Source organism: Sus scrofa, chromosome 16, assembly GCF_054392235.1.
Source record: "Sus scrofa isolate SSC_HxYL_T2T_F1_AM1 chromosome 16, Sscrofa_HxYL_maternal_Yorkshire_Landrace_v2.0, whole genome shotgun sequence".
In the NCBI taxonomy this organism is placed as follows: domain Eukaryota; kingdom Metazoa; phylum Chordata; class Mammalia; order Artiodactyla; family Suidae; genus Sus; species Sus scrofa.
Genome location: NC_139398.1, coordinates 14137263 through 14209351, shown reverse-complemented (window position 1 = coordinate 14209351; position 72089 = coordinate 14137263).

The window sequence follows — 72089 nt, the reverse complement described above, 5'->3', positions numbered from 1 at the left end:
GTATTTAATTAACCCAGATGTACTATGCTGAACTGAAGCAATTAGAAAGGACATACTAGTTTTGCTTCTGACCTTGTTTCAAAATTTATCCAAGGGAAAACCTGATTTTAAGTTTTTAATAGCTATGTTTTATCAGCTTAAACAGCTCAACTCTCTTCTGAGTTTTCTGGGAAAGATTTTTGGTTGTTATTTGCAAAAGACAGTTGAAGTTAATTCTTTTTATTTGCTACTTTATTCTTGATAAATATTATCCTATAATCTTTTTGAATATTGTTTGTAAGATCATGATTTTACTTTATTTTATATATATATTTATATTTAAAGTTTTAAATATGCATGTAACCATTTAAAACAATAAAGCAAATTTAGAAATCTATAATTATCCATGCCTATATTACCTTTTATTTTCACCAAAAAGCATATTTCATCTTCAGAAACCAAATACAAAATCCATATATTACTGTGTAATTAAATTAATATGTACATACCTGTGTATAGAGAAACATAACCATTACTTAGACCACTTAATTTTTTTGGCAATATTTCCACGTGTGTGTGTGTATGTGTGTGTGTGTGTGTAATTCTTAGTGAAATAAAACTCTGGATAAAATTTTAATGAGGATGGTAGATTTTTCCTTTTTTTTTTTTTTGTCTTTTCAGGACTGCACCTGTGGCATATGGAGGTTCCCAGGCTACAGGTCCTATGGGACCAGTAGCTGCCAGCCTACACCACAGCCACAAAAACAAGGGATCTGAGCGGCATCTGCTACCTACACCACAGCTCACAGCAACACCAGATCCTTAACCCACTGAGCAAGGCTGGGGATCAAGCCTGCGTCCTTATGGATACTAGTCAGATTTGTTTCTGCTGAGTCATGACAGGAATTCTGAGGATGGTAGATTTTTTAACTTTTAGTTTTTCTGATACCTTAACAAATCCATATTTCCCAATATTAAATGATAGTTTAGCTTAGTAAGAATATGTAGTATGGCAGTTTCTCCTTCTCCCTTTGAAGATGTAACTTTATTGTGTGTTTTTTGTCTCTGAAACTAATTTTTTTTATAATCTGGTATTTTCTTTGGTATCTTTAATAAATGTCTTTATGCTAAGTTTTATTTTTGTGTGTAGATACAGATTTTTTTGTGTTCTTATTTGTATTTGGAAGTTATTTTTCCCTAGGATTCATGATTTTTCTTCATACCTGAATAATTCTCAGCAATTATCCCTTCGAATTTTACTGCTTCACTATTTTCCCTTGTGTCTCATTCCAGAGTTATTAGATATTTTTTCAAGCTGTTGAATATGTCTTTCATTTAACTTAATATGTTTATATTGTTTAAGCTTTTTCATGTCTGAACTATGTTCCTTGAGAATTCACAGAATAATTTTGACATTCTATTATTTTTTTAAGATTAGAATTTACTCAATATATCAATGTTTAATTATCATGGTTTTATTTAAGTATTAAATTATTAAATTAATTTATTAAAGTATAGTTGATTTATACTGTTTCTCTAATTTTTGTTGTATAGTAAAACGACCCAATCACAAACATAGATCATAAATTACATGATCTATTTTATACTTTTTCAACCTGTTTTTTAAAAACATTTTTATGTATATGGTTTTATATGTTCTTATTTTTTCATTCAGTGACATCTCTTCATTTTTTGACATATTTGAAACCTATGCCCTAATTTTGTTTGATTGTCTTAATTATCTTTTCTTTCTTTTTTTGTATTGAGAATTTTGTTTTCAGGCTAATTTTATATGTGGCATTCTAGTTCTTGTGAGAGACTCAGCTCTGTAATTCTGTAATCATATTAAAGGCATAAAAATTGTCTCTTAGTCAACAGGCAGCCAAGCTCTGATCTTGAATGAAGTCATTTAGAAGTAAGCATAGGTATACAGCTCTACCCCTCTTTACAAAAGTTCCTTTTACACCACTTCACTTTTACAAAAGGGGCATATTAGTACTTGTTTTCAGTAACCAAAAGAAATCCAAAAAGCAAAATTAGCCAGAAGGTAATCTGATAAACCGTTATAAAGGTAACCCCAAGCAGCAAGCATTGCACCCCCAAGCTCCTCTCCTGGGAATCACACTCAACATCTCAGAGTCAAGTCGTCATAGCTTTGAACTATATCTATGTGCATCTGTGCTTTATCTAGATTTATTTTGTGCATCCATTAGCAAGTCGTGTCCTAAGGAAATTGCTTCTTGCTTTTATGCAATTTCAGGAATACTCTACTTTCAGATAGTGAGGAAAATCTGTACTTAAAATACCCTAGGAGGACTTTGGACAGATAAAGACAGTTTTTGGTACAAGGGTCTATGTCATCAGCAATAGTAAAACAAAATGCATAGCCAAATTCTAGTATAATATTTACTAATCCAAGAATGAGTGTAAGTGTGAAAACTAAATTTGATTTGGTGCTTCTGACTATTTTGGTAAAAAGTTTTTGATTATGTAACAGTGCTAAACATTTTAACTGTGTACACTTAATAAAGACTATTTTCAGGTTATTTTCCCTTTTTGATTCATGTGTTTATTGTTTAAATACATTGTGTTTGAGTGCTTGAAATGATGCTATTATGTATGATGGATGATGCCACTTTAGGAAAGCTGGAAAAGTTATTGAGGTGCTACATTTTACATTCTGTTTGATGGCCTTAAACAGATGATCTATGCAAAGTCTGGTATATAGCTAAGGGGAAAAAGCAGACTCACAGCAAGAAATATCTTGTGTCAGCAGAAGGACATGGAAATCATTGGATGGTAGCCAACTGCATGAAAAGGTTGATGTAACTTTAACTCTATCTAAAGTTCTTAGCCAGTCATCTAGAAAATTGTTAACAATGAACTGCCAATCCAGGACAGAATTTGTACACAAAGATAATGGGAAAATATAGAAACAACACAAAAGCAAAAAGAAAAAAAGAAATCTTTAGAAGAAATCTTTCTATTTAAAAGGCACTATAAATTCTTTCTTTGAACATGTACCAATATATAGATGTCTGACAATGAATTTTAGCTGGACATAAATATGTTTGGGAAAGTTGTTATTTATATTCTTCATTTTGTATTTGTTTATTTTCAGTCATACACTTTGTCTCAATACAATTTATATGGGGAATGGCAGTATTAGTGCTATCAATAAAGATAAACTAAAGTAGAATTTGAATGGGACTCAATATCATAAGAAAAAGGAGGAATTTTATGCCCAGAAAATGTAAAATAAATTCCCAAGCATGTGCAAAGTAAAATGCTTAAATATATAAGACAGTTTTATCACACTATAAGAGTACTTAAAAGCCACAAACTAATAAGGAGGATTAAACTGAAAGCACTGCCAAAATTAGAAGTCTAAGAAAATACGGTGTAATGTAATTAATTATTTATTTTATTGTTAGCTAAATAACGGCTAGTGTTTAAAAGGATTTACTGTCGATTAAAATACCCTTGGCCTGGACATGATTTCCTTAGAAATATTGATTTTCCTTGTTTATATATGGAAGTAATCTAGCTGAGTGATCCTTTTATCCTGGGAAAAAAATAAATCATTTAATCTCTCAACCTAGGATCAACAGAAAGTAGTACTGAGGCAAAGGCTTGTTTGTAAGTTCTTTTATTGAGGAATGGGGTCCCAAAGGCAGGAATAAGGGATGGAGGAGAGATATAAGCAAGGAAGTAGAGATAGTAAAGGAAGTATTATCAAGTTGATTGCTGCTAAGGGCAACCACTGGCAGAATCCAACACTGGGAGACAGAATCAGGTATGGGAGATGGAAACAGCTCTTATTACGCATGTCTGAAAGTTGACCCAATAAGGCGTTAACTCTGCTGATTTCATCTTCATGGGTGCTGACTAGGCTTTCTCAGAAGCCCTCACTGCAGTGATCACAGGGAAGTTCTAAACATAGGAGCAAAAGTACAATACCATCCTGTGTCAAAGTACTGTCAATATCCACGTGTGTGAAACAATGGAAGTGGTGCAAAACTAGTCATTGCAGGGGTACCTGGACTAAGAAAGAAAAGCAAGGCAAATTATTTAGAAGTGATGGAGAAGAGGAGTTCAGTACATAATACTATATTCTGGGCATAAAATTATAGCTAAATTTAGGTTAATTTCAGTTTACCAGATGAGTGATATAATTTTTTTGGACAAATATATCTGTCAATCTTCACTTACTGTTCCCTTAGAACTAAATATATCAAGTTTCCAAGTATATATTTGGATCTCACAAGAATCTTTACCTAGAATCTTACTACACAGAGTGTGGTTCATGAACAAAGAGCATGGGTACAAGGGTCCTTATAAAAAATGCAGAATTTCAGGCCCAACCCTGGATCAAATGAATTGGAATCTTTATTGCGACAAAGTTCCCAAATAATGTGTAAACTCATAACATATAATGCTGTTGTAAAAATGTCACCAGGAGACTTGCTTGACATGGGGAGGTGACAAATCTTCAATTTGTAAAAACAAAAACAAAAAACACTGTATCTGTGGAATGTGATAAAACAAAGGGTAATAAAATAAGATATGCCCATGGACTCAAAATGAAAAGATGGTAAAAAGATACCCCATTAAAATGGTAGCCCAAAGATAGTAGGGCTTACTATATTTATATTAGACAAAATTTACTTTAAATCAAAAGCTGACACAAGAGATGAAAAAAATACTTTGCATAAAGGTAAAAGGATCATTTCATCAGGAAGATATAACAATAATAAATGTATACACACTCAACATCAGAGAACCTAAATATATAAAGTAAACACTGACAAAAGTGAGGGGAGAAACACATAGCAATACAAAAATAGTAGGACTTTTCAATACCCCACTTTCAACAATGGATAGATGATCCAGAAAGAAAATCCATATGGAAACAGCTCACCTGAACAACACTGTATTCTGCAACATGGATGAACCTCTGGACAGTCATAATCCAGACACAGTAGGTAATAGTTCATGAATTCACTTGACATCCAAAATAAACAAGTTCATAGAAGCAGACAGGGAGTAGAATGGTGGTAACTAGGCACTGGGAAGAGAGAATAGGGAATTGTTCAACAGGTATAAAGTTTCATCAATGTCAGATAAATGTTCTATTGATCTGTTGTATTCCATTGACTATAATTAATGGTACTATATTGTACACAAAATAATTCCTTAAGAGGTTAGTTCCTAGATTAAGTGTACTTACCACAGTATAAATAAAATAAAATAAAATAAAATAAAATAAAATAAAATAAAATAAAATAAAATGGTAGGGAAATTTAAAAAGTAAATTTATATCAGTACTGCATGTAGTATTCTCATTAAAAATAAACTTTATTTTTGTTAATGTCCCCTATACTCCATTTCTCATTATTAACGTGTTCATCCTTTCTCTCTCTCTCTTTTTCTCTCTCTTTCCTTCAGTGCCACACCTGCAGCATATGGAAGTTCCCAGGCTAGGGGTCAAATCTGAGCTACAGCTGTCAGCCTACACCACAGCCACAGCAATGTGGGGTCTGAGCCACATCTGCGACCTACACCACAGCTCACAGCCCACCGAGTGAGGCCAGGGATCAAACTCGTGTCCTCATGGATACTAGTCAGATTCATTACCGCTGAGCCACAACAGGAACTCCTCTTTCTCCTCCCTTTCTCTCCCTCTCTCTGCCTCTCGTATGCACGGGTATGCTCATTCTTTGTGGAAAATGTGTTTTATGGAAATCTCATAAGAGTTGTATATTTTCTGAATGCCTGGATATTTTGATTTTCCCCCATTAAGACAAGCATACTGCCTTACTGATTTTGTGATTTGTTCTAGAATCATAAGAGTCTGATCTTTTTAAACCATACCTAATATGGAAGCACGAACATCCATGAAAGTTTTAATTCTTCCAGAGAGTAAAAGAGCAATGATGTCACAGTAACTCTAATATTCCAAAGTTCTTTCAGGTCGTTTACAGCTCAGAACCTCCAATAAACATTCAAGGGACCAGGGAAAGGCCAAAAAGATATTGTGCATTTTGAATAGCTACTTGATCTTATCTTTTTATTTTTCCTTTCTTTAACAATAATATATGCAATCACAAAATAAACATATTCCAATGCTTCCTTGTGTTCTAGTTGTTAGGATTTGACACTCTCACATATCATAAGTATATTGCTGAATTGAATTTCAAGAAATGAACACACTCATGTAATATCACCGAAATCAAGAAAAAAAATGTAACTAGTTCCCCTGCTTTGTCTCTTCCCATCACTAAGTCACTACCTCTCCAAGGTTCACCAATATTATGACTATTTATTTAGTATTGTTTACAAAAATGAGATCATATGGCATATATGTCTTTTTTGTGTAAAGCTCCTCTCTGGTTAATACTTGGATTGTGAAAATTATGTTAATATTTGGAAAATTATCTACGATGTTTTGCAGTGTTCTTTCTCTACCTAGTATAGGGTTCCAAAGTGTGATTATTCCACAATTTACTGTGGTTTTCAGTCAGTCTTGTTCTCATTTATATTGTCATAAATGTTTCAGAATGAGTGCTTTGGTGATCATATATGCATATTTTTGAGTTTATGCTTAGAGTGAAATTATTGGGTCATACGTGTAGAGTCGAATTTAGTGGTTACTATGAAACTGTCTTCCAGCCTAAAATATAGGAGACAAATTTAATTGCTCTGTATTCTTCAATCTTTCACACCCAAATCCTGCTGTTTTTAATGCAAAAAATATACCAAATCTAATTCATTCATCCCTTCCATTGCCACTGAGTAACCTATACTATCCTATTTTCTCATCCCTTGTGCCTTAGCCACGATTTCTTAGCCTTAATTTATTTCCCTTATTTACCACACAGGACAAAGGTAATTAGATAATGCTACTTTGATGATGATTTCCCAAAAATAGAGTAGAATTGTAACCTTTTGCTATCTCTCACAAGACCCAGCCTAGTTAGATTCTGCCCCTCTCTGAGCCCTCGCTGAAGCTCAGGGCCTCCCAGCCCATCCTCTGTTCCTTTCCCACCCTCTGTTCCAGCACTGACTCCTTCTGAACACCTGAAACCTCTTAGCACCCTATGTGGGTTCCAGCTGCTCTTTTTCCGTCTTCCTGAGAAGCACCACTCTCCACCCAACCATCCAGGCCTGTTATACAGGGTGTTCAAAACAGGGAAACATCGAAAAAGAAAAAGAAAAAAAATAAGTAATCAAATTTTTTACTATTAAGTCTAGAAGATGTTCTAATACTTGAAAGCATGACTCCTTTTAAAAAATACATTTTCATTGCTAGCTAGATGATACCTTGATACCCCAATTTCTAGAATGGGTTTTTAGACTTACCGTATTTTTTTAGAGGGTTTTTGTATCCTGAGTTCTCCCATCGGAGTCCCTATGACTTGTAATACAGTGACGCCAGAAAAAAACACCAATTACTCTATTTCTTATGATAAGAATCTCCCCAAACAAAATAAACCCACAAAACACAATATCATAATCTTCAAAGAAAAGAACGCGTGGCCCTTAGAGCAAAATACAAAGGCTTTTTAGCTGTTCATTAAACAGCCTCTGATAGGTCTCCTTGGTGTAACTATCAACAGGTACTGGTTCTGCCTTGAAGGCTTTACAAACATTTTTTGCTCAGTCATGTATATTTACATTTCTTCAAGAACTTTGGGGATCATTATATCTGCTAATTCACAAAGAGCTGCCTATATCCTGTTGAGAAGCTTAACAGAATAATCAAACAACGGTAATTACTACATTTCAGGGAATCACTGAAAAAAGGATCCACTCCAGGTTATCATTAAACTATTTTATCTCCAAATAAATTATCATACCTTTGTGTTTAAATAAATACGTCACATCATTTCATGTGTTTAAAAACACAGTATTTAAAATCCCAATTCGAGTTACCATCGTGGCGCAGCAGAAATGAATCCAGCTAGGAACCATGAGGTTGAGGGTTCAATCCCTGGCCTCACTCAGTGGGTTAAGGACCTGGCATTGCCGTGAGCTGTTGTGTAGGTTGCATGAGCAGCTGGGATCTGGCACTGCTGTGGTTGTGGCATAGGCCAGCAGCTGTAGCTCTGATTCGACCCCTAACCTGGGAACCTCCATATGCTGTGGGTGTAGCCCTAAAAAGAAACAAACAAAAAAATCCCAACCCTTGCAAGAGCAATAGTTATTTTCATAAAGAACGAATATGCATCCACAACATGCATCTGCATCATAATTATTTAAATAAATAAAAACTAAATATTCCTTATATTACATAATTTATTAAGGAGTATTTCTTAATATTCATTGTAGAAAATATAATTTTTAAAACATTCTTAGAAAAAGTTTGCTCCCAAAATATAATGTTTGCCCCCAAATGTAATTCACACAATGAAATGATAATAAATGAATCTGCATCACTTGGCCTTAAATGGTTTATTATGAATATGTAAAATCACTTTCATTATTTGAATACATACTGCAAACTTATTGGAATCGGCTTTAAAAATAAAACTGATTCTTCATCTTAAAGTGGGACTAGAAAGCTATGCTCAATCTTTAGGAAGATTTTAGTGACTATATAATTTGGTTATTTTTACCATTATATTTGAAGCAAATATGATTTAAGCTTATGTCATTCAAAATAAAATCTATGATGTAAGTTAGGAAAAATCTTTACTTTTTTTAACTCAATAACTTGATTTTATTTATTTTTTTCTAAAAATCAATATCTCTTTTGGCTACTAAAATATGAAAAACTAATTGTTTCAATGAAAATATGTTAACAATCGATGAAAAATAAAAAATAAAACATGGGATTTCCAGGCATCTCTATAAAGACAATTTTCTTACCTTTCTCTCCATCGTCTTCTGCTGGTATCTTAGATCTGTATCAACACTAAGGTCGTTATTTCAACTAACGTGATGAAATAATGACCCTAGCAGTGCACTGACTACATTGATTCTAATAATAAAGGCATTGAAAGAATGTGGTTCTTCTATTGTCTTGGGGTTTGGTTAGTTAGCACAGGATCAATGGGAGGAACCTGGAGATCTAAGGTTGTAAGCACAGACGGGGGCGGGGGGCGGAGAAAAAGAGAGAGATTTAATGAATCTATAACTTTGTTTCTCTAATTTTCAAACATCACACCCTGCTCTTCTAAATACATAATACTGAAGGGAGTTTTTCTCTTATGAACATTTCCTGTCTATGTTTTTTAATTATTAAAATGCAGTTGATTTATGATGTTGTGCTAATTTCTGCTGTATAGCAAAGTGACCCAGTCACACATATATAAACATTCATTTTCTTATATTATTTTCCATCATGATCTATCCCAAGAAATGGGACATATTTCCCTGTGGTGTGCAGTAGGAACTTGTTGTCTATCCACTCTAAATGTAATAGGTTGCATCCAACTATCCCCAAACTCCCTTTCCATCCCACTCCCTCCCCCTTCCCTCCTATCATTTATTGGAGCTCCTCAGTGCTCCACACTCAGTCCTTAGAAGAATTAATGCATTCCTGTTTTATCCGTCATTCAAAGAAATGATGGATAAATAGCTTTCTGTGATTTTATGTAGTTCAATAATATTTCACCTAGGTAGGCTTGAAGGTTGAAAAGCAAAAATAAATAAACAAACAAACAAACAAACAAACAAATAGTAACATCACTTAAAGATGGAAACTTGGCTTTGAAAACCAAATCAAGATTCTCCTTCTCCTTATCTCATTTCCCATTTATTTTCATACCCAGCCCAGTGCTTGTGATAATGCAATTAATGCATTTTACTTGTTTCCCTAGCAAAGAGGCAATATAGGTCTTATAGATCATGTAGACTCCAGGCTGTTGCAAAGTCCTAATGTGCAATTAAAGTTCCAAAGCTTCGAAGTCCATCAGAGAAAACCTGACCACAAAATGCCTCAAAATCTAGAAATGTTGGAAATTGTTTTGCAGACATTCAAGGGCAGGGGTGATCTTTATAAGGTATGTTCTCAACTTAACGACAAGATATGGTGAGCTAAGAACATAGTCACTGTGTATCAGTCAGTAAAGACATGCTAAGTTTTTGTTGTTTTTGTTGTTTGGTTTTTCTTTTTAAGGGCCACACCTGTGGCATATGGAAGTTCCCAGGCAAGAGGAAGTTCCCAGGCTAGGGGTTGAATTGGAGCTACAGCTGCAGGTTTATGCCACAGCCACAGCAACATCAAATCTGAGCCACATCTGCAACCTACTCCTCAGCTGGCAGCAACACCAGCTCCTTACCCCACTGAGCGAGGCCAGGGATGCAACATGCATCCTTGTGGATACTAGTCGGGTTCTTAACCTGCTTAGCCACAATAGGATTTCCTAAGATAGGCTAAGTTATGCTTCAGTTACAAAATAAATCAGAAATAAAGTAGCTTAAAACAACACAAGTTTATTTTTCATTCACACCATATCCTTCAAAGATCCTCTGGGAAGTCTCCTCCCATCTCATTCTTGATCTCACTCCAAGACCCAGGCTGATGGTTCTGAACCCTTCAAATAAAACAGGGAAGAGGTAAAGGGACCTCTAGGGGATCTTGAATTAACGACACACACCTCAGTATAGAAGTGACACATTTTGCTTTCACTCCCAGCTCATCAGACACAACAGTATACACAGAAAAACTCAACCACAAAGAGAAACTACAATCATGCTGCTTCACAGGAAAGGGAGGGAAGTACCAGAATACTGGCAAAATCCTCCCAGATTTTCCCTGCTGTGCTGCACTTCTAAACCTGACAGTAAAGAGGAGAAAAGATCTCATGGAATTACAGCGTTGCTAGAAAAGCAAAAACAAAAAAACTTCCCCAAACACAATGAATAAAGGCATATTGAAAAGAGGTCTTGGGCTTCCCATTGTGGCTCAGAACCCACATCGAATCTGACTAGAATCCATGAGGAAGCAGGTTCAGTCCCTGGCCTCATTCAGTGCGCTAAGGATCCAGTAGTGCCACAAGGTGTGTTGTAGGTCTCAGACACAGCTTGGATCCTGTGTTGCTGTGGCTGTGGTGTAGGCTGGAAGCTTCAGCTCCAATTAGACCCCTAGCCTAGGAACTTCCATATACCACAGATGTGGCCCTAAAAAGGCCAAAAAAGGTGGGGGGGCATCTTTGGAAAAGCAGAGTGTTGCTGTCTGCTGTTGATATATAAATAATATACAACCATCTTCAGTTGTTGAAAACAAATGGACAAGTCAAGCTGAATTTAGAAATGTACATTTGGAATAGATTCTCGGGGTATTAACTGCATGCAAAGCCAAGAAACTAGTTAAGATCAAATAAAGCCTTAGACTCACAAGCTTGAAAAATAAAGACCACAGTAAACAATTATCTGGCAAAATCAGAAAACATGGGTTTGATCTTTGATGAATACACACCTTGGCTTTCTCCTGTAATGTTTTGTATCTTTGAAACAAACTCTCAGAAATATTTTCTACAGAAAAGATAGAGTATGTTTAAAATGCTATTTCTCTATACTTTTCTACTGTTTAAGATATGCTCTCATTATTTGAACTAAAATTAAATCAGTACTTTACTAGACTGCTGTTCTTGTACCAAAAATTATACCAAATGCCTAGGTGAAAAATCTTTTGCACATACCTAAGTACACATTTTTCTTCTCAGTGTGCCTAGAGGCCATCTGTACAGTACAGGTGATATAATATCGTGGATGTGTCAAAAAATGACATTTTTAGCAATAAACTAACATGCAATGTCAGTATGTGACATTATCTGTGTCCCAGCCTCCTATCTAGGTTTGTCTGTTACATCAACTGTCCTATTCCTTCCTGATTACTGGTTCCTAAGCCTCATTAATCATAAACAGCTGGAAAAATCCCATTTGGGAGAGAGCCACATTCTAGAAGGTATTTATTTCACTTCAGACCCAGCAGTGACTGAGGCAAATAGCTGAGAACCCGAAGGCCCTCCTCAGTCCAGGATAATGTATCTTGTGTCTTTCCTTACCAGGCAGAGCAGAACACATAGCACAAATCATGATTTTTGAAAGAAAAAAATTGTGTATGCTAACTGCAACAATTCTTGCTCAGCTTGTGAAGATCAGGTTTTGATATTTCTACTGAATATATAACGCACGTAAAAGCTGATTTGATTTTTTTTTTTTTTTTTTTTTTTTGCCTGCATTCTCAGCATGAGCAAATTCCCAGGGCCAGGGGTCAAACCCACACCACAGCAGCAACCTGAGCCACTGCAATGACAATGCCAGATCCTTAACTCGCTGAGCCATATGGAAACTCCTAAAAGTTGATCTTTAGCATTAATTTTTATTTATGTTTCAACGCCACCTAATGAATCTAATACTTCTGTGTACCTTCTATGTGGAGCAAACCCAAAGTTTTTACAAATTCTTTGCAAACACCAAGAGTATAATAGCAGGATTTATTGTAAACAGTGTCCACATGCACAGAATTTTATCTACACTTTTTTGAGTCAGCTAAACATGGGTAAGATGATGTCTGTTGGACACCATTACATTTTTTCTCCTGTATCGTCATACTGAAAACAATCACATATTCATGAATTTGAAGTTAAGTTATTGGTTCACGATTTCTCAGTGTGTGGCCTGAAATGTGGGGACCAGATAAAATTTAAAATTATGAGAAAAAAATATGAGCAACCCAATAAACTTGAACAAATACTAGAAAAGAAAAAGTTGTGTAGATAAAAAGTGATAATCCACTCTCACTGTAGACCCACACTTAACAGAACATGAGAAGCAAGTGGGAAATCGGACCAATACTACCTGGACTCAAAACCAGGGTGCAAAATATCATAGGCATGTGACTTTGGACACATTTCTGAACTTCTATGCATCTCATTATTTCTGTTCATAAGGTGGGGATTTTTAAAGATTAAATCAGTTAATTTATGTTAATAGCTTATAGCAGGGTCTGGAAAATATCAGATGTTATGAAAAAGTTATTATTGTCTGCACGATTACCACAGAGATTTAAGACACATGCTCTTATTAAAACAGCACCGATGGCAACAAATAGTGGTCACATACATACCTGATAGCTGCTTTAAGACTTCTCAATGCTGGGACTTTGTCATTTACTAGGGAGGCTCAGGCTCCCAATAAATATAATAGTGATGATTTTTTTTTCCTTTTTGTGCCCCCATAGGACTCTTCTCAAATACCTCTCTTAGACTGATTATAACATAAAGGATTGCAATACTTTTCATTCTCACAGGAGCAGTACCACCAGCACCATTTACAGTTTGACCTTTCACATCAATTCTCCACTGTAATATCTACAGTGCATTGTCATAGATGCAAGCAGATAATCATGAAATCAATGTTAAATTGAAAAGCCTCCACCTTGCATGTGTTTAATCTGTTGGTTTAAATTTTGTCACCATGTGCATTTCGATTCTAAGTGTATTTTCAGTCAAATGGTAATTCTTATAAAGGATAGAAAGATGATTCTCAAGATTATGACTGAATTATATGTTATAAAATATCATAATTTAAGGATTCAAAGGTACCAACAAAAATACATAGTTTCTTACCCAAGGAATAAAATAAAAGTTCAGAATTTGAAACATTGCAGTATAGACACGCCTCAACGTTTCCCTAACGGATCAAATTAACTCGTGCACATTACTACAAAAATAATACCAGGTATTTTGTAAAATTTACCGCTCTCTCGGTATTTCTAACTTTAAGTCTAATTATTATTAAGAGGAGAAAGGGGAGCTAAAAAAGGTAATCATTACCAGTAACATGTTAAGAACAGCACAAGATATTAGAGAAAAGCTCTATTTTCACAATAGTGATCCAGACCGGGATGTGGCAAATGAAAAGCCATGTAAAAAGATTCATGCAGTTTGTTCCCAAGAAAAGTAAATTTGACAAATATAAAAGCCATGTTTACTGAATGGGTAGAGGTGTTAGTGTTCTGTGCATGTCCCTATTTCATACTGCTGTGTTGGCCAATAAATTAATTGGCTTGCATTCTCCTCTGCATTCACCTCTGAAGTCATTTGGAGGTTAGCATGACTGCCAGAGAGAAAGGATAGTAGCTGATACTCTTAAGAGATTTAATATTAGGTATTTTATTCATTCATCCTTTACTTTTCCACTTATCTCTCCATTTTCATTCTGTAAGGGCATGTATTTTGCAAGGTCTACCTGCTGCTTTATGGCTCAGTGTGAGCATAGCTGTCCCAACTTGTCTTTTGAACGAGTTAGGAAATAAGTCATAGCGATGACAGATGTAAGCCAAAAATAATAATAATAACTTTTATTAATGTGGATGGTACAGCCGAGTGTGAAAGCAAAATAGATCTGTTGATGGGTGGGTATTAGTCAAGGGTCTCCAGAAAAATTAGATAGAGAAGAGATCTATTATTTGGGATTGGCTCATGTGATTATGGGGGCTGAGAATTCCAACAATTTACCATCTGAAATTGAAGACGCAGGCAAGTCAGTGGTGTAGTTCCAGTCCAAACCCAACGGCCTGAGAACTAGGAGGTGCCGATCTCTGAGGGTGTTACAGCTAGAGCAGAGAGAAAATTTCCCATCCTCTGACATTTGCTCTGTTCAGGACCTCAGCAGATTGGATGATGTTCACCAACACTGGTTAAGAATGATCTTATTTCTGTATTACTTATATGTGGAATCTAAAATATGGCTCAAATGAACATATCTGCAAAACAGAAACAGATTCACAGACAGAGAATTGATTTGGGGCTACCAAGGAAGATGGGGAGGAAGTGGGATGGGCTGGGAGTTTGAGGTGGCAGATGCAAACTATTACATTTAGAATGGATAAGCAATGAGGTCCTACTGTACAACACAGGAAACTATATCCAATCTCCTGTGATAGAATATGATAGAAGGTAATATGAGAAAAAAAATGTATATATGTATGACTGGGTCACTATGCCGTACATTAGAAATGAATGTAAGTCAACAATACTCTAACAAAAATAAAATTAAAAAAAGAAAAAAGAATGACCTTTTCTTAGTCTATCAATTCCATTGCTATTGGTTATTTTCTACTATCATTTGCTCAGAAGAATATCCTAACCCTTCCAACATTTTTAGAGACTTGTGTGTTTATCCCTTTTTTTTTTTTTTTTTTTGTCTTTTTTGTTGTTGTTGTTATTTCTTTGGGCCACTCCCGCGGCATATGGAGATTCCCAGGCTAGGGGTCGAATCGGAGCTGTAGCCACCGGCCTACGCCAGAGCCACAGCAACGCGGGATCCGAGCCGCGTCTGCGACCTACACCACAGCTCACGGCAACGCCAGATCGTTAACCCACTGAGCAAGGGCAGGGACCGAACCCGCAACCTCATGGTTCCTAGTCGGATTCGTTAACCACTGCATCACGACGGGAACTCCTATCCCTTTATTTTTATATTTCTGCTTTATGCATGTTGATGTTATATTACTGGGTACATATAAATTCAGAAGTGTTATGGAATCTTGATGAGCTATCTGTTTTTTATAATATTTCCCCAAGCTTAAAAAAAATCAATATGTGCATTTTAGAGTAATTAAAAATAATTTGTAATCATAAGCTGTTTAAATTTTAAGTGCTGAAGTATCTGGATAAGTTCTTCTGTGTATAAACACACAAATGAACATACATTTTTATGTGGCTGATATGATAGAGTATATCATATCTTAATATACATCAAAAATACTTATTCATTTAAACTCTGAAAGCAATGACTATTTTGATAGTTAAGAATATCCTATATCAACATAATTAGGGTAAAAATATAATCCTGCCTTTCTTGGTAAAAAAAGTATGGTTTCAGGCTTTTGGACAAAGACTGGTAGAGTTATAACGAAGTACTGCATTCCTTAATGCTCAATTTAAAATGATACATAAAGAGCTAGAATATAGTAAATATAATGCCTCCAAGAGAATTCATTATCAAATATATGTTATTAAAATACTAACAAAACTAGGTTCCAGTTTAATTATTTATTAATGTATTTATATAATTCAGCTAGGACATACAACAATGATTAAAGTAAGAAAGTAAATATGAACACATTTGCATGCATCAATTTCCTTGAAATTTTTTTTCCCTTTTTTTCTTTTTAAGACTCTTTTTTCTTTTCCTGTGGCTCATGGAAGTTCCTAGACTAGGGGTCAGATCTGAGCTGCAGCTGCCTACACCACAGCCACATCAGATTCAAGCCATGTCTGTGAACTATATCGCAGCTTGCAGCAATGCCAGATCCTTAACCCTCTTGAGCAAGGCCAGGGATCGAACCCACATCAGCTAGGACACTATATCCAGTTCTTAACCCACTGAGCCACAGTGAGAACTCCTCCTTTGCACTTCTTTCTTCCCATCTCCTGCCAACCCTGTGAACATGTCTTCACATACACTACTCAGAGGCTGTTCAAAAGTGCCCTGTACAAGATGTTTCTTTGCTGTTAACTATAACAAAACGGATATTTACAGACTGCTTTATTGACTATCTCTGCACTTCATCATACATTATAAACTCAAGATATTTTAAAAGCTTAGATGTTACCAAGTGAAGAATGAACTTTGTCTGCAAGAAATACATGAACTTTACCAAAAGATGCATAAGGAAAAACGTGCCCTCCACCCTTTCTACTCTTGCTCCTCTACCATCCCAATGATTAGTACAGAAATAAGTCCAGCTCCAAACGGAGGGTTAACAAAGATCACTTTCTGAAGGCAGTTTTTCCTAACATACTAACAAAAGGAACTTTATAAATGGCAATTTTATGACCTCTCCTTTTATTTATTTTTTTATAAATTTTAAATGTCTTGTTTTTTTAATTTTATAAAAAATTATTGAAGTATAGTTTATTTACAATGTTGTGTTAATTTCTGCTGTACAACAATATGATTCAGTTATAATATACACATATCCAGTGCATTAGAACACAGTGTTGTCAATATTCGGAGAAACAAGGAATAAAGGGCACACAAAACAAGGGTTATGATATGAAATGTCTTTTCAATATTACCAGTCTGGCATAGAACCTTTTCTCTCTCCTAGTATTTTCTGCTCCACCTCCTCTATTCTATGAACACATGTGGAAGTTAGCTCCTGGTTCACTGCTGGATGTGACCAACAACTCCATCTCCAAAAAGAAGATTTTTCTGTTCCATGCTCTTTTGTTTTTAAGGGCATTCATAATACCTGTGATTTACAACTCTACTTTATCATATGTCAGCAACCTCTTTACATTTAGGAGGTGTAAACGTTGCAACAGAAGTTTCCTTTAGAAAGGTTGGGGAGTGGAGGAAATTTGATGAGATTTTTTCCATATTATGTGAGAAAGCTTTCCATAAATGTCCAATAAGTTGTCCCAAAAGATAATGGGCCAAATGTGATATGTTATTCTAACATTTATCTCCTCCAATATTAAGGTCCATTGGACCAAAGATGGCCAAGCTACACTGCAGTGGTCCACACACCTACCTCCACTGAGGTCTTGTTTCATGGCAGTCAGGCACCAGGTGGTGTCTGACCCAGATGGGCAGCAGGGTTCAGCATGGTCCAGATCTGAGCAACTCTAGAGTTTAAACCCTGAGGTTTCATCACTGAGGCTCCAAGTTCCCTCAGAATGGGTAGCATGGATGAGCTTCTCCTAAATCCCTAAACTTAGATTTTCTATTACTATGAAATATCCTTGTCTGGATCTCTTAATATATCCTACTTTAGAAGGTATTTTTTTCTGATATTTGAAAAGTTACATTTTTACCCTTTTTGCCAGTGTTTTCATAAATATAACTTCCAAATTTCTTTGATATCAGTATTGTGTATATGATCTGGTTTTCTTTTGTTTATATATTCAGTTAGATAATTTTTGACTTTTAGTGAGAATGTTATATTATTCCATTTATGTATAATGTAAACATTATACTTGTGTTTAATGTATTACCATTCTCTTCTCATCTGTTTTATTTTCCTTATTTTTTTCATGAATGGCTTATTTGGATCACACAATTATTTTTTTAATAGTAAAATTTATCTTCTACTACGCTATTAGTTAAATATTTATATTAATATTTTCTGTTTATCTTGAACTTAAACACACATCCTTGACGTTTTAGTATCTTTCATAAAGGAACATTTTACCACTTATTGGTTGAAGAAAAGAATTTAGAACAATTGCACAAGCCCTCCCTTTTGTGCTACTGTTTTTAAAATTATGGTAAACTATACACAACATAAAATTTACCATTTCACCTAGCCACAGCAATTAGACAAACAAAAGAAATAAAAGGCATCCATATAGGAAGAGAAGAGATAAAACTGTCACTGTTTGCAGATGACATGATACTATACATAGAAAACCCGAAGGACTCAACCCCAAAACTACTTGAACTGATTAATAAATTCAGCAAAGTAGCAGGATATAAGATTAACATTCAGAAGTCAGTCGCATTTCTGTACACCAGCAATGACATATTAGAAAAGGAATACAAAAATACGATACCTTTTAAAATTGCACCTCACAAAATCAAATACCTCGGAATACACCTGACCAAAGAGGTAAAGGACCTATGTGCCAAGACCTATAAAATTTTAATCAAAGAAATCAAAGAAGATGTAAAGAAATGGAAAGATATTCCATGTTCCTGGATTGGGAAAATCAATATTGTAAAAATGGCCACACTACCCAAAGCAATCTACAGATTCAATGCAATCCCTATCAAATTACCCATGACATTGTTCACAGAACTAGAACAAACAATCCAAACATTTATATGGAACCACAAAAGACCCAGAATCGCCAAAGCAATCCTGAGAAACAAAAACCAAGCAGGAGGCATCACTCTCCCACACTTCAGGAAATACTACAAAGCCACAGTCATCAAAACAGTGTGGTACTGGTATCAAAACAGACAGACAGACCAATGGAACAGAATAGAGAACCCGGAAATAAACCCTGACACCTATGGTCAATTAATCTTTGACAAGGGAGGCAAGAATATAAAATGGGAAAAAGAAAGTCTATTCAGCAAGCATTGCTGGGAAACCTGGACAGCTGCATGCAAAGCAATGAAACTAGAACACACCCTCACACCATGCACAAAAATAAACTCCAAATGGCTGAAAGACTTAAATATATGACAGGACACCATCAAACTCCTAGAAGAGAACATAGGCAAAACACTCTCTGGCATCAATATCATGAATATTTTCTCAGGTCAGTCTCCCAAAGCAATAGGAATTAGAGCAAAAATAAACCCATGGGACCTCATCAAACTGACAAGGTTTTGCACAGCAAAGGAAACCACAAAGAAAACAAAAAGACAACTTACAGAATGGGAGAAAATACTTTCAAATGATGCAACTGACAAGGGCTTAATCTCTAGTATATATAAGCAACTTATACAACCCAACAGCAAAAAAAAGCCAATCAATTAATGGAAAAATGGGCAAAAGAACTGAATAGACATTTCTCCAAAGAAGATATACAGATGGCCAACAAACACGTGAAAAAATGCTCAACATCGCTGATTATTAGAGAAATGCAAATCAAAACTACCATGAGACACCACCTCACACCAGTCAGAATGGCCATCATTAAGAAGTCCACAAATAACAAATGTTGGAGGAGTTGTGGAGAAAAGGGAACCCTCCTGCACTGTTGGTGGGAATGTCAACTGGTACAGCCACTATGGAGAACAGTTTGGAGATACCTTAGAAATCTATACACAGAACTTCCATATGACCCCACAATCCCACTCTTGGGCATCTATCTGGACAAAACTCTACTTAAAAGAGACACATGCACCCGCATGTTCATTGCAGCACTATTCAAAATAGCCAGGACATGGAAACAACCCAAATGTCCATCGACAGATGATTGGATTAGGAAGAGGTAGTATATATACACAATGGAATACTACTCAGCCATAAGAAAGAATGACATAATGCCATTTGCAGCAACATGGATGGAACTAGAGAATCTCATACTGAGTGAAATGAGCCAGAAAGACAAAGACAAATACCATATGATATCACTTATAGCTGGAATCTAATATCCAGCACAAATGAACATCTCCTCAGAAAAGAAAATCATGGACTTGGAGAAGAGACTTGTGGCTGCCTGATGGGAGGGGGAGGGAGTGGGAGGGATGGGGAGCTTGGGCTTATCAGACACAACTTGGAATAGATTTACAAGGAGATCCTGCTGAGTAGCATTGAGAACTTTGTCTAGATACTCATGTTGCAACAGAACAGAGGGTGGGGAAAAAAAATGTAAATGTAGTGTATACATGTAAGGATAACTTGATCCCCTTGCTGTACAGTGGGAAAATAAAATAAAAATAAATTTTAAAAATTTACCATTTCAACCATATTAAGTGTACAGTTCATTAGTATTAATCACATTCACAAAGATGTGCATTCATCACCACCACCTATATCCAGAACTTGCTAATCATCCCAAACAAATTCTGCATCCATTAAACAATTACTCCCCACTATCTTCATCTCACAGTCCCTGGTAACCTCTAATCTTCCTTTTAGCTCTATGGATTTGATTACTTTAGGTACTTCATATAAGTGGAACCATACAATATTTCTACGGGGGAAGAAGAGTAGTAATCAGAACACACAGTTATGACTTAAGTTTGCTGCCTTTTAAGGGCATGGTTGTTGGTGCCCCCAAACAATTATAATTGTAACATCAAAGATCACTGACCAGATATCACCATAATAAATATAATAATAATGAAAAATTTTGGAATATTACAAAAATTACTAAAGTACGATAACAGAGACAGGAAGTGAGCAAGTGCTGTTTGAAAAATGGCACCAATAGTCTTGTCGGAAATAAAGTGGCCACAAACATTTAATTTGTAAAAAATGTCATCTGCAAAGTGCAATAAAAGGAGGCACAGTAAAGTAAGGTATGCCTACAGCTAACCATATGGATTTCAAAGATTATACGGATCCCACTGACCACTTCATAGTGTACAGATCAAGTTCAAATTGCTAGTTTAAGGAAAGGAGAAAATATTAGGAAAACAGCTTGTGGGAACATGTATTAGATGTCAGGAAATTTTTAATAAAATGTTGACACAATCTTTAATGGCATTCTAAAACACAATAATATTAAATATATTTTTATTTAGAGCCTGGCAAATTTTGAAAGCTGACATGAGTGCATAGCAAAAAAAAAATGTAAAAATATGCATTTAATTAATCTCATATAGAGAACCATTATCAACTTTCAGATGAACTGAGGAGTCATAAGGATTCCTGAGGAACTTTGAAGATTTGCAGAGGTCTGAGAATGCAACTACTGAACCAATCAGCACAAAACACAATAGGTACTAAACACTGACTGAACTGTTCTTAAGGCTTTGCTATGAGGACTTAGGAAACTAAATGTGCAAAGCCATCTTCCCATAAGTATATTTCTGAAATTTTTTTGCAAGTTTAAATGAAGGGGCGGAGAAGCCTTTAGAACAATATTCCAGTTCAAGGTGCAAGGTTATAAGGATCCTACATTAGACTAATTTCATAAGGAATTGAAAAGGACTCAGTAAGTAGAAATATAAGAGTAAAAATAAGAACTGGCAAAGGGTCCAGGATGACCACAAAAATGTCAACCTGAAAGATGAGACAATGACAACTTCAAAAGGAAATGTCCAGAGAAATAACATGTATAGAGGAAATATGGATTCAAGTTGATAGAAGGGCACCCAAAGAAGATACCTCACAAACAGTCTGAAGTAATGGAACTCAGGAGAGAGGCCAGATATGGATACATACAGTTGAAGCAATAAGACAGAGTCATCAGGATGGATGCGATTTTTGAATAAGCAGAGTGTAGATCGGGGTTCAGAACTAAACTTTTTTCTGTAGTATTTTTTGTGCTGGAAAAAGAAAATTGAGACAGGAAGAAATGATGAAAAACTCAATGAGAAGATAACTGAGAGAGTAAAATCATGAAGAGCAAGAAATAGTAGTAGTTTAAGAATAGAACTAAATAAGAATAAAGTCTAACATGTTTTATTTTCATATATTTTAAAATGCATATTTTAAATGTTGTGTTGTGCTGTTACCATCTAATAAACTCTCTAGGGAAAGTATAAGTAGTAAAGTAAGTGCTGGAGGCAAAATATTCTTAGTTTACTGATATTTGTGTGTGTGTATAAAATATATAGTATATGTTTATATATAATTGTGTTTAAAATATAATTCATATTAAATTAGAAATAAGTCATAAAATATAATTGATGTGTAAATACTCTAATTTTAGAAATAACATAAATTCACATATGTTATAGGACATAATTAGACAGTGTTTCAAAAAAGCAAATTTTTAAATAAGCACAAAATATACATAAATCAGTAGTCTATATCACTAGTATATATATATCTAGTATATAGTATACTATATGTATATAGTATATATATACACACACACATAATTAAAGTATAATAAATATTTTAGTGGGTGTTTATCAGGTGTATTATAGATATATCTAAGATTGAAAGGTACAATTACCAGTGATCAGATAAGCATCTAATTTCCTGACACCAGCAGAAGAGGTCTGTTTCACGTGATGCATTTGGGACAAGGTCCTTCTTACAGACTAGTGATGCATTTGATGTAGAAATTGTAGTTGTCCTAAAGGGCTTTTCTTATGCCCAGGACCTCACAATCATTTGCCTGACTGAAGAATTTACTGTGTGCAATGTAGAACATGGGTTGTATTACATAGATCAATAGATTTTCAGATGTAAATAGTAATAATCATGTGTACCTGACTTAAAATAGCTGTTGCATATATTCTAAAGAAGGCTGGAGTAAAGAGATTTTAATTTGACTTATCAACTACTAGAATTATTAAGTTAGAGAACACTATGGACCAGTCAAAGGATCCACGCTCTAAACATTTTTTCCTGATATCTCAATGTGATAACACCCAAAATATTAATTATAAAACTAAACAATTATTGTGTGTTTACTACATGCTGGGGGTACTCCAACTTCACAAAACTGAACTCACTTCATCTTCATCCAATAGTGTTTTCATTTTCCTTTATTTAGATAATAGAGGTGAGTCCTCTAGGCAACCACCAGACATTTAGGTTTTATTATTCAGCTTTATATTTGTGAACTCTAATAAACAGATAATTCTGTCAATTAGCTATAACTATGTTTTATATAATCTACAAATGTCAGAGTGTTTAAAAATAATCAAATGTATTGAATTCACTATTTAATATGAAACTATATAATTTCTTTCTTAAATCCCCATGGCCTGCTTTCAGTTATGACTATTATTACATATTAGTTTCATTTAAGGAGTAACCTGACTTTTACTGTAGTAAGTACATGTTCTTATGTCTTTAATGGGGCTCTGAAAATTATTCTGTAATTCTTATAACTCTGAACCTCTATTTCCTAATAAAAATAAAACTTTTCTGAAATTTTTACAGACGATCTTCCTCTTTTTTTTTTTTTGTACTCCTTTTTTTTAGTCATTTTGCTCTGCTGACAGAAATTTCTTTTCAGACAGTACCATTCTTTTCCTAGAGGAATCTAGATTAAAATGCACACACTCACACACATGTATGCACACATACACTCTAGTTCAGAAATAGGGTAAAGAAAATCCAAAATTCCATGCGAAAACATTCCCCAACATATCACTGAGGTTGTGAGACTGGAAATCAATTCAAATGAAGATATGCTTTTTTAGGGGTGGCGAGGAGCACCAGTGGCATATGGAACTTCTCAGGCTAAGGGTTGAATCTGAGCCTTTATCTCACCATGCAGGGCTAAGGATTGAACTTGACCCTTTGCAGCAACCTGAGCTGTTGCTGTCAGATCCTTAACCTATTGTGCCACAGCGGGAGCTCCAAAAAAGCATCTTGTTCAGTAATTAAATCAAATTACACCTATGATCCCTCAAAATAAATATAATTCAAATTGTCAGCATATGTCACTCTAGGCATTGTGTTCAATTTCCTGCTTAAGACAATGGACACATTAGGGCTTGGATATTATCTCTTGAAATTTTCCCCTTTCCAGTTTCCTAACTTTTAACAGAAAATATCAGCTATTGAACTGTTACACTGCCTATCATAACCAGTATGCTTTCATAGATAATTAAATTTCATTTTCTACTTAATTCCTAGTAAATTATATTCTAGTGTCATTTTATCATTGAATAATTTTCTATTCATTCGAGTATTTCACTCCTAGTAAAATGGCCTACTCATTATATTCATGTTGATATATGACTTTATCATTGTCCACTTTGTCAAAAATGACTACCTTTGTTATATGTATTAAAGGTAAACTATGTACTTTAAATATTTTAAGCATCAGAACAATAATACATGTTGAATCATGATTTTATTATGATATTTTGAATGACACACTGACATTCTGATTGTGTATGATAATGTACCCTCATATCCTTACATAGTTTTCTGAATCCCATATGTGACACAATGTCCTATATGCGTTAAACTGCCCAAGGGAATGACTTGCTTTTGGGCTGGTGTGCTCTCTTTAGTATTTAAGAGCTTTAGTATTTAAGAGGTCTTTGTTTATTTTCGTAAGTACCTCTGGAAAAATTCTTTGAAAAATATTTTCTCTTCTCTACTAAATAATTAAAACTTTTTTTTTCTTTCTTTTTTTTTTTTTTTTTTTTTTTTTTTTTGCTCTCCCAAGGCATGCAGAAGTTTCCTGGGCAAGGGATCATCAATCCTACGGCATAGCAGTGACCCAAGCCATAGCAATGACAATGCCAGATCCTTAACCTGCTGAGTCACCAGGAAAATCCTGATTAAAACTTTTCTATTATTCTAGTATTCTATTGTATGGCTCCACTATTTTCTAAGTTTTCTAAAATCTGCTTACGTTCTCTATTATTGGTATTGCCAACTTGAGATGCATTCTAGACCTGATTTAGATCCCTATTATTCTCTATTTGCCTTAATTTGCTCTAGGCAAAGAAATTTACCTTCAAAATATTGGGTCTGAAACAATAATTTAAATAATTGAGAGATGTTTGGTTGGATATATGATATTTGCAATACATTTGCTTTTCAATGTATAAAGAAGAATAGATTTAAAAATAAGGATAAGAATAAGGTTTTCAATTGAAAGATAATACTGATAAGACAAGATTTACTTATCATCTATTAAGATGCTTATAGATACAAGTGATTCAAAATAGAACATTCACTCCTTCCTCAAAGTGCTGATTTTCTAGGTAGGGAAGTAATATATACCCATATGAAGGAACTAATACAACAAGGTTAATAGTTTATACATAATAAGTATTTTAATGACAGATGACTTTAAATGCTACAGAGTTTTGAGTAAAGAAGAATCTACGGCAATTTTTTTAAGTCATTGTTAAATCGACATATTTTTAGATTGTCACATAACCATTTACAGAGGAATTAAAAGCACTTCTAAATCCTCAGCTTTTAAAATTGCTTTTGCATTTTATTTTCTACAAACTCCTAAAAATCCTTGTCAAATAGTGTTGAAAATTTGTAGAAATGTAAGCGATGAATAATCAAAACAGAGCTTTTCAAACAAGAATAAAGACAGATAACATAGGAGTTACCATTGCTAATTACTCCTCAACTCCAAGTTTAGTGCTAGAAGGTATACTTCCAGCAACCATTATTATTGGTGTCAAAGTTCTTATTTAAAAAAGATGTTAGGGAATAATAAAAAGCATTTATTATCTTTTCTTATTTTCATATATCAGAAATAGCTTCATAATGGTATAGTGATTTAGAGCACTAACCATGCATATAGACCTGCTGAGTTCAAAACTGAGTTTCACTACGTACTTTTCCTGTGTGATTTTGGGTGAATCACCTAAACTCTCTGTGTCATGGTTTCTTTGTTTTATTAATAGTTCCTATCTGATAGGGTTGTTAAGTTTAATGTAATATTTTTCTAAAGCCAGGGAGCCTGATTCTTCCATTTCAATTTTTCTTTTTCAAGAGCGTTTTGGCTATTCTGGGTCTTTTGTGTTTCCATACAAATTTTAAAATATTATGTTCTAGTTCTGTGAAGAATGTCCTTGGTAATTTGATAGGGATTGCATTGAATCTGTAGATTGCCTTGGGTAGTGTAGTCATTTTGACAATATGGATTCTCCAATCCAAGAACAGAGTACATCTTTCCAACTATTTGTGTTGTTTTTGATTTCTTTCATAGCATCTTATACTTTTCAGAGTACAGGTCTTTTGTCTCTTTAGGTAGGTTTATTCCTAGGTATTTTACTCTTTATGATGTGATGGTAAATAGGATGGTTTATCTAATTTCTCTTTCTAATCTTTCATTGTTAGTATACAAACATGCAATCTATTTTTTGTATTAATTTTGTATCCTGAAAATTAGCTAATTTATTCGTGAGTTCTGACAGTTTTCTGGTAGTGTCTTTAGGGTTTTCCAAGTATAGTATCATGTCAGTGATAGTTTTACTCCTTTTCCAATTTGTATTCATATTAACCGGAGTATATTTAATCCAAATATAATTCAGTTTTGCCATTATGGTCAGCTTTTCTAGAGAGCATCTTTATTTTATTTATTTATTTACTTATTTATTTATTTTTCGGCTGCACCCACGGCATGTGGAAGTTCCTAGGCTAGGGATCAAATCTGTTCCACAGCAGTGACCCAAGTTGATGCAGTGACAATGTCAAATCCTTAACCCACTGTGTTAAAAGAGAACCCCTAGAGGACAACTTTCATATGCAACTAAAATTATCATTAGACTGGACATCTATTATATGGCTGGTGATCTGGAAAATAAAACTGTGGACTGCCTTTCTTGTGATGACTATTAAACATTTGTCCTCATTAATCACAAATGTATCTTGCAACTACAAAGCAAGAAGTCTCCTAGACTGCCATTATCAGTCAGTTGATCAAGGGTTTTGTTTGTTTGTTTACTAGGGCCGCACCTGTGACATATGGAAATTCCCTAGCCAGGGGTCAAATTGGAAGTGCAGCTGCCAGCCACAGCTATAGCCACAGCCACAGTAATATCAGATTTGGGCTGCATCTGCGACCTACTCCACAATTTGAGACAATGCTTGATCCTTAATCCACTGAGCGAGACCAGGGATCAAACCCAATCTTCATGGACACTGTGTTGGGTTTTAAGTGCTGAGCCACAGTGGAAATTCCCAAGGTTGATTAATTTTTACTTAGTGACTCCAAATTACTGAAAATAATCTTCTCTAAGTAAAAATGTACTGAAAACCTATCAATAAAATGGTTTCAATTAAAAGTCACTGAACAAAGATATGTGATCAATATGTTTTATTTTCAAAGTGTATTTGAAACAAACTGAAAACACGACGAACTGGAAACCCAGTTGGTGTTGTTGTTTTATGAGGGTATTTATGCAATTCTTACATATTGATGCAACAGACACATCAGTGGGTTATTCAATAACTAGATACAAAAACAAAATTTAAAAGGTAAAGACTTTTATAATAAGAGCAAAGTTATTCCAAAGAAATATTTTTTTTAAAGCATGGTACTTACTTACTTCTAAAATAAACAGTTTTTTTTGGGAAACAATTTTGATATTTTTATTATTGCTTATGTTCAAGATTTCATAAACTTACTTATTGTATTTGTTATATAGACTATTTTTTAAAGAAAGTAAACTTGGAGTTTCTGTTGTGGCTCGGTGGAAATGGACCTGACTAGTATCCATGAGGATGCGGGTTAGATTTCTGGCCTCGCTTAATGGGTGGTAAATCTGGTGTTGCTGTGAGCTGCAGTGTAAGATACAGACAGGGCTTTGATCCTGCATTGCTAGGGCTGTGGCATAGGCTGTGTGGATTCAATCCCTAGCCTGGGAACTTCCATGTGGCGCAAGTACAGCCCTAAAAAAAAAAAAAAAAGAAAGAAAGCAAACGTAGAAAAAGAGAATCCAAGTGCAGAAACATACCCCTAATGAGTAAGCAGGGAAAATCAATACAAATTAAAATAAGCAAAAACCTGTACCATTAAAATTTAAATTTAAGTGGAGACTATAATAATGAACTGTGGAATTGCATTAATGTTACCATGTTCTTGCTGCTGGGGAAATAATCCTATCAAGTCCTATTTATGAAACATTGTGTATTTGAATATATATTTACCTAATTAAATTCTTAGAAAAATAGAAGAAAATGCAACAAAATTAGATTCTTTTAGTAACATCAAAACGTTGCAAATTTCAATTTCCTCTGCAATTTGTTAGCTTCCTTTTGCAATTTCTAATTTCTCCATAAAGTTTGTAAGGTATTGAAAAGTATACATTTTTTTGCAGTGACGGAGATAAATTATAGCACTTGATAAATAAAGACATCTTTCTTTAAATACAATGTTTCCTTGAAAATTAAAATGTGATTTTCCTTATCCTTGATAAATGCAAAATGGAGAATAAGTTTTAAAAAGTTGTAATTATGCATAGATTGTGGCTTATTTAAAATAAATGGATATACTCAATGAAGAAAATTAGAAGATAATTGTAAACCCTCCACCCAGTTTTATTGAGATATAATTGACACATAATATCCTGTACCTTTAAGGTGTACCATGGGATGATTTGATACATACATAGATTGTGAAATGATTACAATAGAGTTAGTTAACACATTTATCACCATACATAATTACTTCAATTTTGTATGTGGTGAAAACATTTAAGGTCCACTTTCTTAGGGAACTACATCTAGTCACTTGTGATGGAACATGATGAGAGAATAATGTGAGAAAAAGAATGTATATGTATATGTATGACTGAGTCATTTTGCTGTACAGCAGAAATTGACATAACATTGTCCATCAACTATAATAGAAAAATACAAATCTTAAAAAAACTACTTTCTTAATAACTTTCAAGTATATAACAGAGTATTGTTAACTATAGTTACCATACTGTATATTAGATTCCCAGAATTTATTGATTTTATAGTTGGAAGTTCACAACCTTTGACCAAGATCTTCTCATTTCTCCCTCGCCATTAGCCCCTGGCAACCACTATTCTACCCTCAGTTTCTATGAGTTCAGTTTTGTTTTTTGTTTGTTCATTTTGTTTTGTTATTTAGATTCTATGTATCAGATCATACAGTATTTCTCTTTCTCTCTTTAACTTATTTTGCTTTGTGTAATACTCTCAAGTTCTATGCATTTGTTGCAAATGTCATGTAAATGTCACAAAGGACATTAATTCCTTCTTTCTCGTGGCTGAATAATATTCCACAATATGTTTCATTGTATATATGTGTATGTATACACAATGTGGTAAATATAGATATGGATATAGATAGATAGATAGGTCCCACATTTCCTTTTTCCATCCACCTGCCAAGGTACACTTTGTTGTTATTATATCTTGGCTATGATCAACAATGTTGCCATGAACATAGACATGCAAGTGTCTAATGGAGATAGTGACTTTATTTCCTTTCCATATATACTCAGCAGTGGTATTTCTAGATCATATGTTAGTTCCGTTTTTAATATTTTAACGAATATGGTGGCTGTACCTACATACATTCCCCCCAACCATGTAGAGGGGTTCCCTTTTCTCCATATCCGAGCCCTTGTCTCTTCTCTTTTTTATAATAGACGTTCTAATAGGCATAAAGTGATATTTCATTGTAGTTTTTATTTACGTTTCCCTGATGATTAGTGTTTTTGAACATATTTTCAAAATGTTATAGGTTGGTCATTGTATGTTTTCTTTGGAAAAATATCTAGAGCAAAAAATACATTACATGAAAAGGAACAAAGATAAGAATTATATTATGCTTTTTCTTTTTGTTCAGAATCTATACAAAAAAAAAAAAACAAAGAAGATTGTTGAGTGCTGAAAGAGTAATGTCAATCCAGAATTTTATATTGAGTAAAAATTTATTTTACTAAAAACTATTCTACTCATTCACCAAGATCTGTTACTGTTTGAAACCATTTTTAGTCTTTTTTTTTAAACAAAAACCTCACGCTGCAAACATTCAGGTTTTAACTTACATATCATATATTCCAGCAAACAGCACCATTAATTACCCAATTGTTTAAGCCAAAAACTTGGATGTTAACATGGATTTACTCACTTACCTATTCTTCTCACAGCCAATTCTTTGGAACAACTGTCATATCACCTCATTATTTTTCATGTGAACTTTTTAGGAACTAATGAAAAATATCTATGCTTTAAATTCCAATGATGGCTTTCTAATTTGTCTCTTTGTATCCATTCATACTTTTTTTCTGATATCATAACTACGGGCCTAAAAGATTTTCATGATTAATTGTTATTTTAAATGTAATGTCATTTGTATTTCACATTTTGTCACATAAAAAATTTGGCATAATAATGACTAAAACTATCCACATATTTATTTAAAACATGAAAAATAATCTATATGCTATTGAATATTAAAAGCAAATATTTCATAGTGTACTTTTTACTATTTTCTTCCTATTTAACACAATGTTATTTAATATAGCTTTTCATTTTAATGTAGTCTAAATTTGCATTTTGAATTAGATATTAAATAAAATAAACATTAAAAACTGTGTTATATTTGGTGATTCTTTAAGAGAAAATATTCCATAATCCCACAATATTAACATTCTCAGTAAAAAATAATTTGTTAGAATTAATTTTTTACAATACATCTTAGAATTTAAATAGATTATATGAAGTACTATTTTAAATTTTCTCTTAAGAAATCCTATATTTCAATATCTCAGTAAGTTGGCATTTAGATACTTTGAGAAATTAATAAAATGCTTTAAAAACTTATCACAAAGCTAGGAAAATATATACATTATTTTATATTATTGGTTGTTGTTCAACTTATTCTCCATTTACAGGTCATTTAAGGGCTTACAGGCATTTCGTTATATTTTTAAGATGCAAAAACGGATATGACATGATTTCTACACTCAATTAGCTAAAATAATTAGATTATATTATTAAATTTTTCATAAATTAAGGTATTCCACATCTGATCTTGGTTTGATAGTTTAACATTATAACAAGTCAAGATTCATTAATTATAAAACAATTTAGATTCCTGCTATTAAGGTAATCATCTCCAATATACCAGAAAAATAAAAGCATAAAAAACAACCAGTACAGAAATTGTCTATTTCAGAGAAGAATGGAATGTAAAACTATATTTGATTTAAAATTTTTTTAAATATGATAGATTTGAAATATATTATTTCTTAGTTTGAATTCCCATGAACCAAATTAGAAAGTAACAAAGGAATTATTTTCAGGAAAAAAAGAGTACAGTATCTTTCAACAATCTTAATGTGGTCAAATATCCTCATAAATTTGATCATGTAGAAGAATTCTGTAGCAGCAGAATTCTTTCAGCTATTCTAATAACTAGCTCTACTTATGCAATTTATCTGGTGGGTTGTTATCACTTGTCATTACTTGTCTCCTTATATAAATTTTCACAACACATCTTGCTAAAAATCATTACTTCTTAAACTTTCATATATACTTGCTTACCCTCTGCCAGAAACATTGTTAAGTCTTTATATCATGGGAAATTTGGATTTTAAAGCATGAATATTTGACATAAACAAGCAATAATGATCTACCCAGGTGAAAAGATATTTTCAGAGGAGAGAGTGAAGGATCATCAATGAGAAGAAAGGAGAATCTTCTTCCAAGTCTTTTTAAATTCCAAGTTTAAACACACATAGAAGAACTTACAGCTAATGGCAAGTCTTGGTCAACAGATCATACATATTTTAGTTATTGCTATGTGAGAAGTCTTATACATTTTACATCTAAGGTCTACAAATCAGAATAATGACTATTCACTAAAAAAAACAAGCTTCCATCAATTCAGAAGATACTGAAACCTAACTTTTTTGTATACTAAAAGTTGGGACAACTAGAAATAGACTCATTAGGAGAAAATCTCAAGAAGTGAAAACTTGCATAATTAAATTCTAAAAGAAATGCCAACTGGTCAGAAATAAATACTAAATTATTATACACGGAGTAAATGTAATTGAGTCTTCTAAACAAAGTCATATACAATACAAAATGCATTGCACAGTTTGCAGTTATCAATTTCCCCCACTCAAAGACAGAAGAGCTCTTTTGGGAAAAGGATACTTCCATCACCGTAAAGATGTCTGCCAACAGTGGAGGCATTTTTAAGAACTTAAAAAATATTTCAGTGTTGGAATGTTTAGTTCATTTTGGATCCAGAGTGGAGATTACTCTTATGCTTCTAGAGCATGTCTGATCATTGCTCCGAACTGTTAGAAATGTTTTTTTGAACACTTTTCCTCACCCTTTATCATTTTCCTGAGAAGAGCTGACAGACTGTGCAAGAGCACGGAGACATAAACAAATCTCTGATAAGTCCTGCTTCTTTGTTTTTAATTTAATTTGTTTTATTTTTAGATTTATATGATTTTTATTTCTTCTATTATAGTTCATTTACAGTGTCCTGTCAATTTCTACCATACAGCAAAGTGACATATATATGTGTGTATACACACACACACATATATATATATATTCTTTTTCTTACATTATCTTCATCATGTTCCATCACAACCGACTAGGTATAATTCCCTGTTCTATACAGCAGAATCTCATTGCTTATACACTCCAAGTGTAATAGTTTGCATCTACTAACCCCTAAATTCCCAGTCCATCCCACTCCCTCCTCCTCCACATTGACAACCACAAGTCTGCTCTCCAAGTCTGTGAGTTATTTTCTGTGGAAAGGTTAATTTGTGCCATATATTAGATTCCAGATATAAGTGATATTATATGGTATTTGTCATTCTCTTTCTGACTTACTTCAATTAGTATGAGAGTCTCTAGTTCTATCCATGTTGCTGCAAATGGCATTATGTCATTCTTTTTTATGGCTGAGTAGTATTCCATTGTGTATATATACCACATTTTCTTAATCCATTCATCTGTCAATGGGCATTTGGGTTTTTTCGATGTCTTGGCTATTTGTGAATAGTGCTGCAATTAACATACTGGTGCATGTACATTTTTCAATGAAAGTTTTGCTTCTAAAGATAACATTCAATGTCCACACTCCCCAGTGTGTTAAACAATACCTCCTCCAACCCAAATTGAAACACACCAGGGTCAGACAAGAAAAAGACTGAAGCCAAGACAAAAAAAAAAAAAAATAGAGCACAAAGCAAGTCTTGAGACAACAAGAGCAGAGAGAAAGCCAATTTTTCATTTCCTGTGAAGGAAAATAAGGAATTAGAAAAATAAGGATGAATATCAAATCAAAACTATTAGTTATTGAGATGATAGCTATTAAATAAATGGTACATGTATGTACATGAAATTTGACCTGAAATTGTTAGTTTTCCAGTAATGATTTCCTTTTCTCTCAAAACTAGTTTTGAGAATAGCAAGAGAGTTTCTACTGTTGTTTTTTTTTTTTTAGGTTGTAGCAAATCCTAATCACATATAGAAACCTGTTGCTATTCAATTTCTACTCAGTATCATATAAGTAATGTATACAAATAGGCAAGAGGGATCTTAGACTTTAGACCCAAGCAAGAGGGGCATCAGCCTTGTGTTTCATGATTTAGAAGTTTACACAGGGAGTTCCCGTCATGGCACAGTGGTTAACAAATCTGACTAGGAACCACGAGGTTGCAGGTTTGAACCCTGGCCTTGCTCAGTGGTTAAGGATCTGGCATTGCAGTGAGCTGCAATGTAGATTGCAGACGCGGCTCGGATCCCGCCTTGCTGTGGCTCTGGTGTAGGCCGGGCTGCTACAGCTCCAATTCAACCCCTAGCCTGGGAACCTCCAAATGCCACAGGAGCAGCCCAAGAAATGGCAAAAAAGACAAAAAGAAAAAAAGAAGTTTGCACATATTACAAACCCCAAAAATTACTTTTACTAAAAGCAAAATCTCTCATTTGTTGTCCAACACACAACATAGAGAGTTTATCCTTAAACATACAGCTGAAGTTTAACACTGTTTAAGCCCCACAGACATTTTCTTCAACTATTTTTTCCTGTGTTATCAATAAAAACAAAAAAAAACTCACTGGATTCTATGAAGTTCCATTAAACTTTGGAGATGGACATTGATCAAAGGGTGACGAAGAATTTAGTGGTAAGAGTTCTAAAAGGCAGAGAAAATTTTAGTAATTTTTAATAATTGTAATTTTCTTCCACTCAAATAGCATGAATGCAACATATATTTGCTTAAAGTTGTATCATCTGACAGTAATACTAAGCAAAGATATTTTGAATCCCTTTATCACTATAATTTGTGGTTGTAATATTATTTGTGAATCAATGGATCATGTGTAAAATTAGAAAGTAAGAAATATTTAATAATATTCTTCTAAATCCCATTTATGATGGGAATTTAGATATAATATGCATGTAGCTGGATGTTGATTATTTACATTGGAAATTAGAGAAGCGTTCAATGATAAAATTGTAGCCTTTGATTTTTATAAAAACTTTCAGTGATATTTAAATTTTCAAAAATACCTGTTTTAGTTGATTAATTTTAGTATTAATTGAAAATATTTATAAGGAAACAAGTTTGTAAGAAAATACACATGGCATTTTTAAAATTTTTGAATTTATTTCAATTTATATTTTGGAAAAAATAAATTATGTACACTTTTAATACAATTCTATTTTAATCACTTATATTAATGCTATATTTAGAAAAAATGTGAAAATAAATCTGATTTAGCATCTGAATTAACATTTATACTAAAAAATGCAAGAAAAATTATTATTAATAAATATGAAGTGATTTATTAGTCGTCTTCTACCATGATATTGGCCCATTAGTAGAAGGCTTGATAAGGACAATAATATTTAAATTAAAGTATGTTTACTCCTCCCATGATCATTTTGGAACAGTTGATATTAATTAACTCTGACCTCTATAAAACAAAATACTTCACTCTGTATTCCTCTGAGGTACATCATTATCAATAAGAATAAACTTACAAATTATGTAGTAGATCATGGGTAACTTTTCTTTATTCTAGGAATTGAGAATTGCACCATTAGATGCACAAAGACTTATTCTGAAACATTAACTTTTGTATCAAAAATTCTCTCCAATGCCTAAGTATACTAAACAAGAGAACTTTTTAATTACATTTTCTATTGTCATTGCTTACCCCAAGAGCAGTCTATTTATTACACGTTCAAGTGCAATGTTTAGTTGAGGACAAATAAGGCTTCTGCTACAGGCATCCTTTCTCAGTAAGTAAAAAAAATTGAGCAGTTCCAGTGGTTTCTTATGTCACAAAACTAACCAGTAACGGTTGATACTTGTTTGTTGGGCAGATGTTGATGGAAAGAATTATGAACCATGTCAATAATTGTATTTCTTAATCAGATAATAAAGTTCTAAGGAAGTTTGTTGAAACAGAGGAAAGCACTCAACATGAACACTTATCTATTACTTGCAGCAAATATATATGACCTTATGAGGATTCAAATTGTGGTTGTGCCTGGACAATGTGTGTTCAAATATCAATCCACATCTAATTAGGACAGTTACTCACAGAAGTTACTGGGTAGAATTTTAACTGACTTTTCATGAATATTTGCAAATAATAAAAATTAGCATAAACCAATCTGAATTTTATAATCATTGCAAATTTTTCACTAAGTGGCCATTAAAAATGAACTGGTATTCATGAGATTTACATATTTTTTTCCCACTGTACAGCAAGGGGATCAAGTTGCCTTACATGTATACATTACATTTTTTTTCCCCACCCTTTGTTCTGTTGCAACATGAGTATCTAGACAAAGTTCTCAATGCTACTCAGCAGGATCTCCTTGTAAATCTATTCTAAGTTGTGTCTGATAACCCCAAGCTCCCGATCCCTCCCACTCCCTCCCTCTCCCATCAGGCAGCCACAGTCTGTTTTCCAAGTCCATGATTTTCTTTTCTGTGGAGATGTTCATTTGTGCTGGATATTAGATTCCAGTTATAAGTGATATCATATGGTATTTGTCTTTGTCTTTCTGGCTCATTTCACTCAGTATGAGATTCTCTAGTCTCCCAAAGCAATAGAAATAAGAGCAAAAATAAACCCATGGGACCTAATCAAACTGACAAGCTTTTGCACAGCAAAGGAAACCACAAAGAAAACAAAAAGACAACTTTCAGAATGGCAGAAAATACTTTCAAGTGATGTAACCGACAAGGGCTTAATCTCTCGAATATATAAGCAACTTATACAACCCAACAGTAAAAAAGCCAATCAATCAATGGAAAAATGGGCAAAAGAACTGAATAGACATTTCTCCAAAGAAGATATACAGATGGCCAATAAACACATGAAAAAATGCTCAACATTGCTGATCATTAGAGAAATGCAAATCAAAACTACCATGAGATACCACCTCACACCAGTCAGAATGGCCATCATTAAGAAGTCCACAGATAACAAATGTTGGAGGGGTTGTGGAGAAAAGGGAACCCTCCTGCACTGTTAGTGGGAATGTAAACTGGTACAGCCACTATGGAGAACAGTTTGGAGACAAATTAGAAATCTATACATAGAACTTCCATATGATCCTGCAATCCCACTCTTGGGCATCTATCCGGACAAAACTCTACTTAAAAGAGACACATGCACCCGCATGTCCATTGCAGCACTATTCACAATAGCCAGGACATGGAAACAACCCAAATGTCCACTGACAGATGATTGGATTCAGAAGAGGTGGTATATATATACACAGTGGAATACTACTCAGCCATAAAAAAGAATAAAAAAAGGATTTACATATTTTTGTGTCAGGATGATTTATTTTTCAAAGTGTGATACTGCAAATACATTCTTAATTCAAAATTCTTCTGCTAATAGAACTAGAATGAGCTGTAAATAGCAACAAATAGATTTACATCTAAAATTTCAAACTATTTAAATAAATCACAGTTGATTTTTGACAAAAGAATTCAGAAGAAGATGGTAAACAATAGAAACATGATCTGTAGCTCATTCCATTGGACGTGGTAAGTGATAGAAGAGAGAAACAAAATACCAAGCCCTTAAAATAGTTCTCTTGCATTTAGGGATAAAAAAAGTGTCCTGTGAAAATATATGGTCTGTCCACATGGATCTCCTTTTTATGAAAAGAGGTCCTATAGCCTTTGCTCTGGCAATATCCAATAAATACAGCATGTCACCTTACTATCAAGCCTAACAGGATTAAAGAAAATCTCAGGGATCATAATTTTCATTCAGAATAGTTAACTTCCTTTCAGAGAAGAAAGTACATTTATAGAAGTTATGCCAGACTCATGAGTAAATCACCTTTTCTAGGCAATGCATATTATCCACAGCCCTGGGTGCTTTTCCGAAACCATATCCACATTGGATTTGCTAAATATGGATAACATCAACAATTAGGGACCTTGCAGTTTTCCTCTCGTGTTCTATTTGGATGCATATGTCACTGCATGTATTGTACCTATTTTCAGTTGGCAATTTAATGAAGTGGCACAACCAATATCTACTGCATACTTCTAGTGGTTGTTGTCATGATGTGGTCATTCAATTTTGGTTGGTTTTATTAAGTATAGTCAATTTACAAGGTTGTGATAAGTTCTGTTATACAACAAAGTGATAGAGTCATACGTATACACAATCCATTCTCTTTCAGATTCTTTTCCCACATAAATTATCACAGAATATTTGGTAGAGTTCCCTGTGCTTTAGCACAGATTCTTAATGGCCAATCACTCCACATACCTCAGTGTGCATATGCCGATCCCAAACCCCTAGTCCATCCCTCCCACCCACTCCCACCTGTCACCTGTGGTAACCAATGCTTTTCAAAGTCTGTGAGTCTGTTTCTGTTCTACAAATTAGTTCATTTGTATCATTTTTTTAGATTTCACGTGTAAGTGAATTATTACTCTGGATGTCACTATAGTCTTTCATTACTTGATAAGTATTCTTCTAAACTTTTCAAGCTTCATTGACAACAGACGATTCCCTTCTTGCCTCTTCCATCACAAGGCAACATACAGAAAAGTAAGCCATAGAATAAATATTGAGGGCATTATACATATTTATTGTTTATTTCATATTTATTATTTATAATAATACATTATATTTATTATTTATAAAGGCGCACATACACATACATATCAAAAGACTGTTTTGTCATTTTCAATGTTTGCTTGTTCTGAAATCATGAATTTTAACTCACAATTGTACATCAAATATTAGAGTTGAATAAAAACATTTTTCTCCTAAGGACATAGGAAATAGTCATAGCCTATTTTTTAGATGACATCCTTTTTTTTTGGTTTTGGCATTGTAGACTTTGTGATGTCACTTGTGTTTGGATATTCACACTTTTTACACACACCAATTGTGCAAAACAGTAATCACTACCTTTACCTAATTGGTTATAGGACTCTCATTTCAGAACCAAGGATGTTTGAAAAAGAGAAGATTAAAAGATTGTATTAATGCTAAGTGTACCTAACATAACATATCTTGGAGATACATTACTAAAATACCTCCCATCAGCATAACACCAGAATCCAGGATGTGATTGTCAGTGTGTGTGTGTGTGTGTGTGTGTGTGTGTGTGTGTGTGCGTGTGTAAGAGTGATGGTTTTCTGCCTCTAAGATAAAAGCTTTTGACTGTCTTGTGAGATATTATCTTTATTGTTTTGGGATGCTCAACCTGAAATTTTGGTAACAAGGTTTTTCTTTTCTGTTTTCAAATTAAATCTAGTATTAATAAGATTATATCTTGAGCTTCAGAAAAGCTTTGAGACAGCAAAATGCACATATACATATTTATATACATATTCACTGGATTTTACAAAAATGTGCAAAGAGTCACATGACTTCCTTAAGATTAGCTGTGGTCCTCTAATGGTTCCATGTAATCTCAGTTAATAAAAGCAGCACAAATTATCATCAGAATATCTATTTAGTAATTGCAAGCAAGAAGGGTTACCATAGTTATCTACCCTGAGATGATAAAGAGGACATCTTTTGAATCAGAGTATATTAACCATAGGCCATTTTCTAAATAGAAAAATCAAACAGAATTTACCAGTTTCATTTAAAAAATTATTTCCTTAATTTTTCAATGATTGTCCAAGTTATCTAAGGGCTTGGAGCCTGGGCTATACTGTGAAGTGGAATTAAAAGAAAACTGAATCACTGATTAATTCTTCCAAGACTCAGCATTCTTTTCTGAATTGTCAGGCTTATATGGAGGGTTTCTAAGCAAGACAAAGGCACAGAGTTTGGCTCTGGATTTATTTATTAATCAGTAGAATCAAGAATGGAAAAGGGAAGTTGTGCATCAGTTAGTTACTAAAGGCTCTTTTGTTGTTTGAACACAAAGAATTTAAGAGTTGTTTCCAACTTTCACCCACACGGTGTTAGCCTGAGGTTTTTGTATTCTGTGGATTAGCTTCCCTTTTGAGAAACAAAACCTTCCTCTTAAACAAATGGTTTGTCTGCGGAAGTTAGTGAGTTGGAGCTTGAAGTGCAGGTTAGTTTTTTTTTTTTTTTTTTTTTGTCACCATGATTTATTTAAGGGAAATAGAATAAAGCAATGACACATTGTAATGCAGGACCGAGAAAGCCTCTACCAACTAACTACAAAGGACACTGGAGTAAAATTGTCCTTTATCTTTGCCTCACATCAGATGAAATTGGCCAAGCTTTTTATAGCCTTGGGCAAGGTGGCTCTGCATCTATGACTGGCCCTGAAAGAGCTGACGGCTGGAGGCTGTCCATTGACTGCACTCCCTGAAGGTTGATATAAAGCCCGACCTAGAAGAGAGATCTACTTGGTTTGACTTACACCAAAGGAAGATAGAGCTATGTTAGTAATACCCTAAACCTGGAAACAGTCTTCATTGGAATGAATCAATATAATGCAGCACACTCATATGCTGCAATATTATATAGCATTTATGAAAGGACAAATATATCTATGCAAGAACACAGATATATTTAACAAATACGTTAGGAAAAAAAGAGACAAAAGAATGTCTGTGATTGCATTTACATAAAATTCAAAACCAGGCAAAACCTATACATGATGCCACACTAAGGAAAGCAGGATGATGTGTAAGAACTTCTCCCTTAAAAAAGTGGGTCAGATATGCTTACAGCCACTTTTCCTTCATCAAACCCCATTTACTTATAACAAGTACTCAGAGCCCCAATTTATATCACTGATTACTTATAACCAATACTGTTGATATCACCAATTTGCCTTTGGAGAAATTGAAAGGGAGGCTAAATTAAAAAAAAAATGTTAATGATCATTTTATATTTAATTCATGCTTTTACACAAAATTTGGGGATAATAACAAAAATTAAGACTCATGTTGAAATATGAAATAACATTTTGGTGTAGTCCTATTCAGTGATATTTAATTAACTATTGTTGAATATCTGTCCAATATCAAAATAGTGAAATGCAATATCCATCTACAGAGGAATGGATAAAGGATAGTGGTGCATATATGCAATGGAATATTATTCAGCCATAAAAAGAATGAAATAATACCATTTCCAGCAACATGGATAGATCTAGAGATTATTATACTAAGTGATGATAGACAGTGAAATAAACATCATATGATACCAATTGTATGTGGAATCTTACAAAAGGATACAAATGAACTTCTTTGCGTAACAGAAACAGACTCACAGACTTTGAAAACAAACTTATCGTTACCAAAGGGGATGGGTGGTGTGAGGGAGGGATAGACTGGAGGTTTGGGATTGGCATATGCATACGGAGTATATAGAATGACTATCCAACAGGGACCTGCTGTATAGAACATGGAAATCTTCACAATCTGCTGTGATAATCTATGTTGGGAAAGAATCTGAAAAAGAATGGATGTAGGTATATGTACAACTGAATCATGTTGCTGTACAGCAGAAATTATCACAACATTGTAAATCAACTATACTTCAATAAAACTTTACTAAGAAACGGTGCAATTTAATAAGGTTGTTTCAGTCACACATAATTCTTACCTCCTAAACAAATTTCATTCCATAGGATGATATAGATAATTTCAACTCAATTTAATAAATCTTACAATGGTGGTATGTACATGGTCTTGGATTGGTTAATCCCAGTGAGGTGGCAATTCAGCAGTGACACCTAAATTTTGATAATTGAGTGATCCTTGAGTTTAACTGGGAAGACAAATTTTAAAAACTAGATTGTAATGTTCAAAATCATTCTGCATTATTGTTGGAGGTAGCAATAAAATAGAGTTATTTCATTAACACGTAAAGTTTAGTAATAAGAGTATCTTTTAAATTTTTTTCTAATAACATTAAAATTAAAATGGCATTTGGGAAGGTGAGAAGAAAATGAGTATGGAAGAGAGGGAATGAAGATTTTATTTCTATGTGAAATACATCATTTCTCGTAAGGAAATGTGCCTTTCACATAAGTAATCTAGTCACCACTCTGCGATGATTCACCTGACAATAGTGAATCATTACCTTTTATTTTTTTCTTCTGTCCCCAGAGATTGTGCACATTATTAATACTAGCATGCAGCTACCCAAATGGAAACAAAAATCTAGTTGGAATAATCCAATGCATAGACTGTGCTTAATGAGAAATACAATAAAGTATTGACTCGGACATTATGTACTCCTTCAAATATTTCAGATAAAATTCTTAAGACATTCACCTCCCCTTATGATTTTCTTTCACTCTGTAGAAGGTGTAAAAAAGTTCTCTTCTCAAACAGCGGAATTGAATCTCTCTTACATGTTTAATTTTTGTCACAAGTGTGCCATATGTTTTAAAAGAAAAAAGGGATTTCCCATCATGGCGCAGCAGAAACAAGTCTGAATAGGAACAATGAGGTTGCAGGTTCAATCCCTGGCCTCGCTCATTGGGCTAAGAATCCAGCATTGCTGTGAGCTGTGGTGTAGGTTGCAGATATGGCTGGGATCTGGCATTGCTGTGGCTCTGCCATAGACCAGCAGCTACAGCTCTGATTAGACCCCTAGCCTGGGAACCTCCATATGCTGTGGGTGCAGCCCTAAAAAGACAAAAAGGCAAAAAAGAAAAAAAAAATCCTCAAGTTATTTTTGATGAAATTACTCAAAAGAAAAATTTTGTAAGTAATGAAACCCTCATAAAATTTTGAAAGAATGAAAAATGGTCACAAATAAAATGGAAATATCGCTCTGCTTTGTACAGAATTCATTTTATTTGAAGAAAAATATATGCAAGTCAAATATAAAAAAAGTAGAGTTAAAGATGACCCAAATTTTTGATGAATGCATACAAAATCTCAAGCACATTCAATCAAATTCTGTAGCCTTCTAAGCACATAAAAAATTTAAAATATTTACTACATGGTGGTTGTTATGAGGTATTTAAATTTGTTGTTCTTGTTCGTTAAATTTTTGCTGCTATTAAGATAAATCTTACTACTCCTCTTTCTCCACCTGAGAATTTTTTTTTTCTTTTTTGGTCATGCTTGCAGCATCTGGAAGTTCCCTGTGCAGGGATCGAACATGGGCCACAGCAGCAACCCAAGCCACTGCAGTGACAATCCTGGATCCTTAACCCAATATACACAAGGGCGCTCCTCCACTTGAAAACCTTGACTAAAAGAATTAATGCCCAAGAGAAACAGTATTCAAATGGGATCAGTTTACTATCTAATTCAATGCTAGAACAATACATGAACCCCTCTTTTACACATCTATGCACAGTTCCCATAAGTGCTGCCATGGAGAAAGCAGCATAGTTCTAAGGGTATTTGGTGCACTTTTTTGTCTTTCTCTCTCTTTAGATAAAATGATGTTTTGCTCTGAAAATTTTGATCTGACTTATTTACCCAGTAAGGCTCAGAGAAGATGAAAACAAAACAAAACTCTGACCTTTGAACTGGGTAATTTCATGCCCCTGAAGTCATCATATAAAATTATGGACTGCTTTGTTAAAAGAAGACATCACCATAAAAAGCATCTATGAAAAATCCACACCATAGAGTGTGCAAAGACTGGATGCTTTCCTTCCAAGAGCTGCAACAAAACAAGGATATTCATTCTTGCCAATTCTATTCAACATTGTGTTAGAATTTCAATCTAGGGTAATTAGGAAAGAAAAATAAAAGACATGCATTTGGAAAAGGAAATGGTAAAAATATGTCTATTTACAGATAACATCATCTTGTACATTTAAAAATCCTACAAGAACCTACTAAAAAACAGTTAGCTAATAAAAATTTCAACAAGATTGCAAGATACAAGATTAATATAAAATAACATTGTACGATTATCACTTGCAAAGGTCTATACAAAATGAAGTTATAATTTCATGTAAAATAATACCAAAAAGAACAAGATGTTTATGAAAAGTAACAAAAGAATTGAAATATATAGTTTGAAAACTGTAAAACCTTGTTGAGAGAAAATCTAAATAAATATAAAAAATATTTCATATTCATGGATCAGAAGACAATATCTCAACTGGCAATATTCCTCAAATTAATCTATAGCTTCAACAAAATCCCTACCAGAGTGTCAACATGTTCCTTGTAGAAACTGACAGCTAACCCTAAAATTTATATGGATCTGCATAAGACACCATCAAGAAAGTGAAAAGACAACCCACAGAATTGGAATAAAGTGTTTGCTACTCACAATCTCTTAAGGGAATTGTACTTATAAAATATAAAGGATCCTTTCAACTTAGTAAATTATCAGTTTTAAAATGAGCAAAGGATCTGATTAGATATACATTAAGATGTTCCATATCATTATTTATTAGAGTACTACAAATCAAAGCCACAATAAAATACCACTTTGCGCCCACTTTGTGTGTATATATAGGAAGATTTTTAAATGATGGCTATAATTATATCATTATAATTATAAAAAATAAAGTAACAAGTATTGGTTGGTGAAGATGTGGAAAGTTTGGAACTCTCATGCACTGTTGATGGGAATGAAAAATAGTGCAGCCAATTTGGAAAACAATCTGGCAGTTCTTTAGGTGGTTAAACATAGATTTACTATATATGGTATACTCATTTCACTCCTAAATATATTTCCAAGGGAAATGAAAACTAAATCCATACAAAACCTTGTGGATTATTTATACGGCTTTGCTTTCACCGGTATTATTCTCAATAGTCAAAATGTGAAAACAACCCAATACATTAACTGATGAATGGATAAACAAAATGTGACATATACATATAACACAGTATCATTTGGCCATAAAAAGGAGTAGGTTACTGATGTATGATATAACAGACGAACTTTGAGTACCTTATGGTGCATGAAAGCAGCTAGTCACAAAAGACCATGTATTACATGCTCCATTTTTTAAAGAAAAATACAGAATAGGAAAAACCATGGCAATAGACTGTAGATTCATGATTTCATAGGATTAGAGGGTTTAGGCATCTCAGAAGGTGATAGCTAAAGGGTTTAGGGATTCTTTATGAGGTTATAAAATGTTCTAATAACTACTGCAGTGATGCATATACTAAATAGCCTTGAATTATACACTTCAGATTGGTGAATTGTATGGTATGTGAGCTATATCTCAATAATACTTTTTTTTTTTTTTAAAAAAAGGTCATTATCAAGTCCAGGCTGTACATAAACTTGAAGCATTGCATTTAATAGCTCCATGACTTAGATACATCATTGAACAGAATGACAATTAAAAATGTATCCCATTACTGAGAACATATAATTTTATCCTCCATTATTGTTAATAAAAGAAAACATCTGAGAGAAACATGCTATAGATGGATAGACGGCAATCTTCTGCTATCTTTCACCCAGAATCTGACCCTGCACTATAGTATCTTATGCCCATATTATACAAAATAAAATTTCCTTCTTAAAAAAAAGGAAACATATCTTAAACACCTATTTTTAAAGTCCTGAAGGTACACATACTCCTCTAAACATTACTTGTAAAAGCTACCAGTATTTTTGACATCTTTCAAAAAGAAATTCACAGCATTAAATATAATATGACATTCCATAATACTTTCTCATACAACCAAAAAAAGAGAGAAAGAAAGGAAGTGAGGAAGGAAAGAAAGAAGGAAGAGGGAGGGAGGGAGGAAGGAAGGAAGGAAAGATTCACAAGAATGGTCCATGGCATTAAAGAGTAATGTCCTCAAAAGAGATAATACACGAGCACTTAATAAATTATGTTCCAATAAATTTATTATAAAATATTTGTTCTATTCCTTGGGCTGTACGTTACATAATTGTATCTTATTTTATACAAAGTAGTTTGTACATTTTTACAAGATTTTTATTATAGTTGATTTATAGTGTTGTGCTTATTTCTGCTGTACAGCATAGTTATCCAGTCATATATATATATATATATATTTATACACATTCTTTTTCTCATACATATTATCTTCCATCATGTTCTATCCCAAAAGATTGGAATCCTTTCACAATGTATATCAAATCTTCATAAAGTACACTCAAAATGTCTTCCAATTTTATTTGTCAACTATATCTAAATAAAACCGAAAAAGAAATTTTAAAAGAGTGCTTAATAGAGCCACTTGTTTGAAGATGAGAAATCACAGTAAAGACTACAGTCAAAGGTTGGTGAATCACCTAGAGTGTAGGAAGGGCAAAAAGCCCAAAATCTTAGGCTTCTAGTAATGGGTGTTGAAAGTAGGGCTCTGAGTCCAGCAAGGGCTATATTTCAGGCAAGGTTTATAGGTTTAGGATAGGCAGAGAGCTACTATGAAAGGTAAGCTTAGCAGAAGTGAGCATGGCTTAAATGACCACAAACATCTCTCCCTCTCCCTCTGACAAGAAACTCCTGCTGTTTCCCAAAGACTTCTGCAATCCCAAGGGGAAAGGAACCTCAGCAATATGGTTATAGGGTTGGCTTCCTTGGCAGTAAAAAGACAAGAACCAAAAATAGTAGTCTCTACATCTATATCCATTTCAATCAACTTTGAAATCTGAAGAGTCTAAGATGCATCTTGGGGTGGAGGGCAGGGCTTACATAATACTATTGTTCTGGGGCTAAAAATGCAGATCATTTAAATATTTCACCCGTGTCATTCTATGGAAAGCACCAAGGCTATATGTGGCTTAAGCTTTTTTTTTAAGAAACAGAGAAAAGATTATTTTTTTAAAGAAAAATAGAAGCCAAATTAAGAGTTCATCTAAGAGAGTTAGAAAATGGTGTCATTCTTTACTCTGGTTTGGAAAAGTTTAGAGGTTTGAGAAGCACCAGACCTGAACTGTAATGTAGAGAGGGACCAAGGAGACCATTCTAGAGCAACACCCTCTCTAATGCTATCATCATGTTTTCCCGCTTATCACCCACTGCTGAATCCCCAGGGTGATGCAATTCATTCAAAGACTTCAAATTTTAAAATTCTTATCTTGGGTCATGATATATGCCTTTGATCCTAGAAATATCTTCAAGGGGAAGAAAAAAATCTAATGTTCCTTCGGTATGACAAAACATACAAAGTCCTTATGACTTCTCTAGCTCATAAATACCACCCATATTCTTAATGTCTTTATTTGTCATTTTGTTTTTTGTCTTTTTTTAGGGCCACGCCCACAGCATATGGAGGTTCCCAGGCTAGTGGTCTAATCAGAGCTGTTGCTGCCAGCCTACGCCAGAGCCACAGCAACGCCAGATCCAAGCCTCATCTGCGACCTACACCACAGCTCATGGCAATGCCAGATCCTTAACCCACTGAGCAAGGCCAGGGATGGAACCCGCAACCTCATGGTTCCTAGTCGGATTCATTTCTGCTGCACCATGATGGGAACTCCAATGTCTTTATTATAAATGCATTAGAGATTCCACATATAAGCAGTATCATGTGATATTTGTCATTCTCTGTCTGACTGTTTCACTTAGTATGATAATCTCTAGGTCCATCAGTGTTGCTGAAAATGGTATTATTTCATGCTTTTTTATAGTTGAATAATATTCATTGTATATATGTACCAAATCTTCATCCATTCATCTGTCAATGGATATTAAACTGCTTCCATGTCTTGGCTATTGTAAGTAGCGCTGCTATGAACATTGGGAAGCATGTATCTTTTCAGATTATTTCCAGACACATGCCCAGAAGTGGAATTACTGTATCACATGGCAGTTTCCTTTTTGGTTTTTAGGTTACCCCCATGGTGTTCTCCATAGTGGATATACCAATTTACATCCCCACTAACAATGTAGGAGGATTCCTTTTTCTCCAAACCCTCCTCAGAATTAAAAAAAAAAAAAAGATATAAATGAACTTATCACAAAGCAGAAAAATATTCATGGACACAGAAAACAAACTTACGGTTACCAAAGGGGAAAAGGGCAGGGAGGGAAAAAGTAGGAGGGTGAATTAACATATAAACACCACTACCTATAAAAATAAATAACCAGCAACAAACTCCTCTTTAGGACAGAAAACCGTACTCAGTATTTTGTGATAATCTATAGGGGACAATTATCTGCAAAAGAATATATATGACTCACTTTGCTGAAAACCTGAAACTAAGAGGACATTGTAAATCAGCTATAATTCAATTGAAAAAAAGGAAGAAAATTCATTCTAACACTTAACATTTCTCTGTTTTTCTGGCCTGGCACTCTAAACTATCACTGTCAACAACTGAAAAAGCATATATAATGTTATGGAAGTATTAATCTATTTATAAATATGGATTCATACTTTCAGTCAGCAAATAAAAATATTTTGATTTTTTTAAAAATTCCATTTCTTCATCAATCCTTCCTACAGGGCTGGCTTCAGGACTTGGTACCTGTGCCTTCACATTTGTGCCCACTCACTCAGCTGTCACTGGCTTGAAACTCTTGGTACTTTTATCCTTGAATTTGAGTTTTGTAAGTGAAGTAAACAGCTATAAATAAGGAAGATACATTTTAGCTAAGTATTACCTTAAACTGAAAAATAGCAATAGAAAGCATAAAATGGCAATCATTTTGAGTTAAAGACACTTCATGAATTGATGGGTTTAGTTACCACCACAGAAAAAATGTCAGAAGGAACATTAAAATGTTGCTGAGTACATTTACAATTCAAAATTATACTTATACAAAACCTCTTTGTTTAGAGTCAAATATTTTGACAAAATTTTTACAAGAATCATTAGCTCCAGAAATATCAAAATTTATATTATCTAAAAGATTTTACCAGAGGTATCTAAATATTGTCATGGAATATGAAATACTCTAACAGCTCCAAAAAGATTTGCAGAAGCAAAAATATCCTCAAAATTGAAAATTAATCAAAATTATTGGCAATCTTGTAATTTCAAAGAGCAACTATCATTACATTTTAATTGTATCAATTAAAAATGAAGCTGAAGTATGAATAATAATGATGTAAAAAATAAATGTTTAGCAAAACTACATGGAAATTATTTATTAATCAATAGTATATAAAATTAGTAAGTAGTATTTATCACATTACATACAATTATGGATATTTTAAAACATGCAACTAAATGTTTTTTAATGTATCACTCCTAGTTCCTTATATTTTCTAAGTTATAAAATATTTTAAAATGATTAAGCCATATATTTTCATGCCTTTAGGTGCCATTTTTTTCTGGATTTCTGAGATAATATTAACCTCAGTTTCTTTTTTTTGATTGACGTAGAGTTGATTTACAGTGTTGTGTCAATTTCTGCTATGCAGCATAGTCACTCACTCATATATATATATGACTGTATATATATATATACATTCTTCTATTTATATATACACATATATATATTCTATATATAGAGAGAATTCTCCTTAATATAGAATTCTTCTATATATACATATGTATACATTCTGTATATATAGAATTCTTCTACATATATGCATACCTATATATATATTCTTCTATATACATACACATATATACATTCAAAAGAATATATACATTATTTTTCTCATACTATCATCCATCATGTTCTACCTCAAGAGATTGCATGTAGTTTCTTGTGCTGTATAGCAGGACCTCATTTCTTATCTATTCCACATGTAATAGTTTACATCTATCAACCCTAAACTCCATCCCACCTCCTCTCCCCTCCCCCCAGCAACCACAGTTTTGCGATTTCATTTTGTACTGGTCCTAACATGCTTCATAGCTAGCTGTGCCTTCTAAGGATTTTGATTACGGAAGGATAGTGAAAAGCATGTTCAATTATGCAGGTTTTCTTGATATTGGTGACTGAATTAATTGTGCTACCAGACAGCCTGTCTATGATTGTCTTCTCCAAATCTTAGTTGTTTGTTTAGAGATTTAGAAAACATAGTTCCTTCCAGAATTATAGGTCTGTCAGAAGAAATTGATCAAAATTTTTCCAGGAAATGGCAATAAAATTGAAATAATGAGAGTTCCCACAGAGGTGCAGCAGAAACAAATCTGACTAATATCCATGAAGATGTAGTTTTGATCCCGGGCCTCGCTCATTGGGTCAGGGATCTGGCATTGCCAGAGCTATGGAGTAGGTCAGAGAAGTGGCTCAGATCCCACATTGCTGTGGCTGAGGTGTATGCTGGCAGTGGTAGCTCTCATTCAACCCTAGCCTGGGAATTTCTATATACAATGGGTGCAGTCCCAGAAAGAAAAAAAAAATTGAAATAATGAACCATGAAATCTAGATGGATAAAACTGCAAGTGAGGTCAAAGAGGGCAATAAGAGAAGCTGATTGGTTGACCAAATGCCATATAATTAGTTGAGAAAACAGGCTCAATATGTTGGTCAGTATAGTCACAAGTTAAGTGTTTAAAGCTATTAGAATAGAATTCTTTGGAATGAAAAAATAAGTTTTGAATCTGACTGAGAATGAAGCTAAGATAAAATGGGAAAAAATATTGATGAACTGAAGGTAAAAAATAAAACTCCCCAAATTCCATGTAGTGGATACAACGTGCCTTCCAATTGTCTGATGAAAACTCTGACAAGATGATCCACCTAAGGTGTGGGTACCTGTGATAAATATTTGTGACAGATTGAGGACTAAAGGTTGAAAGAAGAGCAATTTTCATTAGACCAGCTACATTAATGATGACATGTGAAATGCTGTAGTTTATAAACACAAATCAACATGTACACATCAATTTTTCAATGTCTCTTAGCATACCAATAAATGCAATTGAATAACAATTAATCTAGGCCATTTTATGATTTTTTTAAAAATATGAATTCACAATATCAATTATCTCATGTTTATATGAGATAGCATTTGACTTTAATATTTTTCAGCCTCTTCCTTATGTTCTTCTCAGAATTATATTAGTAATAACTATTTCTATTATACAAAATAATAATATTATTGCATCATAATATTATATGCATAAAATTACTGTATCATAATAACATTTGTATAACTTAAAGTCAATGGGTATGAGAAACACCTCTATTATTTATTGATTTATTTTTAATTTTATTGGAGTAGAGTTGACTTACAATATTGCATTAGATTCAGGTGTACAGTACAGTGAATCAGACATTCCTATAAATACATTGAATTTTTCCCCCATATATGTTATTACAAACTATTCCTATGCTATACATTAAGTTCTCGTTAATCATGTATTTTATACAGTAGTGTGTAGATGTTATTTCTTCCTGCCCCAGTGGTTTCACCTATGCTAACCATAAGATTGGTTTTGAAATATGTAAGTTTGTTTCTGTTTTATAAAGTTCCTTTGTATGATTTTTATTATATATGTATATAATTTAGATGTTACAAGTCAATATGCAACATCTGAGAACAGTAAAATTTATTTTAATATTTTTCATCAAGGTAAATACTTAGAAACAAAAGGACATGAAATGTTTAAGTAATTTCTCTTTGTCACATTGACACACTCACACGGATACACACATACACACCCAACAGCTTATGAGATTAGAACACTAGAACTGTATAGGAATTTAGTGGTAGCTGTTGGAAATTTCTTTGAGAAATAACAGTTGCAGGGCTATTCATAAAACTGGTTCATAGATCCTTTATGATGGCTAGACTATCAACTCAATATTGGTCTTTGTTAAAAATAAGTTTATATGGGGTATGGGATTAAGATGGCAGAATAAAAGGACTGGAGCTCAACTTCTCTCCTAAAAACAACAAAATTCACAACTAAAGGCTGAGCAATCTTCACCCAAATGGACCAGAAACCTTCAAAAAGATACCCTACTCCAGAAGACAAATAGGAGACAACACCAAGAGGTAGGAGGGGTGGTTTCATGATAAACAACCCCATACCTCCCAGATGGGAAGCTCCACAGACTGGAAACTAACTGTTTCACAGAGACTCACCTACAGGAGTGAGAGCTAGGAGCCCCAGATCAAACTCTCACGTGTGGGGATATGGCACTGGAAGAAAGAGCCCCTGGAGCATCTACACTGAATGCCAATGGGGCTTGTGTGCAGGAGTTCCACAGGACTAGAGGAAACAGAGACCCCATTCTTAAAAGGTGCACACAGACATTCATGTGCACTGGGTCCTGGGGCAAAGCAAAGTCTCCATAGGAATCTGAGTCAAACCTGACTGCAGTTCTTAGAGGACATCCTGGGAAAATAGAGGTGAAGGTCCTTGTTGTGAGGGAAGGACCTCACAACAAAGCTCTTGGGAATAATCATCAGCCTGCCTTTCTCTGAAGGTGGCCATTTTGGGATAATCCGGCTCCACCCTCTGTCAGTCAGTGCTGAGAAGCCCCAAGGCAAACAACAATCCAGGTGGGATCACAGCCCCACCCCTCAGTAAACAGGCTACCTAAAGACCCCTCAGGCACATAGCTGCCTCTAATCCCATCCAGAGACTAAGCCCTACCCACCAGAGGGATTAGAATCACCTCCACCTACCAGTGGGCAGGCATCAGCCCCTCCCATCAGGAAGCCTACAGCGAGCCCCCATACTGACCTCAGCCACAAGGGGGGCAGACACCAGAAGTAAGAGAGGCTACAACTCTATTATCTGTAAAAAGGTCACCATACCAAAAACCTATACAAATAAAGAGACAGAGAACTATAACTCAGATGAGGGAGAAAGGAAAAATCCCAGAAAATCAGCTATGTGACCAGGAGATATGTGACTCAGCCTCCAGGAAAAAGACTTTAGACTGTTGATGCTGAAGATGATGCAAGACATTGGAAATAAACTGGAGGCAAAGATGGATAACTTACAGGAAACACTGAGCAAAGAGATACAAGATATAAAACTTAAGAAGAGATGCAAAATACAATAGCTGAAATAAAAATTTATTAGAAGCAGCTACAGCAGAATAGAGGAGGTAGAAGAACGAATAACTGAGGTGGAGGACAGATTAGTGGAAATTACGGATGTGGAACAGAAAAGAGAAAAGAGATTGAAAACACATGAAGAGAGTCTCAGAGAACTCTGGGACAATGTGAAATGCACCAACATCCGTATTATAGGGGTGCCAGAAGGAAAGAGAGAGAGAAGGGGACAGAAAAAAAATTCCTAGAAGTAATCGCTGAAAACCTCCTGAACATGGGAAAGGAACCACTCACTCAAATCCAGGAAGCACATATAAAAAATCCAGGAAGTACCATATAAAATAAACACAAGGAGAAACACCCAAGACACATATTAATCAAACTGACCAAAATTAAACATCAAGAAAATATCTTGAAAGCAGCCAGGGAAAAGAAACAAATAACATACAAGGGAATCCCAATAAGATTATCAGCAGATTTTTCAGCTGAAACTCTGCAGGCCAGAAGGGAGTGGCATGATATACTTAATGTGATGAAAGGAAAAAACCTCCACCCAAGATTACTTTACCCAGCAAGGCTCTCATTCAGATGTGAAGGAGAAATCAAAACCTTCATGAAGGAGTTCCCGTCATGGCGTAGTGGTTAACGAATCCGACTATGAACCATGAAGTTGAGGGTTCCATCCCTGGCCTTGCTCAGTGGGTTAACAATCCATCATTGCCATGAGCTGTGGTGTAGGTCGCGGATGCGGCTCGGATCCTGTGTTGATGTGGCTCTGGCATAGGGTGGCAGCTACAGCTCCGATTAGATCCCTAGCCTGGGAATCTCCATATGCTGCAGGAGCATCTCAAGAAATGGCAAAAAGCCAAAAAAAAAAAAAAAACAAACCTTCACAGATAAGCAAAAACTGAGAAAATTCAGCAACACTAAAGCAGCCTTACAACAAATACTAAAGGAACTTCTATAGGCAGAAGAGAAGAAGGAAAGAAAAAAGAGCAACAAAAACAAATCCAAAGCAATTAATAAAATGGCAATAAGAACATAAATATCGATAATTACCTTAAATGTTAATGGACTAAGTGCCCCAACCAAAAGATATAGACTGGCTGAATGGATACAAAGACAAGACCAACATATATGCTGTCTTCAAGAGACCCACTTCACTTCTAGGGACACATACAAATTGAAAGTGAGAAGATGGAAGAAAATATTTCACGCAAACACGGATCAAAAGAAAGTTGGAATAGCAATACTCATATCAGACAAAATAGACCTTAAAATGAAGAATATTTTAAGTGACAAAGAAGGTCATTACATAATGTCCAAAGGATCAATCCAAGAAGATGATTATAACAATTTTAAATATCTATGCACCCAACATAGGTTCACCACAATATATAAGGCAACTGCTAACAATCTGAAAAGGACAAATCAACAATAACACAATAATAGTGGGGGACTTAACACCCCACTTACATAAAGGCACAGTTCATCCAGACAGAAAATCAATAAGGAAATACAGGCCCTGAATGATGCATTAAACCAGAAGGACTTAATAGATATTTATAAGACATTCCATCCAAAAGCAACAGAATACACATTCTTATCAAGTGCACATGGAACATTCTCTAAGATTTATCACATCCTGGGCTACAAATTCAACCTCGGTAACCTTAAGAAAATTGAAATCATATCAAGCATCTTTTCAGACCACACCGCTATATGACTGGAAATCAACAACAAGAAAAAAACTGCAAAAAACAGTAACACATGGAGACTAAGCAACATGCTACTAAACAACCAATGGATCACTGAAGAAATCAAAGTGGGAAGTAAAAAATACCTAGAAGCAGATAGCAATGATGATAGGACACCCAAAACCTATAGGATTCAGCAAAAGCTGTTCTAAGAGGAAAGTTTATAGCAATACAAGCCCACCTCCAGGAAACAAGAAAAAACTCAAATAGACAAGCTAACTTTACATCTGAAGTAGCTCGAGAGAGAAGAACAGACAAGACCTAAAGTTAGTAGAAGGAAAGAAATCATACAGATCAGAGCAGAAATCAATGAAATAGAAACAAAGAAAACCATAGAAAAGATCAATGAAACAAAAAGTTGGTTCTTTGAAAAGATCAACAAAAGTGATAAACCCTTAACCAGACTTATCAAGAGAAAAAGAGAGAGGACTCAAATCAATAAAATCAGAAATGAAAAAGAAGAAGTAACAACAGACATCACAGAAATACAAAGGATCATAAGAGACTACTATATGCAACTATATGCCAATAAAACGGAAAACCTAGAAGAAATGGACAAATTCTTAGAAAAGTATGATCTTCCAAGACTAAACCAAGATGAAATAGAAAAAAAATATCTGGACCAATCACAAGAACTGAAATTGAAACCATGATTAAAAAACTTCCAACAAACAAAAGTCCAGGACCAGATGACTTCACTGGTGAATTCTAACAAACATTTAGAGAAGAGCTAATACCTCTCCTTCTGAAACTATTGCAAAAAATTGCAGAGGAAGGGATGCTCCCAAACTCATTCTATGAGGCCACCATCACCCTGATACCAAAACCATACAAAGATACCAAAAAAAAAAAAAAAAGAAAACTACAGGCCTATTTTACTGATGAACATCAATGCAAAAATCCTCAACAAAATACTAGCAAAACACATCCAGCAATACATTAAAAGGATTGTACATCATGATCAAGTGGGATTTATCCCAGGGATGCAAGGGTTCTTCGATATCTGCAAATCCATCAGTGTGATACACCACATTAACAAACTGAAGAATAAAAACCATATGATCCTCTCAATAGACACGGAAAAAGCCTTTGACAAAATCCAACACCCATTTCTGATAAAAAAAAAAAAACCCTTGAGAAAGTGGGCATAGAGGGAACCTATCTCCATGTAATATAGGCCATATATGACAAACCCAGAGCTAACATCATTCTCAAGGGGGAAAAGCTGAACGAATTCCCACTGAGATCAGAAACAAGACAAGGATGTCCAATCTCACCACTACACTTCAACATAGTTTTGGAAGTCCTAGCCACAGCAGTCATAGAAGAAAAAGAAATAAAAGGAATCCAAATTGGAAAGGAAGAAGTGAAATTATCATTATTTGCAGATGACATGATACTATACCTAGAGAACCCTAAAGACTCTACCAGAAAACTGTTAGAGCTCATCAATGAATTTGACAAATTCACAGGATACAAAATTAATATACAGAAATCAACAGAATTTCTATACACTAACAATGAAAGATCAGAAAGAGAAATTAGGGAAGCAATTCCATTTATCATCACATCCAAAAGAATAAAATACCTAGGAGTAAACCTACCTAAAGAGACAAAAGACCTGTATTCTGAAAACTATAAGATACTGATAAAAGAAATCAAAGATGACACAAATAGATGCAAAGACATACCATGCTCGTGGATTAGAAGAGTTAATATTATCAAAAGGACTATACTACCTAAGGCAATCTACAGATTCAATGCAATCCCTATCGAGTTAACAAGGACATTTCTCACAGAACTCGAACAAAATATTTTCAAGTTGGTTTGGAAGCACAGAAGACCAAGAATTGCCAAAGACATCCTGAAAAAGAAAAATGGAGCTGGAGGCATCAGGCTCCCAGACTTCAGACTATACTACAAAGCAACAGTCATCAAAACCGCATGGTACTGGCACAAAGACAGACATATAGATCAGTGGAACAGGAAGAAAGCCCAGAATTAAACCCACACACCTACAGCCAAATAATCTATGGCAAAGGAGGCAAGAATATACAATGGAGAAAAGACAGCCCATTCAATAATTGGTGCTCGGAAAACTGGACAGCCACATGGAAAAGAATGAAATTAGAACACTCCTTAACACCATACACAAAAATAAACTCAAAATGGATTATGGACCTAGTTATAAGACCAGACACTATAAAACTCTTAGAGGAAAACATAGGCCAAAGGCTCTCTGACGTAAACAACAGCAACATCTTCTCAGATCTACCTCTTAGAGTAGTGATAATAAAAAGAAAAATAAACAAATGGGGCCTAATCAAACTTCAAAGTTTCTGCACAGCAAAAGAAACCCTAAACAAAATGAAAAGACAACTCACAGAATGGGAGAAAATCTTTGCAAATGAATCGACTGACAAGGGATTAATCTCCAAAATTTATAAAAACCTTCTGCCACTCAATACAAAAAAAAAAAAAAATCCCATCAAAAAATGGGCAGAAGATCTAAACAGACAATTCTCCAAAGACATATAGATGGCCAAAAAACACATGAAAAGTTGTTCAACATCACTCATTATTAGAGAAATGCACATCAAAACCACTATGAGGTACCACCTTACACCAGCCAGAATGGCCATCATCCAAAAGTCTACAAATAGTAAGTGCTGGAGAGGGTGTGGAGAAAAAGGAACCCTAGTACACTGTTGGCGGGATTGTACATTGGTGCAACCACTGTGGAAAACAGTATGGACATTCCTCAGAAAACTAAACATAGAACTACCATTTGATCCAGCAATCCCACTCCTGGGCATCTATCCAGAGAAAACCACAACTCACAAAGGCACATGTCCTCCAATGTTCATTGCAGCACTATTCACAATAGCCAAGACATGGAAACAACCTAAATGTCCATCAACAGAGGAGTGGATCAAGAAGATGTGTTATATATACACGATGGAATATTACTCAGCCATTAAAATGAACCAAATACCAGCATTTTTAGCAATATGAATGGACCTAGAAATTATCATACTAAGTGAATTCAGCCATACAATGAGACACCAACATCAAATGCTTTCACTGACATGTGGAATTTGAAAAAAGGACAGACTGAACTTCTTTGCAGAACAGATACTGTCTCACAGACATTGAAAAACTTATGGTCTCTGGAGGAGACAGTTTGGGGGGTGGGGGATGTGCTTAGGTTATAGGATGGAAATCCTGTGAAGTTGGATTGTTATGATCATTATATAACTACAGAGGTGATAAATTCATTTGAGTTATTAAAAAAAAAGAGTTTATATGGAGTTCCTGTAGTGGTGCAGTGGTTAACGAATCCGACTAGGAACTGTGACACTGAGGGTTTGATCTCTGGCCTTGCTCAGTGGGTTAGGGATCCGGCATTGCCATGAGCTGCAGTGTAGGTCACAGATGCGGCTCGGATGTCGCATTGCTGTGGCTCTGGCGCAGGCTGGTGGCTACAGCTCCGATGAGATCTCTAGCCTGGGAACCTCCACATGCTGCGAGAAGTGGCCCTAGAAAAGGCAAAAAGACATTAAAAAAAAAAAGTTTATATGACTCATGAATGCTGATTTGTTGGAATTTAAGTAAGAAATTTATGTTTATGATCCTAGCTTCAAGTAGCATTAGTGAATTTTAACATTCCGTAGATAATTATATAAACTCTTGTCTGTAAGGAATGCTAGTTTAAATTTAATAGATTGGTTTGAAGTCTAAATAGATAAACAATAATAACTGCACTATTAAATTGAATAAAAATAAAGTAGCTTAACTTGTATTTGTAGTTTCAAATAACTACAAAGAAGAGATTTTTCTTGCATGTAAATCACACCCCCAACAATCATCATTATGTTTACCCTTGAATTAATAGGTTCATTGGGGTATGGAATTCAGAACTTGAGAAAATGAAGGACTCACCTCATATAATTTAAGTAACTGAACAATCAAGCATGACATATGTGGCAATACAAAGATTAGCAGTTTCTTAAAAAGAGGAAAGTTGAAACAACATTCATGATGCCTTATGTATGACCTGATCTACTTTAAAGTAATTTAAGGAGTTCCTGTTGTGGCTCAGTGGTAATGAACCTGACTAGAATCTGTGAGGATGCAGGTTTAATTCCTGGTCTCGCTCAGTGTGTTAAGGATCCAAAATTATGATGAGCTGTCTTGTAGATTGCATACAGGGTTCAGATCTGGCATTGCTGTGGCTATGGCATAGGCTGGCAGATGTAGATACTATTCATCCCCTCGCCTGGGAACCTCCATATGCCACAGGTGTGGCCCTAAAACAGAAAAAAAAGAATCAACTAAAATAACAACAGAAATTCAAAGGTATAATAACAGGTGTTGCTATCTTTTAAATAAAGTCAGATGAATTAAGAGCAAGGTAAATAGAGAATAAGTTAAATTTAATTGAAAAAATGCAAAGCTCTGACTATGAAAATAAAGGATACTTCATTATAAATTTTTATGTATTGAAAATATTAGCATTTTTATTTTTATTTGTATTTTTTTGTTACTTCCACAATGCAGGTTTTTTTCCCACTGTACAGCATGGGGCCCCAGTTACAGATACATGTATCCATACGTTTTCTTTCTCCCATTATCATGATCCATCATAAGTATCTAGAAAAAAGTTAGACTTAATTGACATTTTCAGGACATTACATCCAAAAATATCAGAATATACATTCCTTTCAAGTGTGCATGGAACATTCTCAAGAACTGATCACAAATTGGGGCACAAAGCTAACCTTAAGAAATTTAAGTGTATAGAAATTATTTCAAGTATCTTCTCTGACCACAATGGCATGAAACTAGAAGTCAACCACAGGAAAAGAAATGAGAAAAAACCTACTACATGGTGACTAAACAACATGCTACTAAAAAACCAGTGGGTCAATGAGGATATCAAGAAGGAAGTTAAAAAGTACCTGGAGACAAAAGATAATGAAGACACAACCACTCAAAATCTATGGGATGCCACAAAAGCAGTGCTCAGAGGGAAGTTCATAGCAATACAGGCCTTCCTCAAAAAAGAAGAAAGATCTCAAATTGACAACTTAATCACCTCAACGAATTATAAAAAGATGTATTGAAAATATTAATGTGACCAATATATATTGGCTGATTTATTAACATATAACACTGTCATAGGCAGTGGTCACCATTTCAGAAAAGGGAAAATGACTGAAGCAGTTTATCCCATATCCTGGTAGCTCAGTGACAGAGCCAGGAATTGCAACCAGAAAGAGCAGCAGCAAAAATAAAGCAGCCTGGATTTATCCACCAATGCATAAGTAGCTATATCTAAAAAAAAAAGCAATCCCACTCCTGTGCATCTATCTGGAGAAAACCATCATTTGAAAAGATACATGTACCCCAATGTAAATTGCAGCACTACTTACAAAGCCAAGACATGCAAGCAACTTAAATATCTATTGACAGAAGAATGGATAAAGAAGATGTGGTATATATATACAATGGTATATACCCAGTGATAAAAAAGAATGAAATAATGTCATTTGCAGCAAAGTGGATGGACCTAGAGATTATTATCACATTAAGTGAAGTTAGATAGTGAAAGACAAACATTATGTAACATCACTTATCTGTGGAATATTAAAAAAAAAAGGATACAAATGAACTTATTTGCAGAATAGAAACAGACTCACAGGCTTTGAGAAACTTTTGGTTACCAAATGGGACAGGAGGCAGGGAGGCGTGGACTGGGGGTTTGGGATTAGCATGTGCACACTGAGATATATGGAATGGGTGGCCAACAGGGACCTGCTGCATAGCACAGAGAGCTCTACCTAATATTCTGTGAGAATCTATGAGGAAAAAGAAGCTAAAAGAGATTCTTTTTTTTATTTTTCAAAATAAAACTTTCCACAGTGAAGGTTTTCTTTGTATTAAGGTTTTCTTTGTATTGACTAAGAAACAAGTGTCTGTTGAACTTGTAAGACATTTCAACAATCTACTTTAAATACATAATTAAACAAAGACATTCAAATAGGGACTAGAAAACAGATGTTAAATAAAAATTGTGTACTTATATATCATAAACGTATCAGCTACCTGTTAAATGTTCTTATATAAATCTTCGATTATGAGAAGCATACTTTTAGTTGGCATTATTAAAAGTATTAAGGTGCCCTTTACATTTATCTGGATATAATAGATATATGAATAATTGAAATGTTATCTACTATCTAAATGAATGTGAAAGTATTATGATCTCTCAAGCTAAAAGAGTTTCGAGGAAAAACTATCATTAATATTTAAAGTCTCCTCTATATTATGACAAAACAAACCAAAGGGATGATATTAGCATCCATGTGACCCTGTAGCTCTTATAGATATGTTACCACATATTAACCACTTACTCAATAATTTCTTTATTAATACTTATAGCTGGAGTGACCTGACAAAACTTAAGGTTTAAATGACTTCAGTTTTAAATAATTTAAAGCTCATATTAAATTAACACTTATTGTCTTTGTAAGACATCCTTTTGCTATATGTATGTTTACTCCACATACTGAGTTTATTATCAGGATGGAATTTGGTAGTCACTGAATCAGTGAAAGGACTAATTGGGTTTTCGCCAAAAGATTCTGCATTATTAAAGTTCAATATTTGACACTAAATATTGGTTTGTCTGAAATAATTGAGTAATAATATAGTCATATTTTGCAGAATTTAATTTCACTATTTGTGAAGTAAGCCAGTTAGATTAACAAGTGTATCCCTAAAACAGTATTATTTCAGAATTTTGCCTCATGTTCTGATTTCACAACCTGATTTTATACTATAAGGTCTAGGCCTTGGTCTCTTCCCTTTGATCTGTGTTTCAATTTGAATCATCACAGATTTTTAGCTTATACCATAAGCAGCTTCAGAGATAATTGATTATTCAGTTTTTCTGATATTATGAAAATAAAAATGTATTTGCACACTCCATTATTTTACTTTATAGGCATGACTTTTCTAATTTCTGATTGTATCAGTTTTTTGTGGGGCCACTTATTTGTATGTAATTCACTTATATGAATTTTTAAAAAATACCCTGCCATCATGTAAGCCTTGATAGTTGGTTTTCCTTTTTTGTAATGCAAGTACCCAAATTAAGTTTGATTGTGGAGTTATCTACCTCAAAGAAAACATCCACTTTGAAGATGGCTATCCGGAATAAATACATTTCCAGCCAGTGAACTAGATAGAAAGCCTGGCCACCTCAGCTACCAGAAGCCCTGGCCAACACTTCACCCACCCACCCTCTCCTGCCAGGTTTCTTTGTTGTGGAGATCTTGGCTGATTTAGGTAAGTGACAATTTGAGCCTCTTTTTTTTTTTTTTTTTTCTTTTTTCTCTTCCCACATTTTAACTTCCTACTATTATATTACATCTAAAATCATTCACCAATAAAGAGTGAGTCATAAGACTCTAGGCCCTCATCCTCAACCCCAATAAAAGCAGAACCGAACCTCAAGTCCACTCTCTCAATCTCTCAAAATTCTGCAAAAAAAAAAAAAAAAAAAAAAAAAAAAAAAAAAAAAAAAAATGTGGTCCACCATTACAGTTCCACAAAGATCAAGCCATTAGCCATGACATGCACCCTTGAAGAGTGAGGAAGTTCAGAATGGAGAAAAATAGCAAATATTCTGTGCTTTGGATACACTAGCTTCTAGACAGTTAAGATACTTCTATCAGGATAAATTTCCATGACTTCATATTCTTGCATCTTCCTCTTCAACAAAAAGAACTAAAATCAGAGTTCTGGGTGTGGCTTTGTGGGTTAAGAACCTAAATAGTATTTACAAGAATGCAGGTTTTATCCCTGGCCTTGCTCAGTGGGTTAAGAATCCAGTGTTGCCCCAAGCTGTGGCATAGGTCACAGATGTGGCTTGGATCTGGTATTGCTGTTACTGTTGTGTAGGCCTGCAGCTGCAGTTTCAATTCTGCCCCTGGCCTGGGAATTTCCATATGCCACAGCTCCACCATAAAAAGAAAAGAGAAAAACAGAAAGATGGAGAGAGAGGAAGGAAGGAAGGAAAGGAGGAAGGAAGAAAGGAGGGAAGAAAGAAAGGAAGGAAGGAAAGCACTAAAATCATTAAATTGAATTGTATTTTCTGAGATCTTTTTATGCTTGACTGCGTGTTTCTTTCCCAATTTAAAAAAAAAAAAAAGTTATATATATCCTGGCTCTTCTTCAACCCTTAAAAGTGGTAACTCAGAGATACTTGACAGGCTGCCTCCTGAGCTAAGAAAGTTCCTCAAATAAAATTTAATTCACAACTTCTACATTGTGCAATTTTTTCAGTTGATATGCTCCACCTATGACCTCACTGTGTGGCCCCATATGCACCATGTATTTTTCAGGACTTATAAATAATGAGCTTTTTCTCTTTCAAAGTTCTCTGGTGGTTATTGCTGAGGGCATCTTGAAATCATAACAAGAACTGCAAGAGCTGATCCAGCCACAACATTGCTTATTGATAGGCTGAAATAGGCAAATAGACCCTGTAAAATATTTATCAACTTATTTGAATTTTGCAAGGGTCTTTTTGTTGCCAAGAACAGAAATTCAACATTAATTCAGTAGAAAGGAAATGTGTATAAGTAATAATAGGTTAGTTTAAAGAATGAAAGAAGATTCATCTAGGAACTTTGAGAATGCATATCATAGACAGATAAATGCTAAATTTGTTAGGGTACCATTGACTGAAACTGCCCACCTTGACCAAGCAAGGTAATAGCCACTTGCATGAGTTGTCTCCCAGTAGGAGGCCCTAATAAGGAATATCATGCTGACCTGAAGACTAACCAGGAGGTTTTGGGAGGGTCCAATAGGACAGAGGAGATGGTCAATCTCACAGGATCCTAGGTGCTGGGATCCATCTTGGCCGAGAGGTGTGCATGTCACCAAGAAAGGACCCTGAGCCAGACCAACCACAGGCCAAGCAAGATGATTGGCCAGATACAAACCAGAATCTAATCCATTTCCATAAAGTCTGAGAATGTGAGCCACATGGCAGAGCAACTCTCCTGGTTTCCCTTACCCTGCCTCTCTCTGTCTGGGGTGGGGAGATGCTTCCCAATATAGTCTTTTGCTTTGTCAGCATATGTGTCTCCTCAAACTATTCATTTGCAACCATTAGACAAGAGCCCATGCTCTGGCCCTGGAAGGGTCCCCATTCCTGCAATAGACTGATATTGGAGCACCTTTGGGAATCTTTCTTTAGTTTGTGTTCTGTTTCGTATGTTATTTGTGCATTTTTCTTACCGTATACACAATGCAGGAAAAAGCTTCTTCCTGGCATAATGAAAATGTCTAACATGTTGTAGTTGTTTACATGCTACAGATATCCAAACCAGAGTAAAGCAAATAAGAAACAATCAAAACATGATATATGTATAATACCCATGGTAAAAACCAGAAACAGAGGCTCAAATGATGGGGGTAGAAATACTACATTGTCTGTTTAGTCCTCAAAGTAATCTTTGATTACATTTTGTTCAAATCTGACCTAATATCTGCGGACTTAAAAAATTTGTGCAACCCAAAAACTGAGAGTTAAATTTTACTTGGGGCAAAATGAGGACTATAGCCCAGGAGGCAACATTTCAAGATAGCTGGAGAATACAGCTAATACAGCTGAATACAAGGAGATTCAAGAATTGGAGATTCAAAATCTTCTGAAGATATCAAACAATCTGAAGACCCATTCTGCCAATTTTTATAAAACACAAAGTGCCTCACTCCTGGTCTCCACCATGAGCTCCTTTCAGGGGGTGTTAAGGGTCAGCAGCTTCAATGGCTCATGATTCAATCCTTGTAGAGGGAGACGGCAAGTGTATATCTGCAGTTCACATATGTTTGAAATGAGTTTAGAATATATCCAAAACACAAAGTTAACAAGAAGTACCTTCTCTAGCGGAGGGCGGTGCTAGCATTGTGTTGCAGTTCAACCCTTTAATTCTCAGAATTAATAACTTTCCCCTGTGGATCATGCTGCATCACTATATGAGGAGTTTAGTTCTAAAGAATCACTGTTATTAGCTCAGGACAAACATCTATTAAAAGAAAGTTTCATAACACACTTTTTTTTCTGTCAATATTGGAAATTTAACATTGAAATTGAAATTGAAATATCCTATTAAATAATCTGGAAAGTCAATGCTAGTCTCTAAGAAATACATAAAATCTAATGTTATAATCTCAGAATCACATAGTGAAACTTTATAGACAATATAATCAAGCAGTAAAATAAAATATATTTTCTTGAAAAAAACAGACATTTAAATAATTTCTTGGGTAAAGTTCTCAATGCTTATCACCTAAATTTCATTCACACATAAAAACAAAAAGTTTTATTTTTCTAAATCAACATAACAAAAAAAAATACAAGTATCTTTTATATTTCCCTGTATTGTTACCCTTAAATATTTACAATAGCTTTTCTTTCACATGTAGGAAAGAAATACAGTTGTAGAGCATAAAGATAGTCTATGCCTTTAACAACTTATTTTTGAAATTCTTCTATCTGTAGAGACTTGTGTTTCCAAAAGCTGTGATAGAGGATAACGCTAAAAAAAAAAAAAAAAGAATGAAGCTTATCAATCCTGAAACAAAGTCCTCCTTTGAGTTCCCTTATCAAATTTGTGAGTTAGCAATTAATCTCTTTATCCAAAACTTTATTTCCTTTCTTGTTCTCTCTGAACTCAATCCTGTGCTAACTGAACATTAATGAACCAGAGCCAAATTAATAAAATTTTGTTGTCAGTGACATCATTAATGAAGTAAATGTGTTATTATAGAGATCCTCCTTAACATAAAAACTCACTGTTTCTCCAGGGTAACATGATCTAACAGACCCCCAAGCCATGGGCCACAGACAGAAATTCATAATAAAGCTTAAGGAGTGTCAGAAAACCTTAGAAAACTATGCATAGAACTACAACATGACCCAGCAATCCCACTCTTGGGTGTATATCCAGACAAAACTTTCCTTGAAAAAGACACATGCACCCGCATGTTCATTGCAGCACTATTCACAATAGCCAAGACATGGAAACAACCCAAATACCCACTGACAGATAATTGGATCAAGAAGATGTGGTGTATGTATACACAATGGAATACTACTCAGCCATTAAAAAGAATGAAATAATGCCATCTGTAGCAACATGGATGGAACTAGAGACTCTGATACTGAGTGAAGTAAGAGAAAGACAAATACCATATGATATCACTTATATCTGGAATCTAACATAAGGCACAAATGAACCTTTCTGCAGAAAAGAAACAAACTCATGGACATGGAGAACAGACTTGTGGTTACCAAGGGGTTAGGGGGAGGGAGTAGGATGGATTGGGAGCTGGGGGTTAACAGATGCAGACTATTGCCTTTGGAATGGATTAGCACTGAGATCCTGCTGTGTAGCACTGGGAACTATGTCTAGTCACTTATGATGGAGCATGATAATGTGAGAAAAGAGAATGTATACATGTACGTGTAACTGGGTTACCATGCCGTACAGTAGGAAAAAAAAAATTGTATTGGGGAAATAACAATAAAAAAATTAAAAAAAGAAAGCAATGATTAATTCCAGCCTCTTTGTTCTTCACCTTAATAAAACAAGCAACCAACCAACCAAACAAAAACCCTCTAATTCAAATACCAAGTTGGAGTGAATTTGAGGCTTGGCTCCCACTCTCTTGCTTGGTGCCCTATAACAAATGCTGTGTTTTCCTTCACCACAACCCAGGGCTGGTAGATTGTCTTTGCTGCTCATCCCGTAAGTAGACCCTAGTTCTGTTCAGTAATATCCTCTTATAAACAAAGGGTTAAATTGCAACCCACTGCACTCACCCCCTGACGGTGAACCCTGAGGGAAATTTAGGAGGGAAAAAAACAAAGTGAGGCATTGTTGTTTTTGGATAAATGGGCTCCTAGATAGGTAAGATGTTTTCCTCAGCAAGAACTTGAGTGACCTCAGATTCTTATGTCAAGCACTAAAGTCATTAAGACAGCTGTTCTTTGTGATCAGCAACAATCTTTAACCAAGATATATGCTTAACTGCATGCTTGTCTCAGACGAAAAAAAAAAGTCATTTGTATATACTAACTCCTTCCCTATCTCTTCAACAGTTTCTCAGATCTATATGAGATGTTTCCCAGGCTGTAGTTCTTAGTAAGACTGAATAAAATTCAACTCACAGCTCTTATGTTGTGCATTTTTCTTACAGTTGACAAAATCATATTTGAATATGATTGAGGTTGTGAGTTAAGAGGTTGTTTTGAAAGGTTACATAGGAATTAATTCAAATAAAAAATGTAATCTAGGAAAGAGTGGAAATAGTGTATAAAAATGAGAACATTGTTTCTCAGATGATATCACAGCCTCTCCATAATATTTTGGAGTAACAGTGATCTATGTATGAAATTTCAAATAGCCATATGTCAAATTTGAAAGAGTTGGGGAAATCCATTATTAAATTTTGCGGAGCCCACTCCCCCAGTTATAGATAGAAAAAGTAAATGAATGGCAAACTGAATTTTAGGGACCCCTCACTTAGTCCTCCACTTCCACTAACTAATATTCTAGATGAATAATGTCTGAACTTATTGTCTAAGTTTGAATTAGAATTTAGGCAGTAATAATCTCATGGAATTTATGGTCTAAGTGAGGAACAAGGGAAAAACTCACAAATAAATTGAATTGTGACAGACTATGAAGGAAACATATAGGATGATAGTCTAGAAATTAATGAGTGGCCCCAGATGCTTTATAAAGCACATTTAAGTCGAGGTCAAAGAATAAGTTGTACTACTGGAGTTCCCACTGTGGTGCAGTTAGTTAAGAATCTGACTTCATTGGCTTCAGCCCCTGGGAAATTGTGGTTTGAGCCCCAGACCTGGCACAGTGGGTTAAAGGATCCAGCATTGCCACAGCTATGGCATAGGTTGCAACTGCAGCACAGGTAGCAGCTGCATCTTAGACTCAGTCTCTGGCCTGGGAACTTCCGTATGCCACAAGTGTGGCCATTCAAAAAAAAAAAAAAATCAATTTGCACTGAAAAGAAAAGAAGATGCCCTGAATTATAAGGACTTAACCATGTTCAGAGAACATAAAGGAGGCCACTGCATATAAAATACGTAAAGCAAGTGGATAAGGAGGAGTGAGTTCAAAATCTGTTTAATATTAGTTTGCATAACAGAGTAGGGAAATAGAAAATTACATAAATTTGAAGTTTAGCTTGGAGGTATTTATGAAATTGTAAGAAGAAAATAGAATCAGCATAGGACCAAGTGTAAAAATACATAAAATTAGAGGTGAATACATAATATTCATATTACATAAAATACAGAAGCGCAGGAAGTTGAAAAAGAGGGCCTTTTGAGGCAGAAGGAGAGTGTGATCTTAAGGAAGCCAAGAAGCACATGTATTCAAAAGAACACATGGTCACCTCTGGAAAATGCTACAAATGAGGAATTGAGAAAAATGAGGAGGAAAACTCATCCATCAGAAACTGATAAATTTTGATTCACTGGCGTTCTCCTGCAGTGGGTTAAGGATCCAGTGTTGTCACTGCTTTGGTCACTGCTGTGGGTTGGGTTTGATACCTGGCCCAGAACTTCCACATGTTGCAGGTCTGGCCAAAAAAAAACAAGTTTTTTGATTGACTGATTAGAACATAAGGTAAATTACAATGAGATGAACAGAGAAAGCAGAGGTGATGAAAGGCAGAGAAAATTATTACAAAATTATTTTTATAGTCTGTGAAAAAGAATGGAAAAACTGGGTCATAGAAATAACTTTAAAAGTGGAGTGGAGAACATATGGCTACTTTTATGTTTGTTGGTTTGTTTTCATTTGTTTTCTATCCTCTATGATATTCACTATGGAACAGGCACTCTCCCAAGTGCTTTAAAATTTGTATGCATGAAATCTTCATAACAACTCCAATAAAGAGGTTAGTTTTCTGGATCAAAATTTTACTCTTCTTCATGTCTTATATAATAAAAATGATTTCTGAACCGTGATACATCTTATGACTCCAAGGATACAAGAATTAAGAAGTGTCCAAAAGAGTTTCAGAAACAATGTTCTGAGCATTGTGTAACCAAGAAACCATAGTTGGTTCATCTTCAGAACTCTTGATTAGTAAGAAAAACACTATTTTTAATATTACTCTCAATAAAGAGATTTTTTTACACCCCCCAAAAATACTGTTAAGGTGGGTTATGTATTGGCATTTTTAAAAATTGTGAGTATATAGCCAACTAGAAGAAAGAGAGTGAATAACGATCTAGGACAAATAGAGTTATAATAGTATCAAACTCCTGAACAGTAAGAGTGTGATAAACGGGGAGACATAGATAAAGAGTGGTTCCACGTTTAAAAAAGGAGGCCTCATGGCACAGCAGAAATGAATCTTACTAGGAACCATGTGGTTGCGGGTTCAATTCCTGGCCTCACTCAGTGGGTTATGGATCTGGCTTTGCCATGAGCTGTGGTGTAGGTTGCAGACATGGCTGGGATCTGGCATTGCTGTGGCTGTGGCATAGGCTGGCGGCTACAGCTCCTATTGGAACCCTAGCCTGGCAACCTCCATATTCCACAGGTGCAGCCCTAAAAAGACAAAAATAAAAAAATAAAAAGGGAGGCAAAAAAGAGAAAAGGGAGCAAATACAAAGTGAGGTGCAGATTCACTGATGTGAGAAAAAAATATGTATATATACATTTATATATATATATGCATGTGTGTGTGTGTATCCTTCAATTTCTTTGTGAAATGTGATACAGCAGCAGCATGAAGGACTGATGCAGACACAGATTATGAACATTCGAATGAAATCATTCATTCCAGAGTCTTCTTGTGGAGTGAAAAATAAAGTCTGTTAGTGCAACAGTGTTGGTAGTGATATTGAGTGTTCTCTCTCTGTATCTACCAAATTATTTATAGTATGTATTTTCCCCTCCCCAACCTAGTCTCTTGTTTAGTTTCTTTAAAGAGGCCTGTCATTTTATTCCCTCTCCTTAAATATTTGTCTTCACTTTATTGTATTCTCTTAACAACCTATGCACTGTCTCTGGGAATTGCATCTTACCTGTAGCTTGCAATTCCTAAATTACCCTCTTTAGTTGAGAACTTGTTTCTGAGCTGCAAAGACGTATTTTATGACTTCCTCAGTAGTTCCTCCTGCATAGGTTATGGAATGCCCAATTCAGTCTAACTAGATAGAGTGACTCCTTCTTTCCTTTCCTTCCTCCCTTCCCCACTCACTGCCTGTCTCCCCGCCTCCCTCCTTTCTTCTTTCCTTCATTTCTTCCTTCCTTCCCTACTAATTCCTTTCACAAAAATTTTTAGAGCTGGAAATTGTATTTGCCACAAGAAACACAAAATTAAGATGATTTTTTGACAATACCTTCACCAAATCCAGCCCCAACCCCCACAGCTTTATTACACAACCACCTATTTTCCACACTATCTATTAAATCAACACTTCCCAGCAATTCTGTCTTCTATTATCTGCCAGTCTATCCCATTCTTTCAAACCCATTTAAGTGCATTAAGTATTCCTAGATATTCCTAAGGAATCTCCCTGCTTCCAGCACCATCACACCCTCCATTGACCCCTACAAAACCCTTCAAGAATTTTTTTTTCAGATATGCCACTATGATCATTCAATTCTCTTGTTTCAAGTCTTCAGAAATTCTGCACAAGACATAACAGGTTGAGGTATATAAAGTGTAATGGCTTTTTAAATTTCTTTTTGCCAATTATAATACTGCTATTCTTTTCCTTTTGAAGGCTACATAAGAATACAGATTATTATTGTAATTTTGCTTAGGGAACATAGATATATCATGTCTAAAATGATTGAGAGATGGCTTGGTACAGAATTATTGAACACAGAGAGGTAATTTGATTTCTATTTTCTATTTCATTTGCCTGGCATCCACATTGTTAGCAGATATATAAAGTTTTTAGAGGTATTTAGAATTCAAGAGAATTCCATTAAAATATTTTTAAATATTAAAAAACATATTAAGCTTTAATGTAATGCAGAATCCAAATAAGTTGTAGAATTAGTTATATGCAAAAGTATTTGTGCGGATTTATATCTATTATAATCACTCAAACATATTATGGGTGGAAGTAACGAAGTGGAAAATGAATGTTTGAAATCAACTTCAGTGTAGTGGTGGAAGCTTTAGCAATAGATATGCCTTGTGCCATCAAAAGGACAAAAATACCTCAGAATATTCATGTGTAGTAGGAAATGATTCACCTGCAGAAACATAGCTTCGAGGGCCTCAATGCAACATTTCATTCACTTCAGATCTTAACCATTGCATGACCCTAAATAGTTGAACTGGTAATCCCAACTACTAGATATGGAAAATCTGCTTTCCTAAGGGATGTGAGATTTTCTAAGTTTATTTAAAAAGGGAGATAAACATAGGGGTAAAGAAGTAGATCAAACATATCAAACTAATTTTTTAAGTTAGAAATAATCTGTTTGTTATTTGAATTACTTGTTATTCTTGAAAGAATTTGACTTACGAGAAAACCTGATAGATCAGACCTCTGACCTTAATCTAAAAATATGAATTTAATGAGTTCCTGTGTGGCTCAGCTGGGTTAAGGATCTGGCATTGTCACTGCAGCGGCTCAGATTGCTGCTGTGGTGTGAGTTCGATTACTGGCCTGGGAACTTCCACATGCTGCAGGTACAGCAAAAAAAAAAAAAAATTAATTTCAGATTTATAATTTTAATTTGAAAGATATAAAATACTTTAATTAATACATCAGTGTTTGAATGTCTTAACAAATTTCTTTTTACCATGTTTACATCTTTAAGAGGTTTAAATATATTATTTAAATATCTAGGAATTTTTTTGATAAATTTTCAACTTTGTTCAATCAGAAACAATTTTTTAAAATAAAATCGAGCTTAACAAATAAATAAATACAGTGTGAAATCTTTAAAATAAAATAATTTTAATTGTGGAACTAATTTATTTATGAGAACTGGACACACTTAAATGTCAATCAAAGCCCCTATAAAGTGATGACTTTATTTTATACGAAATTTTTTGTTTGTTTGTTTGTTTTGCTTTTTAGGGCCACACCCACGGCATATGGAGGTTCCCAGTCTAGGGGTAGAATCAGAGCTATAGCTGTCAGCCTACACCACAGCCACACAACTCCAGACCTGAGCCGCATCTGCGACCTACACCATGGCTCACGGCAATGCCGGATCCTTAATCCACGGAGCGAGGCCGAGTCAGATTCTTTTCCTAGTCAGATTCTTTTCGGCTGCGCCATGCGGGGAACTCCAGTATATGAAACGTTCTTGACTGTTACCTTGAAATTGAAAGGTAAAAGAAAATGAAGTTCTTAAATCTGTAATCTTCATAAACTAGGATTCTCTTAAAACTAATAATAATAAATTGATATCTAAATGGATAAAAAATAACTTGTTTCAGAGTACTTGAAACTGTCACCTATGTCTGATAAATTTATATAGTTGATTTTATGTTTTTTTTAACTTTTATTGAATTAGAGTTGATTTACAATATTGTGATAATTTCTGCTGCATAGCAAATGATTCAGTTATTTTATGTTTATTTTAAAAATTCATTGTATTTCAATACAATAACAACATTTTTTGCCTGCTAATTCATGGGGGAAATCGATTTTCTCATTTCTCTCTCACACTTAAATCCCAAAGCTATATCTATGTTCTGAGTTTGGAATCAAAATAAAAAGAGCTAGAAAATAATATGTGTGCATTCCCACTCTGTGATTAAAACAATAATTGAGACTAGATTTTCTTGCCCCCAGGATTCTTTCGCTAAATTTCCTTATTGCGTAAACTTCAATGTGTTGCTTTTCCTTGTGTGCAATGCCTTCATTTTGGCTATATTAAAATCTTGCTCCTGTGGGTGTCTTTTGATCTTAAAATAATTTTGAAAAAAAATTTG